This window comes from Haliotis cracherodii, unplaced genomic scaffold (genome assembly GCF_022045235.1).
Source record: "Haliotis cracherodii isolate W230 unplaced genomic scaffold, xgHalCrac1.p SCAF_1, whole genome shotgun sequence".
NCBI lineage: Eukaryota > Metazoa > Mollusca > Gastropoda > Lepetellida > Haliotidae > Haliotis > Haliotis cracherodii.
Genome location: NW_027266264.1, coordinates 32,708,143 through 32,780,231, shown reverse-complemented (window position 1 = coordinate 32,780,231; position 72,089 = coordinate 32,708,143). Strand labels below are relative to the sequence as shown.

At 42.3% G+C, this 72,089-nt stretch overlaps 1 protein-coding gene across 1 annotated transcript; it reads right to left on the bottom strand.

Annotated features, from left to right (window-relative positions):
• Positions 1 to 39,969: 39,969 nt before the first annotated feature.
• Positions 39,970 to 61,979, bottom strand: LOC139463651 (solute carrier organic anion transporter family member 4C1-like). Its single transcript, XM_071244915.1, has 13 exons — positions 61,847 to 61,979; positions 57,987 to 58,085; positions 57,245 to 57,353; positions 55,346 to 55,451; positions 53,494 to 54,054; positions 52,990 to 53,076; positions 51,387 to 51,563; positions 48,152 to 48,316; positions 46,680 to 46,869; positions 45,819 to 45,939; positions 44,587 to 44,741; positions 41,168 to 41,232; positions 39,970 to 40,967 (listed from the first exon to the last, which is right to left on the bottom strand). Exons 4-13 carry the CDS (start codon positions 55,422 to 55,424, stop codon positions 40,702 to 40,704), a joined length of 1,866 nt encoding a protein of 621 aa, XP_071101016.1. The 5' UTR covers positions 55,425 to 55,451; positions 57,245 to 57,353; positions 57,987 to 58,085; positions 61,847 to 61,979; the 3' UTR covers positions 39,970 to 40,701.
• Positions 61,980 to 72,089: the final 10,110 nt, after the last annotated feature.

The window sequence follows — 72,089 nt, the reverse complement described above, 5'->3', positions numbered from 1 at the left end:
TCAAGAATATTGCACTCGTATATAGCGACGTGCATGCACATGTGTGTGTGTGTGTGGCTTCTTTTAATTGTCCGGACTTATGCCGGTTTTATAATGGATAGTAGTTTAACGTGGGTACCCACACAGTATACTGACTCCGTGCTGACTAGTCCTGGTTTTACCCCTTAATGCCGAACGCCAGGCAGGGTAACAAAAAATTCCATCTTTTATCGTATTTCTATATGATGCAACCAGGGAATCGAACCACCGACCTCACTCTTACCTGGCAGAGTAGGAGGGGGCCTGGGTGTGCGGTACAGGAGAGCTACGGACAGATACTCTAAATGCATTGTGCTAAAAGCATTGAAATTACATTTTAATTATTTTAGTAATCCTTTGACATGAGTGAAATACCTTTCGGGATATTTATTGGATCGATGGATGCGTGTGTCCAATGGAGTTCATGTGAACAAATGAGTTGCCTTTGCATGTGTCTGTGACGGGGGCATATGTGGGGCGGGATAGGATCACCATTTCGCGAATACCTGGTTTCATCACTTTTTGATAGTGATTAATAATTAATAAACATATGGAATCGTACAATCGACTCTGCTTTTAACAGAGATTCATTGTGCCTATGGAGAGGGTTTTGTCGCTTTTATTTGCATGGAGTGACTTTTTTAGGAGCCAAAATTAAAAAAAATATTTTTGGAACTAGATGAAAAAGATATATCTTGACATGCATAATGTCAAGTGAAAACTTTGTGAAAAGTGAAAACCTTTCCAGTCCTCTCTTTCCCGTCATACGGACGACTCCTTACAATATACATAGTCCCGTAACTTTTGACCTTCAGTATATAGGGTTCCGATCTCACCGGTCATATTACAGGTCGTGTGAACTGCGTGTATTCCGGACGTCTGTGTAAGCCCCATTCATCCTCCCTATCTCCTCTGGGGGACAGCTGTGGAGGAAGCCATGGTATCCCCTTTACTACTGTCGCTGTTCAAACAAACATACGTAACATACTTATGCTCGACTTTCAACCCCTGTACGTTGATGCTCGCCGATGGTTCAATTTCTCAGCGAAAACAAAAAACGAAATTTGTTTGTTCACCTGTTCCGAGGCAATTACAACCATTCTCATTGTTGCAGCGGCTGGAGATCATTTCAAAGAACCCGGTTAGTCCGACTTGCTGATGCGTCCACCGGTCATTCGTTCATCGTCTTCAAGTTCAGACGTTTCTTCTATTGATGTCGTCATTTGATGAGGAGGGGCGGAGTGATGCTGGTGTGAGGGGGGAGGGGTGATCAGAAAGCAAGCGTCACGTGTACTTTAATTGGGAATGAGGTGAAGTGAGGTGAAAGGGGGTTAACGTCCCGTGGAAGATTATTGCACTCATATTGTACTCATGTAGCGACATCTGTGCGTGTGCCTCCTGTGCGTGTGCGTATATATATATATATATATATATATATATGGGTTGTCTTTGGATGTTGATAATTTTGTGATCAATATCTTCTCCCTTTATATTCAGTTATGGCCTGATGAGACTCGTGCGTGGTACGAGTTGAAAGCGCTAGCCAATTAAAACTGTGTTCAATCTTACCACACATATTTGATTATTACTATATATACATCCAGACACACATGTATACTTTGTAAAAACTTTAAAATTTGACTTCACCTCACATATAAGAAGGTAATATCAAGTTGAAACCTCGAAAGAAAGGCTCCATAGCAAGGACACACACACACCGACACACACACACACACACACACACACACACACACACACACACACACACACACACACACACACACACACACACACACAAGTGTTTGTATAAACTGCCCTTTGGATGTACCAAGTGTAAGTTATTGCTTGCAATATAGTGTGTAAAGTGTGTAATCAGTCCCGGGTCACGTTGAGCACATCACATGCCCTCGCTAATCAAGCTGTGTCTATGTGTGGTGCCCGACTAACGCGATAGCCAAGGAGTTCCTACACCCTTGGTTTGTCAGCACCATACCCGTGGTTAACCCAACTGGTACACGTCTATGACCCAGCGTCAATGCTACCCCACCAACACCACCACCTCCACCCCCTAATTAAACTGAAACGCCACTATTTAACCGAGGGTACGTTCGAGGAAGCGTTAAACCAAAGTAAGTGGGTTTGGTTCAACGCCGATTTGAACTGATTATCATGGCGTGCCAGCTTAATGTGGGAGGAAAGCCCGAAATGATAGAAATATATTTTAATTTAAAAAATTTATCTGCAAAATATAAAAATAAAATTCAAATAAAGACCAGAACAATGCTTAATTTCATCTTGAGGTGACACAATGTAGACTTGCCGAACCATTCTTGACTTATTTCCCAATGTATAAGGGTCAGAGAGCGAGTGAGTTGGGTTTAACGCCGCTTTTAACAGTATTCCAGTTATATTACGGCGTGTCAGCTTAATGTGGGAGGAAAGCCCGAAGTGATAGAAATATATTTTAATTTAAAACATATATCTGCAAAATATAAAAATAAAATTCAAAAGAAGCCAATAATGCTTAATTTAAGCTTGAGGTGACACGGTGTAGACTTGCCGAATCATTCTTGACTTATTTCCTAATTCATTAGGGTCCTAGGTCCTTGGGTCAGAGAGCGAGTGAGTGAGTTGGGTTTAACGCCGCTGTTAACAGTATTCCAGTTATATCACGGCGTGTCAGCTTAATGTGGGAGGAAGGCACGAAGTGATGCAGTTCTGGGACGTTTACCACTTTGGTGAAACCCACGAGCACGGGTATGGTTATAATCAGGGCGAACCCTCATCGAACTGCCTTTAAACGCTGAGGTTAGATCGACTTGGAACCGCGACCCGTCTATGACGCCATATTTGAAACAAGTTACTTCCATTGAGGTAAACACGGTACGTTGGGGAAAAGTGCATCGTTGCTTTGGCGTCGTCGGGCTGCTGTAGCCATCATCTGTGCTGTCGCGGACAGATGAACTTCAGTAGCATCATCAATCTATCCCGACCCGATCCGTCATCTTCAACCAGAATAGTAACACAGATATTGAGTTGTGAAACGGAAACACCCCCTTGTCTACCGCCAGTGTTTAACGCCAATATGCCAACGTCAAACACACGGGATATTTAGCTCGGGGATAATTGACGTACAAGGCGTTCTCTCCGTACAATTACCGTGGTTGTTAAACAAAGGGGAAACAGTTTCTCGGTACAAGCAAACCCCTAACGATTACACAGTCTGTCCGCTCGTTACTTAATAGTTCGTTTCTCAGGTCGTTTTTGACGTAAACATCGTTCAAAATTCTAGAAAGTATTCTTTTTAACAAAGGCGTGTATAATTTTCGTTGGGTAAGAGGTTAAACATGCATTTTAGTCCTGAAAAATAGATATGTATGCACTGACGTTGCAATAAACATATTATCACTTCTAAGAGGTGGATTCGTCGTAAATTCATGAAAAGAATACTTTTACTTTTAGGAATATGTATACAAGTTATACAAACACATCTAACTACTGTCAGCTAGTTATATGCAATCGCTTTGCAATAAAAATGCACTCACTGACTGCGGAGGCGGAAGACATGAGTTTATGTGGGGAGCCTATCAAATAACAAAGAAACACTGAAGTACGCCATCTGGCCGAGCATGCCAAGTGAAACCCTTTAGCTCGAAGTCCTGCAGTTATCCGTAGTTAGAGACAAGCGAAGCGTGGCTACTAGAGTCGTTAATGTTACTTAACTGACAAGGCCTAAAATAACATAACCATTTTATGTCAGCATTACCACATTATTTGTTTGATCAAAGAAAAATAATGCAATACGTAAGGTCAGTAATTCATCTGAGGAAGAAATGTGCCAAAATCAGGCATCAGTACTATCAACTTTGGGTTTGACTCTAAACCCTGAAGACATGTCCCTTACTCTTTTGTTCTGAATTCCAAAGCTCCATAAAAATCCGTACCAAGAAATATCTTGATGGGTCCAGCAAATGTACCACCAAATCGCTGTCTCAAAGATTAGCCACAATCCTTAATACAGTCAAAGTCTTTATTAATATTAACAGAAAGTATTTGAGACAAGTGCAACTGATTCTATGTGGATTCTCCAAAACTTGACTTTTTACAATCTACAATATAAACTTTGTACACCGCTATCCCACGTGACAAACGTAAGGAAAATCGTCATTCCCATGGGGCCTTTGTTACAAACAGTGGTGTCCATAGATACCGTTATACGTCTATATTCATAGGTCAAGGCAATTTGTCAAAAATAAAAGTGAAAGAAATGCCATCTGAAGTTTACTGAGAAAACAATATGTGAAATTAGTGAGTGAGTGAGTATGTTTTTTACGCCGCTTTTAGCAATATACCAGAAATATCACGGCGGGGGACACCAGAAATGGGCTTTACACATTGTCCCAATGTCGGGAATCGAACCCGGGTCTTCGGCATGACGAGCGAAGGCTTTAACCACTAGGCTACCCGACCGCCCCCACCTATATGAAATTGGGGGTAAAACATTTTGGCAATGTTCAGGCATCCCCATGGGCACCAATTGTGCTCTCCTTCTTGATGATCTGTTTCTTTATGCATATCAATCGGAATGTCTGCTCGGATTGGCAAAGTCAAAACAAGAATGAGCTTCAGTATTAATATACTTTGTAAAACGGTTGTGCACACCAGTTTTTACTTTTGTAACTCGATAAACGTATATCGAAAACGTATAGAAATAAATTCTAATAAATAAATACGTCAATAATATTAACATCACAGACTACTTAATTAATTATCAACACACACAAAACTGGAGACAGCAACACGAAATCAGTGACATCGTTCAGCGCAAAAAAAGCAAAACAAGCCCCGCCCATTGTATTGTCAACCAATGAGGAAATAGTACTCAGTTAGAGGGCGTGGTCAAATTTGTTCCCGGTTTATAGAAACATAAACGCAAACAAAATTTCTTGGTTGGCCAATCAAATGCCACGGAATCACTTACAATTTAGTTGTTATCGGGTCACAAAAGTAACATAGTTTTAAACGCTGTATCAATGAGTCCGCGTGAGGTCGTGAAGAAAGTGCAGATATTTCTTCTTAAAAGTAATGTGGAGGGTTCCTGTCACAAGAGTCGTTGCAACATTCATTCATTCATTCACTCATTTCTGCAACGTTAACATTTTTAAACAGTAATTTGTGGCTAGGTTATTTTGTGTACAAAAAATTAATTGGTTCAGTGAAGACATGGGTACGAAATGAATTTGCAAACAAATGACTCCTACCCTGTTTGAAATGTTGTGAATTAGTGCAGCAAAATGCCATTTTATGGAGTCTCAAAGATAAGATCAGTATTCGTGTATTATGCGATAAACATTTTTGAGAAAGTTTAAAATAAAATTATATCTTGAAAGATATACCAATATAAAATGTATTCTTTGAATGCTGACTTAATCGGAGTTTTATGTAACAAGGCGGTGCAGACTTTTTAGCGTTGCGATGTGTGATTCAAATTTTGTCAGTTATTTCGCTTCTATTTACGAGAATATTAACTGAACTAGAGTAGAAAACACGACCACGATCTCCTTGTACTGTTATTTACAGTTCTTTCAAATATACATGGTGTATAATTATATAAGGATTCGTTTACTCCAAGTTTTTTTATCTTCATATGTAGTTGACTTATATATAATATACTTGTAAATACAGGTATTCAGTCTGGTTTTTTTGCAACCTAGACCGTGAATGATTTGTTTAAGAATATGGGGGAATCAAAGCGGATATAAGGGACACATTTCACCCGACCAGGAGTTTGTTATAACCATGTTTTACTGTTTATATTTCTATTTCTTGTCCTGATAATTACTTTTCATAACCATGTTTATGTGTTTCAAAATAGATCTGTGAGGATCCGGGGTAGAATAGGTCTTCAGCAACCCATGCTTGCCACAAAAGGCGACTATGCTTGTCGTAAGAGACGACTAACGGGATCGGGTGGTCAGGCTCACTGACTAGGTTGATGCATATCATAGTATCTTATTTCCGTAGACTAATGCTCATGATGTCAATCATTGGATTGTCTGCTCCAGACTCGGTTTTTTTCAGACCGCCGTCATATAGTTGGAATACTGCTGAGTACGGCGTTAAACAACAAACATCTTTCAAAACACCGCCATACACGACAATAAATTGTACATAGACCTTGACCTTGCCAACAGAACACGACATGTATATATTTATATATACGCCACAAGTGCCACCAAGCTGGAAAGCATCCCCCAGTGTGTGTATGTAAAAACGTCTTGTTAATTGACTCATTCCCAACATGATGTTTTCCCACTGTCATTCCAAAAGATGGACTAGGCGTGTATGTTCTGGCTGTTTTTCTCCCAGACATCTTGAACTGTAAAACAACATGAGACACCATCCTATCCCCGGAGATGTATGTGGTCAGAATCCCGTCTTGACTTGTTCATTTCGGCCCGGCATTTCTCTGTTCATTTACAATTTAATGACAAATTGTTGCCCTTTTACGATTTCAAGTTGTCTCCAGGGCGAATTAAAACAATATACGACACGTCGTGTGTCGTACTGGAAGTAACGTAAAACAGATCTGTGTTCCCTGAACGAATTAACCAGAGGCGTATTTCGACGTTTCTTATTGCTGGAAGACGAGGCATCGTCCGTGAGTAAGACCCAAGCACGTGTGATTTGTAATGGCATGCTCCGGGGAGGACGATTTCAAAGACGGTGCCACACAAAATGTAAATTTACTGGCTATCCTAAATTCTTTTGTGGCTTCCGTTCTATATGTACTCCTCTTCAAAGGTCTGCATTCAGGAAGACAAGCTGGTTAAGAGGGCTAACAGGGAGTGAGTTTGAGTTAACATCGCCTTAAACACTGTGTGTCTGATTAATGTCGGAGAAAAGTATCGCAGGTTGTAGACCGCTTTGGTCAGCAGACTCACGGAGACGGGTTAGCAGCTAACAGATGAAGGATAATAGTGCGTTGATCTGGGATTCGAACGCAAGATCTGCGGATGCTAGCAGCTAAGGGATGTAACTCTTTACTGCGTGTTACAGCGTCCTAGACCATGCTGGCACCCTGATCCATGGAGGCGGATCATGTCATATCGTCTGATATAGTATTCCTACTCAGTTGTAGCATTTAGTGCAACAGCTTTCATCATCATCATCATCATCATCATCATCATCATCATCATCATCATCATCATCATCATAATAATAATAATAATAATAATAATAATAATAATCTAACCAGCCTGACTGTGCCAGGAACACCCAAACCCTCTTTGCAAATAATAATAATTTATTTGTCTGTTGATACTCTTGTGAAGCATGTCAAGACTCACGATGAAAACAAGGCATTCCACAGTTTCCTTAAACGAGCCAAGTATGAGGGACATAATCTCAGTGTCAGTGTTGATGGTTCTATACTGTTGGACGGTACAGAAGTGAGTGTCAAACAAGTGCCATATCAAATCGGCCCAAACTGACCCACCCCTATATAACTGAAATAAAGTTCAACGAGACGAAAAGGTCACGATAGCCCCGCCCTTTTAAAATTGTTTCTTTATGAGTAAACACCACAGATATAATAAAGGTGGCCTGATGGATATAATGAGCAATGTATCTCGCGGTCAATCAAAATCACCGAGTCTGACCAACGAATCCATTAAGTTGTCTATAACATTGAATGAGTGAGTTGGGTTTAACACTGCTTTGAGCAATGTTCCAGTGGTATCACGGCGTGTCAGCTTAGTGCTCGAGGAGAACCCGAATTCGAAGAGAAGCTGAAACGAAACCCACGAGCAAGGGTATGGTGCCCACAAACCTAGAAACATCACTGGGACGAACCGGGTGGCCCAGTCGTCTAAGGCGCCGCGAGTCGCTGTGCAGAGTTGCGTCCCTTGGGCATGCCAGAAACCTATGATTGTGGGTTCGAATCCCGGCCCACCCTGATTATGTTTCTCGTGGGTTTCGCCGAGGTGGTATACATCTCAGACCTGTATCACTTCGGGCTTTCCTCCCATATTAGCTGACACGCCGTGATATAACTGGAATACTGTTAAAAACGTCGTTAAACCCAACTCACTCACTCGCTCTCTGACCCAAGGACCTAGGACCCTACTAAATTAGGAAATGACTCCAACTCAAGTCTGGAATTTTTGGCAAGTCAACATTGTGTCACCTCTAGCTGAAATTAAGCATAATTGTTCTTGGATTCATTGGGATTTTATTTTTTTATTTTGCAGATATATATTTTAAATTAAGATATATCTCTCGAACTTAATGTTAGTCTATACTGTATCCCCCGAGGCTTTCGTTTGAGCTCCGGACATTCAATTCACCATTGTAACCCATTCTCCACTGAGCAATCTGTTTGCCTTATTTTCCTTTATTACGGACCGCCTCCGTGGTCTAGTGGTAGAACGTCCGCCCGGAGAGAGGAAGGTCCGGGGTTCGATCCCCGGCCGCGTCATACCAAAAGACGTTAAAAGATGGTACTTGTTGTTACCCTGTCTGGCGCTCGGCATTAAGGGGCTAAAACAAGGACTGGTCGGCTCGGAGTCAGTATACTGTGTCTGAGTGGGGTATTCATGTTAAACTGCGGCATGATATCTCAGTAGGCTAGCACTATAAATCGGCATCAGTCCGGACTAGTACAAGCAGCCACACACACACACACGTGCATGCACGTCGCTATATAAGTGCAATAATCTTGGACGCGACGTTAAACCCTATTTCACCTCACCTCCTTTATTACGTGTTCAGCTGCAGTGTGACACGATTCCGTGTCGGCAGGAGGCAGACCAGCAGCTATAGGGTCTGATAGACATCCGTAAACCAAGACTGACAATAATTTTCCGTGTCAAGTAAGCCCGCACTGACGACGGTTACACCCGACAGGTAAGAGGAACCATCAATATTGTTCTGTGACAGCGATCCCACGTGACCCTAGGTGTCGCTGTCTCACGGTGATATCACGATGTCATCAGTGTTTTCTTCCCAGTCAGGTTTCCAAATCGTATCACAACACGCACAACCGTCGCCCAGTAACATTGTTGTGGAACGCAAAGTTCGATCAAGATAACGATTTAGACTCGAAGCTCCCAAACATGTCCTCTCACACAATGCTTTCTGAATAAACAGCGCTTGGGAGAGTCTTGGGTTATCTCAGGAAGATCTCAAGACGGAATTGTTACTTGAATAAGGCAATGCAAACTTTAAAAAATGTTTCTCCTCGCCGTGGTAATCAAAACATATTGGGTGGACGATTGTTCAGGGATCAGCACCTAATGGTTTGGTCCGGTTAAATATTAGTTCTGGGAATGTCAAGTTGTCCGGATTTTAATGAAAGAGTTGTCTTTCCTTGCTGAAGCCACAGCGGCAGCTTATGTGCCTGCTGTCTGCAGTCATGAAACTAAGCTTCTGATGAAAACATTTGTTGGCATGGAGTAACCATGATAGTGTGAAGGGCGTAGTAGTGATGATAGAAACGTGTGAGGCATGGAGGTGAATACCCATGATGTTACCGGTTGGTTAGCGGACAGGGTATAGTAAGTAGGGAGGTTGCTGGTACATGTTACTGGTTCGTGAATAGTGCACTTGTGGTATACAGCTGGTCCATGCACGTGATATATTGGCAATAGCTTGTGGCTAGTGTTATATATAGTGGATATGGTACATTGGACAGTGAGGATTAGAACACAAGCAATGATGTTAATTTGGTTAATGCATGGGGTATTATTGCAAGCAATGGTATTATTGGCTAATACATGGGATACACTTGCAAGCAATGGTCTTTTTGTTAATGGAAGGTGAATACGTGCAAGCAATAGTAGTAGTATTAATGTATGGGGCATACGTGCAAGCAACGGTAATGCAAGGGGTATACGTGCAAGCAATAGTATTATTATTGATGTATGGGGCATACGTGCAAGCAACGGTAATGCAAGGGGTATACGTGCAATCAATAGTATTATTATTGATGTATGGGGCATACGTGCAAGCAATGGTATTATTATTAATGCATGGGGCATGCGTGCAAGCAATGGTATTATTGTTAATTAAAGGGATTTACTTGCAAGCAATGGTATTATTGCTAATGGATGGGGTATACTTGCGAGCAACTGGTTAATATATGGGGTATACTTGCAAGCAATGATATCATTGGTTAATTCATGGAGTATAATTGCAAGCAATGGTATTATTAATGCATGGGGTATACTTGCAAGCAATGGTATTATTGGTTAATGCACCTGATATATTAGCTAGCAACGATAATGTCGGTTGATACATGTGATATTGCAAGCAATGATACTGGCTAGTGCACGTTGAATATTGTTGAGAAGCGCATTTGGTACATTGGCTAACAAACATATCATTGGTTAATGCGCGTGGTAAATTGGCTAACATTGACATCATTGGTTGGTCCACGCGGTCAGTTGGCTAACAAGGATAGCATTGATTACTCCACGTGCCAAATTGGCTGACAACGATGTCATAACTTGGCTGGCTAAGATGTCAATAGGAATCGTATAGGAAACGTCGGATTGTGAAGTATGTATTGATTGGTTGCTGGTGGTACATCAACAAAGAATCGGTCATAAAATAAGTAGTTGCTAGAAGATAGTTGACAGTATACATAAGTGTAGCATTACTGACAGAGCCTGATGTACATAGTCAACGGGATGGGAGATAGGTAATAAAAAGAATATGAATAATATAGATCGTCACACATAGTCGGGGCGCAAATGACTCTTTACCACGGTGGCAAATCCTTACGACAAGTAGTCCATAAAATTCTTCATCCAAACTGCAGTTGCACCTCTGAACAGCTGTTGGAATAAAAATTGACAATTCTGAGTAGTGATGACTTACATTAAAACAATTTGCGTATGTCTGAAAAAGGCACTACTTCACAATGACGTTATTTCCCATCCTAATTCCCAATACAGTTTACTCCCAAAGATGTTGCAAGACCTATTGGGACTTTACTGGGCATTCTTGATAATACAGGAATGCGTGTTGTTCATACAATAGGTTCTCGTGGAACATCATCGAAACACATGCCGTTCGGTGTGGTGACGTCAGTGTCGGACAAACACGCACTTCATGGCATACATATCAAAGACGCAACTGATCTCGGCTCCGTGATTGGGAAATTCTGATTATTTCTCAAGTGGGGATATAGTCTTGAAACACAAACCATAACAACGGCAACACGAAAGGTTACCTGTGCTCACGTTCGTGAGAACAAAGTGAGGGTACATTTAGAATACCATACGCTTCAGGAAACTATGAATGTGTTCACAGCCCGGTTCTAAATGATTGAATCAATTTGACAAATTAGTCTATGTGAAAATCACGACATTATTTGTTATGTTTGGCACAAGCATCTCTTCCCCTGCCTTGATGTTGGGTGAGTGAAGGATCGCCCTGTCAGCGAACACGTTTTGTTGCCCCTCCGATCTCCCTTCCCATTCCTGCAACCGAGTTTCACGCGAGGGTTGCGCGTTCGGTGTTGACAGAAAATCTCTGCAAACCTGGGGCTCTGATATATTTGTTCCCGTCCTGGTTCTACTGAACGGGCTTTGTTTCGTTTGGAAGCGATATGTGTTCGTTTTGACGCCATTACGCACCATAATCATATACACCTGTTCTCGTGACGTCAGCAGTTGTTGCGTACTCGGCTTTTGAATGTAACCGGACCCAGACCAACTGACGGAGGCCCTGTTACACATGTCCAACTCCGTGTAAAACACCTTTACAATAGTTAAAGTACAGTGCTAATTTCTGTCTGCCTACCTGTATGTAATAACAAGCCACCCAAACACACATTATGCTTCAACGTTTTTGTTGATAAGCGGCCTTGCACATGTATATTTTGGGAACTAAACAATGAAATGTAAAATATTCAAGAACATCCGTTTTATCTGACAGATGGCAGTTGAAAAATGCGGTTTGAAATCTATTTCGGATGATACCTATTTGTTTAGGGCGATGCACAAAGCCGCCTACGTCAAAATGCTATGTTTAGATATGACAGTTATATATGTGTACTGAAGGCAGTAAATTCAATTTAACTTGGAATTTTCAAATCATTATTAAAATGTTCAAACAGCTCTTATTGAATCAGTTGAAGATAAAATACTCACTGGCCTTTGATCGTGGTTTGAAAAAACGTAAACGAGAACAAACGCATTTCATACTTGTTTGGAAAAAGAATTTTAATCAATTACAGTCTGGAAGTAAATTATCCATTATTTAAACAAAAGCATTCCAGTTTGACGAGATTGACATAGATAGGGCCTGTTTTACTTCGCTGTTTATAGGCACAGGGCAAACACCGGTCTTCTCATTGCATGAGGAACACCGCCAATAGTTCTGTGATTTTCTGGAACCATTGTTGGTATCGCTGTCGTGATGGTGTTGTATAGTTGCTGGAGCGGCTTTTAACAATTCAGTAGCCCCAGGGTCCAAACAATTTGAGGGTACTTTCCGACTGATTGTTAACTTGGGATTAACCCCGCTTTGCACTGTATTGCGGTTAAGTCGTAGCAGGCTCAAAGTACAAGAACCGTAGATGCTTACCACTTGGTGAAAGTCACTGGTACGGATATGCCGCCGACGGACCAAGTGGATATTTGGAGCTAATCTGGTATTGGAACCCGCTTCAGGAAATACTCAGATATCTCATCAGTTACACTAACATAACTAATCAATGTATAATCGTTATTTACGGATGGCTCATTTTTTTATTCTTAGGTTTGGGTTTGGTTGTGCTGAAGTAAGGCAGTGATGTAGGGTATGAGGGTTAAGACACATACATTATTTTTCGGAATACCCACATATCTAGTGAATGATGTTTGTGTAGGTAAAACTTCATGATTTTCGGGAGCAGATTACTGGTTTTTTTTTAAAAAAAGATCCCTGATTAGACCCAAGATTATGACGTTGGTCGGTTGTTTTGTTTTGTTTACGCCGCACTCAGCAATATTCCAGCCATATGTCTGTAAATAATCAAGTCTGATCCAGACAATCCAGTGATCGGTATCATGAGTATCTATCCTCTCAATGTGGGGTCGATGGCATGCATCAACCATGTCAGCGAGCCTGACCACCCAATCCCGTTAGTCTCCTTTTACGACAAGCATAGTCGCGTTTAACGACAAGCAGGGGTTGCTGAAGATCTATTCTACCCTGATCTTCACGGGTCAGATTATGATGTGAAACTTTCAGCACTACCCCTCCGCTTGTGGGTTTCAACAAAGTGATAAACGTCTTCGGCCTGATTTGTTTTCCTCCCATGTGATTTATTTTGTTTGCATGTCTGTTGTTTTACGCCGCACTCAGCAATATTCGAGCTACATGACGGAGGTCTGTAAAGAAGTCTGGACCAGACAATCCACTGAATGTCATCATGAGGATCGATTCACGCAACTGGGATACGATGACATTCATAAACCAACACTCGATCCCGTTACTCGCCTCTTACGACAAGCATGGGTTGCTGAAGATCGCTTCCAACCACGATCTTCACGGGTTCCGATAGGAAGTCGAAATGCCGAGGTTTGCCAGAATACCTTTCAAAGCGGCCATAACCAAAATCACGCACTCTTAAGCGTAGTAGTCATTACGAAACTATTCTCAGGAAACTGGTGCTATTATGGAGCTTACAGCTGACGAACGACAACACACGAACACCATGTCCAAAGAGTACGCAGCGTAAACACAAGGTTATGGAGACAAGGGAAAGACGACTGACCTCCAGTCGAATGCCATTGTCGCAAAAGATGACAGAAATATCTGAGATAGAGGTAGCGCGTGAAACAGTGTCAGCGTCGCAAGAAGACGTATGGCGGGTACGCGGTTCACCGTCATGCGCCATTCACACACAGCAGGATACCAAGGTGGCAAGCACGCGACGCTCGCTCTACCGCCGTGGATGCACACATTGCACGAGATTTTCGTGGCAATCTGCCCGCTGGGACATGTGCTGTCAGTCGGCATCAGTGACCAAAGGAACCTAATCTTGGCACCAAGAGAACAATAGCAAATAACAATGCACGTTGTATCTTACGTCATGGAATGAAAGAACGATGCATGTTTGATGTGGGAAAATTGGCCCTATAACAAATAACACGAAGGGTCCCTGTATTGGCTGGTTTCTTCAAGTTGGGTGGTTGGAAGAGTGTTTGACGGCATAGCCGGGAAACCTCACACAGTCACGTGAAAATGAGATTATATCAAACGATGAGTGATCAAGGTCAAGATAATTATTAGAGAAGGCTGTTGTTGACCATTTGGTATTCTGTGTTTTTCTTCCTTAATTATTTACGTGAAAATAAATGTATTGTGGATCTAAAATAGGTTTGCAGGGAAGAATAAATCGAAACAATATTCTCGCTCTAACGACCCACACCCCCCCCCCCCCCCCACCCCCCCCCCCACCCCACACACACACACACACACACACACACACACACACCGTCGCAACAGTTTCTCTTAAAAGGTGGGGGCACGGGTGGCCCAGTCGTCTAAGGCGCCGCGATTCGATGTGCAGAGTTGCGTCCCTTGGGCACGCCAGAAACCTATGATTGTGGGTTCGAATCCCGGTTCTCCCTGTTTATGTTTCTAGGTTTGTCAGCACCATACCCGTGCTCGTGGGTTTCACCGAAGTGGTAAACGTCTGAGACCTGCATCACTTCGGGCTTTTCTCCCACATTAAGCTGATACGCCGTGATATAACTGGAATAATGTTAAAAGCGGCGTTAAACCCCACTCACTCACTCACTCATTTAAAAGGTACGTGACACATATACAGATTCTTCGTATAAGGACGGATCCACACTTTGCCGAAACAACGTTTATGGGGAAAAGCCGCAGACAAAATAACCATGCAACAATCACGTTATTTTAACGAATTCAAACATGGATTTGTTTTTGTTTGTTGTTTAACGCCGTACTCTGCAATGTTCCAATTCTATGACGGCGGTCTGTAAATAATCAAGTCTGGGCCAGACTATCCAGTGATTGAAATCATGAGCATTGATCCTCGCAATTCAGATACGATGACATGCATCAACCAAGTCAGGGACCGCCTCCGTGATCTAAGTTAGAGCGTCCGCCCGGAGAGCGAATGGCCCGAGGTTCGATCCCCTGCCGCGTCATACCAAGAGACGTTAAAACATGAGACTTGTTGTTACCCTGTCTGGCGCTCAGCATTAAGGGGCTAAAACAAGGAATGGTCAGTACACTGTGTTTGAGTAGGCCTGACTACATAGTCGTCCCTTATGGCAAACATGGGTTGCTGTAGACCTATAACCCGGATCCTCACGGGTGTCAGAAGACGTGTGTGTGATGTGTATGGACGATGTTTTCAAAGTGAAAGTCGCTATATGGCGGAAATAATGCAGATGCCATGTTAACTTTTAACTCACTCAAAGAAAAAATGAATATTAATAGAATAAGAGCGTTGATGGATCACGTTTGAAAATTAAAATATACATAATTTCCCAACTTGTCTTCGATGTTAAAAACACAACAAAACATTTTATATTAATATTGAACTTTTCTCTCAGTTCTTGAAACCTTCGTACACGAGTCGTTAATCCAGTTTGAATTAAGACAAATCGTTTAAAGCTCAGAAATCATAATCACAAAGAGCATGAAATACACAGCCCTGTACAACACAATACTTAATGCACGGCGGCGTAGCACCAGTCCTTGCAGTAATCCATGTTACCGTTATATTAATGAGGGTTCATCATCGTCCATCATACTGAGTTTGCAGTTAGGAGATAAAGTAACACTACTCTTCTCCTTTGTCTGAGAATATTTAACCACTCGGGTGTGAAATTTCCTACCCTCGCGATGCTGTTATATATCTTATCTTTCCTAAGTCCGTCTATCACAGCTAACAATACCATCACACATCTGTTGATCCCAGTTGACGATGTCTCAGCGTGGAAACAAAACCGTTACAGTTGTTCTATTATCCACGGCGGATCGCTATATACTCCCCTACCGAGGGGCACGGTACCTCAACCCCTGCCCCTCTAACACCCCCACCCAGAACAGATCCCTTTGTGGATATCTACCCCGGGTGTAGAATACCTGTCAGGTGTCATGTTTAGTCAGACATGTGTCGTGCTGACTTAGTTACGGGTTCACGGTTTTTCATCAACCTTGACCTTCTGTTGAAGGAGTCCATTTTATCGGGTCAACTCTGACTTGTACCATGGTAATTCGCTCTGACCCGGGCTATGCGGTTGTAAGACCAATTTCACACCGCGTACCCCTATCTCGTTATACTGAAGGTCCACTGGTTATGCAGGCACATTATCAAGAGGGGATAAAAAGAAAGCACCACGTGCAAGCACTCCCTTTTCAAATAGTTCTCAAAACGTTGGTTTAATGCACAGGGGGGTGTACGGGTGGCCCAGTTGTCTAAGGCGCTGCGATTCGCTGTGCAGAGTTGCGTCCCTTTGGCGCGCCAGAAACCTATGATTGTGGGTTCGATTCCCGGTTCTTCACGATTATGTTTCTAGGTTTGTCAGCACCATAACCGTGCTCGTGGGTTTCCCCAAACTGGTAAACGTCTGAGGCCTGCATCACTTCGGGCTTTCCTCCCACATTAAGCTGACACGTCGCGATATAACTGGAATACTGTTAAAAGCGGCGTTAAACCCAACTCACTCACTAAATGCACAGGGGTTGCGTACAAGTGTGGTTGCAAAATCATAATTCGAACAAAGTCACTTGCCTAAGGTAAGGAGAAACTACATGTAACATGTGCTTCAATGCTGACAGGACCGAAGCCCTAGAAACTCGCAGGAGTCGAGTTGCCGAACACAGTCGCCCATCCACCTCCTCTTCCCGACCAACGTTGCTCAACCTCGCCTGACTTGCGACCTGTGCGTTGTACAGAGGCCCTGTGCCACATCAGAATATACCCCCACCACCCACTCACCAAAGAGGGGTAGTACCCCACACGCGATCGGTTGTTCCGAGTGAGTGAGTTGAGTTTAACGCCGCTCTGATAGTGATTGATAGCCCCGAAAGAGGGGATGCTATGTTAACGTTAAGGTTAATGTCCCACTGTGAATGATATTAGTTTCAAAGATGATGAACGAGGTATTATGCATATCTGGAAATTATAGGTGAAAATATGCTGCGAAATACTATGTTCCTACCCATCAAATACACATTATATAAATTATAGTTCGCCGACAGGATCTATGACCAGCCCGTGTGGTGTAATTAACTTTTTTCTTGCTGGCGTTTTTTTATCAGTCATGCGCATTACATGCATTCTACACACGATGATAGACAAAATCAAAAGCACCAAGATTGGTTTCAGGTTAGCGTGATGTTGTTCTGGTCGGTTTAGCGTAGCGGGATCTTTCTGTCAGGAGACTTAAAAAAGGCAAGTTAACAAACGGAAGATCGTCGTACATACATACAGCTGCTTGTAGCTTTGACGTCGAGCGTTATCAGCTGACATTTAATGAAAGGTTACGTCTGTCATCGAAATGTTTGAAAGATCAAAAACAAATATTCTACCGGCAGGATATCCAAGAAATGTGTTTCCTGAAAGAATAACTTACAGATAACATTTAAATGTCGTCCGCCTGAAGGTTGTTGGATGGGGAATAGCACGCCGATTATAACCGACATCTTGTGACGTCACAACCTGGTTTTCAGATGCAGACACGGTGACCTTCTCAAGAGACCGATGCTGCTGCTCTCTAGGGATGGGTCTGCATATTATTATGTGTGGTAATCGGGCGAGATTATTTTTATTTAGAGAATACTTATTTTCTAAATGTGCTTAACATATCTAGACATGTTGGAAGAGGCCTTTTATAAGTTTATTCATGATGTGTGTTTATCATATGAATGTACTGTTTCTATCTAAATCTCCTGAGGACATCGATTTTTGACAAAGACCCACTCGTGTTCAAATATCCTAAAAAAACAAGACTTTTTAAGTCTTCAACTTTCCAATAATCCACTTTCACTTTATGTCGAGCAACGTTAAAGCAGATCCAGACTATGGTGTTCACAACTGCTCAAGTACAATCGAGCATGCCCTTTCTCCGAAGAGTTCAAAGTGCGCCATACGTCTTTTGATCACAAGTTGTTAGATCAGGGTTACAATTTTGAAGGCCCTCGTAACGCTTTCAAAAACTTTAATGGTAGATATGTGGACGACATTTCCAAATTTGATGCATTAGTGACAACATTGTCTGATGCAAGTCCCCATTTTAATTTGTACCATCTGTTGTTGTGTTTTTTGGTGAACAAATTACTTGTCTTTGCATGAGTTTGTGACGAATGTCAACAGTGACAGTGACAACAATGTCTGATGCAAGTCCTTATTTTAATTTGTACCATCTGTTGTTGTGTTTTTTGGTGAACAATTTACTTGTCTTTACATGTGTTTGTGACGAATGTTGGGGCAGGATACGTTCACCTTTTCGCAAACACCTCGTATCATCACTATTTAACACATGCTTATGATGTAGTCGGAATCGTGTGGTGGATTTAGCAAATATTTCTTGTGATTATGGAAAGGGTTTCATCGCTTTTATTCATGGAGTCAAATAGATTATCACGCCGAAGACCCGGGTTCGATTCCCGACATGGGTACAATGTGTGAAGCCCATTTGTGGTGTCCCCCGCCGTGATATTTCTGGAATATTGCTAAAAGCGGCGTAAACCTCACTCACTCACTCTAGAGTAGCAATGAACGTTGAAATGTACCAATGTTTGTCAATAGATATGCAAACGCCCTGTTTAACACCCCTTTGACTACATAATTAGGGCTAGTTGTGCGTAATCTGTCAATGGCGATGTCGCACTGTCATATCTGTCTCAGCATGAGGAAGCTGGGTAAATGCCATTGGAAATGAAACCAACTGAGCATACGAATGTGGACTGTCCTAATGCTCAAAACTGTCTGAATGTATTTAGTATTTAGTAATACTATGGACGCGTGAGGATCCGGGGTAGAATAGGTCTTCAGCAACCCATGCTTGCCATGAAAGGCGACTGTGCTTGTCTTAAGAGGCGATTAACGGGATCGGGTGGTCAGGCTTGCTGACTTGGTTGATGCATGGCATCGTATCCCAATTGCGTAGATTGATGGTCATGATGTCAATCACTGGATTGTCTGGTCCAGACTCGATTATTTACACTCCACCGTCATATAGCTGGAATATTGCGGCGTAAAACAAAAACAAATTATAATGTAGTAATACTATGTTATGAGGTCAACTTTGTAATGCCATAAATCAGTGAATTCTTATAATATGCTGAACACGTCTACCGGGCCGGGCCTTTGATCACGTTGTTGGACATGTGTTCACTCATCACGCCGATGATCCAGGTTTGAATCCCCACAATTGTGAAACCTTTTTCTTGGTGGCCATAGCACTAAAATAATAGTCCTAAAAGCGGCCCAAAACCAAACTCAATCAATGTATGGTGTTTTTTAATCTCTGCACTAACGTTGTAAAGTATTATATTTCCATTTAACATAATATTGCATTTCTACCGTTTAACATGAGACCACGTGACCTCGAGAAGGAATTAACCTGAAGATGAACATTTCGCCATGTAATATGTGTGTGAGTGTCTTTTCCCAAAATATGCATAAAGATTTGTTACATGAATCTATTAAATTTTCGTTATTCGCAACTTCCTTCTGTTCCGTTGAGGTGGCCAGAGGAGGCTCGGATGATGAAAACAACAGATGCAGGTCAGCATGGCGTACACCCACTCCTCCGGAACACCTGTGTGAGCCGGGAGCGATTTGGTAATTCCGAAACGTAATAAAAATTACATTTCATGTTGTTTTTTAAAGACACATCTTGCATGATAGTACTACTGCACACCTTGCAGGCATCGTCTTTCAATCTGCCTTTTAGCAGCAGTTGGCATTACTTTGTTTCGACTGCAACACGTCTCACACCTTGAACCTAGCGCGGAACTTCTTCAGAAACACAACGAGGAGAAGGGTCAGAGGGGATCGAGATGAGATACATACAAGCTTTTATTGAACTCTGACATTCAGGAAGGTGAGCGACGTCTGACATTTCAGAAAAAGGCACGCGTTTTATCAGAGCAGGGACATCTTGAACACGGGCATTCTTTGAAACTCTATCTTCCTGCGCCAATTGAGAACACCTTCTCCGAGCCTGGCATCTTGAATGCTATATCTGTATGTGTGAGCCCTCGTCAAATACCACTAGATGGCGTTACTTGACTTGATCTGTCCCAGGTGGCGCTGCATTCTTTCAAGATGGCTGACATTGTCTTCTCTTGGGCAGACGACACAGATAATGGTGAAAAAGTACGGAATCACACATGTGCCATTCTGTATCAACTACAGATGACTTTCGAACGTATTCATTGTTTTTCTTTAAGGGTGAATTTGTCAATGCTAAACGAGTACATTCAGTACTAAATATTTTAACCAAACAAAGGAATGAATTCATTGTCCGAAACATATGATATTTCAAAAAGCAACGGAAATTTACGAAGGTTCGGAATTTGATAAATGGAGTGTAAATTATTCTACAGACATTATTTTGGAATTCTAATCATGAATTTGGAATGCAAGAAACTAAACAAAACTAAATTCAATAATTCAAAAGCGTATTTCACTATTACCTTTGTAAAACCATATTTACCCAGAGAGCAAAATAAATTCCGTGTCATGAATAAATTGAAAGTTAACCGTTTTACGACACAATTGTAAGATACGTTTTGCAGCTTAATTCACATAATGGGAACTTAAATCTATTCCCTTCCCATAGAAAGGTCAAATCTTTATACATTATCTAAACGCTTTTATTGGCACACACGACGGTGCATATCGAAGGCCTACCGGTGTTACGCCTTTTAAAACTAATTCAATTCTGTGTAACAAGCAAACGCACTTACAAGTGCACACACATGTGTGTAATATTCATGATAATGAGATGTCAAAAACAGAACTCCATACCAAAGATCACATCCAGGAAGAGAATCTAATTTTGGGATCTCTCTTTGTTGTCGACCCTGGAGAGGGGACACTGTAGTGTATTTATATTACAACGCAAGCATGTTTTATTGGCTGCGATGGGCAATTTGGGGAATCCTCGCTGCCAAAAGGGAAAACAAACCGAGTGTAAAGAAAAATAACCACGTCCGCTGGTGGTCTGTGAAGGAGCATGTAACCTATATCTGCTAAGTGTTCACCTAAACGCCAGTCCAGGGCTCTTTCCCGTACAAACTTATACCAATCTCCATCACTTGGTCATAATGGTACAGGGTATATTGCACTAGTTATATCTCATTATCAATAAGCAATCTGTGTCCATCCGGCCATCTCTATATCAGCCTCACAGCTGTCAAAACCTTTATACAAGAATACGTAAAGGGTGTAAAAACTTAGCCGGTCTTCCCTTTGTTTCGTCTTATGATGTAGGAATTGGTAAAAAGTGGAATGCCTGTATAACGTTAATAGCCTCTGCGTAGGAATTGAATACGGTACAATTTAAAAATGTTACGCTATTATATCGTCATTTGACCTTGACATTCTTATATTCGAAAGACCTTTTCTGGTAAGCAGCTTTGCAAATTGAAAAAAATCCCACACACGACAATCTCCTTCACTAAACTGGTGTTGAATATTTTTTCCTTTAAAGAGCACGTGAAGGAATATGACACTTTTCCTCATCAACTTCATAAGGGTTTGGTGGAAGAATTGTGTCATTGTTTTTATCGTATTTTTTAAATATAGGCAAATAGGTTCCGTTTTCTATATATATTTGCATTTGTTTACACGTTGGTAACCAAAGATGGGTTGAAAAAATAAGGTCAAGTACGAATTCTGTTTTATGCCTCGTCAGCAGTTTTCCCTTGCCACACATGTAACCTTGACGACATGTGATGGGTATACCTGTATGTCGCTAGGATACGATAAAACCCCTTTATTGCATAAACATGTGGGTTTACTTCTTGCAACACAATAATTGTGCCTCTTTCTTAAACCCCTTGGTTTATGGACTCTCCATCACATGGTGGTCAGCAGGCGAAAGAAAAATCTATTTTTCAAAAACATAACTTAGGATAAACGAATGCCTTTTAGTGAAATATATAATTTAAACTTTAATGCAAACTGCGTGAGTGGCGGGTGCTGGACATGTTTACCCTTTCAGTGATCCATCCATGTAATTTGCAACTCTATTTTGCCTTACACGCCCAACGGAATATGTTTCGCCGGATAATCGAGGCTGGTTATTATCTGACGTTGACGTTTTATATTTAATAAAGTATAGTTAGCTGTCACCCACTGCTGACCAATTTAGAAGACTTCTTTCTGAAAACTCAACAGGAAGAGATACTTTTCCAGGTTTTTTTAATTTAATAATTTTGGTTCTTGAAAAAGGTAGTTAAAATCCCTTTCTGTCATGAAGAATGGGCAAACGCTACATCTTAAGATGACGTATTTACGGTGCCCTTTTCACACAGTACCAACTTGGTCATGCGACAATGTCGGGCACATCTCCGACTCATGCCCTATGCCACAACACAAATGGAGTGGGCACATCACCGGAGTGTGTCACTCTCTGTCTCGGTCTTGGAATGGTGGATTCCATCATGTCATCCACTCGTCTCCCAGGCGACAGGGGTCTATGTGCATAGTACTTCACAGACCGATAATAACCCGGCGACAGGAATGTCGCGCCAAGCACTTATTGGAACCCCGTCACAGCTGTACTGTAAGAAGTAGTAGATATGTTTCTTATGGCGTTAATGTAATAGGATACGGTTGTGTTTTGTCTGCAAATATGTATGTTTTCATTGACACTGATAGTCTACATAAATCAACGTTATAGTCACCTGCATGGGACACAACGAGGAGGACAGCGTGAGTGTTGTTTCGAGACACTTCGATCGTGGTTCGTGTTTTGTTCATGTAGGACAATTGGTGTTTAACTCTGATACGGACAATTGGTGTTTAGCTCTGATACGGACAATTGGTGTTTAATTCTGATACGGACAAATGGTGTTTTCTTCTGGTACGGACAAATGGTGTTTACCTCTGGTACGGACAAATGGTGTTTTCTTCTGGTACGGACAAATGGTGTTTTGTTCTCTTACGAACAATTGGTGTTTAGCTCTGGTAAGGACAAATGGTGTTTTGTTCTGGTCGGACAAATGGTGTTTTCTTTCATGATTCTTCCTAATGTGATAACTTTCATGATCGATGCGATGGAAGTGAAGGAGATTCCGAGCCTGGGACTTTCTTGTCCGTGAACTGTGTCTTCAAGCATGAGCTCTGGTAGTGGTGGCCATTCCGTTGGGGAACAGTCATGTTCCTGATGATTCGTGGGATACCAGATGCAATCTCAAACCATGTTTTGTGTGCATCTTCTCCCTACCCCCCTCTCTCACATTTAGTCGCATATAGGTTTTGAATTTCACTAAAAAGATCATTGTTGACAATTGAATATTAAGAAAATGAGCAAGAGACTTTGGAACTTGAACGAAACTCTCTAGTCCTGCAAATTGTCCTTGTCTTTTTTATTACCTGGTATGCGCACACCGAGACAGGCCAGCTTCGTGTTGCACTATGGGTAATACTAAGCCATACTCTCCCGTCTTGCTATAAATGTTCATCTAACAAGACGATGGCACTTTTTTCATGTCTAATTATCATATTTCACACCCTAGATGTTGCTGCTGCTGGTAAAGAGCTCAGATTTTCTATCCTTCATGTTCATTATCACTAATGAAACCCTTCTTGCAAAAGGTGACGAGAAACAAATAACACTGCACCTGCTTATTCGAAAACATTGGGCCAAAAAATCGCAAAACGGTGTGGATTTCTCTTTGCGAGACACATAATTGTGTGACAGGCATGTAGATTTCTTTTTTATCATGTAGATTTCACAGGGAGAATGGTGATGTGATACTACCGTTACCGAGCTGTGACACGTGCCTGGCATTCGGGTACTGACGTCATATGTGCAATGTTTTACAAGCACATTAAGAATATGCGCAGAAAAGTCATACACCAGAAAAACCTTGCCATGGAAAGTATGCCGCAATATGTTCGTCACACAATAGCTTACAGCACGTGCCCAATACACTGCGCGTGCTAAGACCAATTGTTGACAACGTTTTCGTCTTTTTATTGTTTATGGTAAGTGGTGCCACGCTGTGGAAGCTATCAGAACTTTGCGAAAGTATTGGTAATGTTCAGGGTGTTGACTTCTTTCTAATAACCGATATTCCCTAATAAAAAACATGTCTTGGAGTTACTATAACAGCATCACTCAATATGGCTGTTCATGAGAAATGAAGGTCACTCAGGGACATCAGACTCGATGAAGTCCTTATCGGTTGTCTCGAACGTACAAATATCTCGATGGAATCAAGGTCACCTTGGTACAGTGACAGCATCACTAGTCTGGATGTTCTCCCGGACAAAGAGTACTGTGATAGTGTATTCGTTATGGGGTAGAAGCGCTTGACCTTCACATCTCCCGTCTGGAACATTGCGAAACGCGGCGTAAAACTCTACTGACTCACTCCAGTCTCTCGTTCGGCGATTAAAAAAGTCTGCATGGATAATTTTTACACAAGTTTGTCTATCTTCAAATGTCAGACAGTGGTATTCTTCCTTTCCATTACAGGAACTGTGTGGACTGGGCAAACCAGTGATTGAGGGCATGAGCAGCGGTCTATGCCACCGGGTTACGATCACATTAATCAGACATATGACAGTCAGACAGTCCCTATTCTGATTAAGTTGGCTGTTGCTGGCATCGGGAACTGGGAATCTACGCGAAATGACATAAAGAGCTGATTTTTACGACTTTTACGATCCACAAGTGCGTGTCACGGAATTCAGTTACAACAATCAAACCGCAGCGATTTGCAGGTGTTCGCGAAAGGTGTAAGCACGCTCCGCTCAACTGGTTCCACTCGCGATCGCACAATTTGCATAAAAACGTGTTTGGATTTGGCCTAAGACCGCACAGCAGCAACAAATGGTGTTACTTAAACGATAGCAAATAACGCTTATTTAACGAAAACAAAGTTCGTTACTTTGACGGTCAGAAATGACATTACATTAACAAGAAGTGATGTTACTTTCACAAGAAGTGACGTTACTTTAACGATAATAAATGACGTTACTTCAACGATAACAAATGACGTTACTTTAACGATAACAAATGACGTAACTATAAGAAATGGTGTCACTTTAACAATAACAAATGACGTTACTTCAACGATAACATATGACGTTACTTTAACGATAACAAATGGCGTAACTATAACATATGGTGTCACTCTAACGATAACAAATGACGTTAATTTAAAGAGAACATATGACGTTACTTTAACGTTAACAAATGACGTTACTTTAACGATAACAAATGACGTAGACGTTACGTTGACGATAACAAAATGTCCCCGTACCTTTGCATGGTTGCTCTGTTTCCCGATTGCCCTCTGTCACACTGTAGTGTTAACATTGCCGCGTTACACAGGCGTAAAACACATTTGGCGTAGTCAGCAATCAGGCGTTTTTTTACAATAGTTATGCATGCCGTCCTGTCTTCGTGTCTGTGTTTTTGTGAATGATGACTACACTACCATTTCTAAGTGGTTATGTGTCCGCGTTCCTCTATGTAATGTTCCGTAAAAGTATGACTGTCAAAGTACATGCTTTGGTATGGTATCATCATTGTTTGACCGTGATTCATAAACGCATGCTCATGTCGTAGTCGCAATCGTTCAAAGGACTCTACTTTTAGCCGAGAAGTCTAAAGATTATGCAGAGAGTTTTTTCTCTTTCATAAAAAAGTGCGCCTGGGACGAATGTGTCATGGTATTGTTGTTTTGTCACAAGCTACAGATGTATACTGTTTTTATAACATTGCTAATATTTTATCCTTAGCAGTGCTATGTACATGTATACAGCGAAAGCTTATAGTCAAGACCAAGCTATTCCGGAACCTTTAACCCGCAAGAAAACATTTGGAACGAATATTCGTAAAGAACCTTCCTCTCATTATTTGGCGGGTATATAGGGGTGGCCAAATCGTGTAAGGCACCGCAATTTGTTGTGCAGTTTTCCGTCCTTTTCTCCTGCCAGAAACCTTGATCATGGAATCGAACCCAGATTCGTCTTGATAATGTCTGCACCATACCCGTGCACAGGGTTAATTTTACAGGTTTACGACATACCTCTTTATTAGATGGTGTCATTCAGGGCTATGTCTTGTTCCTTAATCAAGTGTGTCATTCATGGTTACTTCTTGCCCCTTCATCAGGTGTGTCATTCCGGGCTACTTCTTGCCCCTTCATCAGATGCGTCATTCAGAGGTACTTCTTGCCCCTTTATCAGGTGTGTCATTCAGGGCTACTTCTTGTTCCTTTATCACGTGTGTCATTCAGGGCTACTTCTTGCCCCTTCACCAGGTGTGTCATTCAGGGCTACTTCTTGTTCTTTCCTCAAGCTTGTTATTCAGGGCTATTTCTTGTTCCTTAATCAAGTGTGTCAGTCAGGGCTACTTCTTGCCCCTTGATCAGGTGTGTCTTCACAGCGTGTGTCATTCAGGGCTACTTCTGGTTCTTTCCTCAAGTTTGTCATTCAGGGCTACTTCTTGCCCCTTCATCAGGTGCGTCATTCCGGGCTACTTCTTGTCCCTTCATCAGGTGTGTCATTCAGGGCTACTTCTTGCCCCTTCATCAGGTGTGTCATTCCGGGCTACTTCTTGACCCTTCATCAAGTGTGTCATTCAGGGCTACGTCTTGCCCCTTCACCAGGTGCGTCATTCAGGGCTACGTCTTGCACCGAAACTACCTCAATCGGGATGATTACACTGGGAAAGGGAAGCACAACCGTCCTCGTCCTGACAAGGGTGTTTTCAAGCATTACATAAGTTTTGAAAAGAAAACAGTTCAATGCCTATGCGAATCGAAATATTGACGCGACAAATTCATGACTATGGCAACGTCGGGGTCGGATCACAGCTAAATTGCCACTTTACAGTTTTGCCTAGAAAAAGGACGCTACGACCTCCAACATTCAAGGAACGTCGTATACCTCCCATGTAATGTCAGGTTGATGACAAGTTCCAGTTTGGCAAGTCTCTAGGATACATTTGCAGATGCATTCTTTGATTGTCGCGCTTAAAAAAGTAGTTCTTCACAACAGCACGAGGTCTCAAATGATATTGGCACATTGTGGGTACTTATGTATGAAAGACTTGGCAGCAACTGAAACGCTCAGATGAGTTGACGAACACTTAACGCTGTGAACAGTATTTTCACTTACACCACGGCGTGTCGTGTTCATGGGGGAAGATCCCCTAGCTAGATATGGGAGGAAAACCCAATCACCACTGTGGGGAAATCCACGAACCAAGTATGGTGCTGACAGACCAGGACTCAGATTCCAGGGGATTTGGGGATTCGATCCCACGGTCAACATACCCAAAGGCTAAGGAACTCCGTGTTTTCAATGCTGGGCACAAAAGCACTGATTCCAGTTCTGCAAAGCAATGTCAGCGCTAAGGTGACTTTAGCTCCTTTAATTTAACATGGGCTATTATCACCTTAGCGCTTATTCGAAGATCGCTTTGTGGAACGGAACCCTTGGCCACACGTGTGCCCCCTTTATTTAGCCTTGCCTTAAGATCAGCACGGCATCAGCTGGCTACGGTGTACAATCGCAAAGTTAAACGATTAAAAAACAAGCAAGTAAATTTCTTTATAGCTATCCCTATCAGTTTGTTTACATCTGCCCTTTCATTTCCCCGAAAAGGGAAATATATCAGAATCTCCTTTCTTCGTTGTTTGTGTATATGGCAGTAACCAGGCCATTCCATTTAGTAAACACACGCCCCACGGAGCCCCAATGGAATTGAGACTGGCGGCCTGATTTAAAGGTCATCGTTACCGTCACCACTGGGCTAAATGTGATCGAGGTCAAATCTTTTATTTTGACTGAATATAATCTTATCGGGCTCATTAATCAAGCCCAAAAGAATTTGAAAAGTGAAAGAAATGTCCTTTGTTGGGTAAAGGCTGCCGATAACATGGAATAGGTTGGAGAGATTTATTTGACAGTGTAGCCTTGTAAATTTCGTCGTCGTCCACGTGAAGGGACCACGCCCCCTTGTCAATTGCACGGTTGATTGACGTATGTACGCGTCATATCGATGCCAGTGCCATGTTGTATATGAAATAAGCAACGAGGTGATAAACAGAACCGGAGTCACTCCTAAAGGGCCCATCTTCACGCCGCTTAACAATAGGGTCGTGATAAGACTGATACTTGAAATATACACCTGTCTATCACGATGTAGCAAACTGTCAGTGGTTATAGACACCGATTTCACCTATGTTGTTTGATTTACACTCTCTCGCTTGTACATTAGCAACTCGGGGCAAATTAAAGCATCGTATTTTAGGGATTGGTTATTTCTGAGTGTACAGGCCTAGTGTTTATTGAGTAAACAGATAATAAACTGAATGGAGAGTCACCTGGGTGGGGAAATGGTCTTGTCAGTTTAATGTTTACAATGGACAATAAACATATCTGTAAATATAGCTGGTTTTTAAAAAGCGTTTCGTGTCAACGAGAAAATATGATCGCCTTGTAGCTCATGTCAGTGATAATAACATTTATGATCGTATCGATAATCAATAATCTATGTTCATCATATCGTAACCAACTTATCGAAAATCACCCACTTTTCCCGTAATCATGAATTATGAACTGAACAGACTGATACTGAAGTAGTGAAAAAGTAAATATAAACATTGTCTTGATAAAAGTATTCATATGCATATTTAATATTCTATTTGGGGCGGTCGGGTAGCCTAGTGGTTAAAGCGTTAAGACCTGGGTTCGATACCCGACATGGGTACAATGTGTGAAGCCCATTTCTTGGGTCCCAAGAAATATTGCTAAAAGCGACGTAAAACCATACTCACTCACTAATATTCTTTTTCTATTCTGAGACTTTTTGTTTATAAAGTAAAATAACGTTAAGCATCCATAATTGTGCCACAATAATTTCTTAATTGTCCACTATAAATGATAGATTAAATGTAACAGTACATTCTAATTGAATACTACAAACCCATGGTTATGCTTCTTAAATCTGATAGTGTTACGATATATACCATTCTTGGTTTGATAGTAGTCCAAAGTCCTACTGAAATGTTTAATTTTAAATTGAAAACCATATTTGTTACCTCTTAATCGATCCCAGCTGCAATGATATTTTGTATAAAGAATCAGATTTGACAATCCACAAACAAGCATTATTCCTAAGAAATCATGAAATTAAAACATGAGTACACTGTTTACAGAAAATTCAACTGTAAATCTGCTTCAATACTTTCACGTCTTAAGAAGCTTGCACTTAAAGGGATCATCACAATTGACTACCGTACACAAACACGTACTGAAATCTACAAATGTTCATTGCAAAGTACAAGACATTTACATCTCAATAGCTGTGTCATTATCAGCGATAGGCAGTGTTATTTGCACCTGAAGCTATTTATCATGCACAAGTTTGATAAAACCAAAATATTCGTGAGAACTTTATCAGTGTTCAAATAATCTTATCAAACCTCCGACTTGTGTTATTATGCAACAATTACCGAATCTCGAAGGGGGTATTTTGTCGATTTCGACGGATATTTATTACCACTTGTGTATCCAGTTGAACAAATTGAGCGAACCCATGCTCGAGACACAGTTGCTTATAACTGATCGGGTGATATTCAAGCATTAGATATGTAATTAATTCAAATGTTTGTGTTGGCTTATCAGGAGACTGGTTATTTCAGGACAAGAGCGCCGAGCAGGTAGGCCTCGGGTCGTATCTATGCAAAGGGTAGCTACACCAGAGTCGCAATCAATTTCCAGACGAATAAAACGTGTACTCTTACAAACCCTATAAATGGAGCTGAAAGTATTTGGATTTCATGTATTTCAATTTAATTTCGTTGAATGAAACGTTGAATGATTGAAAATAAAAAATTACCAATAATGACATAAGTTTCCAATTTGTTGACAAACCTGAAAAGTGACACTAACATCCCTTATTGACCTGTCAATCATGTTCACTGGTCATCGTACTTTCCCATCACTTACCGGACTCTTGGTCGTGATGAGGAGGCAAAGTCAGCTGTCTTTCCATCGGAATTTAATACCATTATCCGGCCAGTTAATTGTGGATACAAGTGATTTTCGACCGCACACTATATCGTCCTACTTCTTGATGTATATTGATGCCACACACTTGGCGTTTTTGTCTGATGGTATGTTAAGCATATAATACAACATCAAGCAATTCCTTCAACACCAAGCATTTTCTAGATCAGCAAGCACGAGCTACAACATTAAGCATTTTCCAAATGCCCGAAATGTCCCTCAACAACAGTTTTCATTTCACCCAACACCAAACAGTCCCGACAACACTATGCATATCATACAGCATGAAGGCGAAATATCAGACGTTTCATACGACGTTAAGCTGTTGCAACAAAACTAAGCATTCCCCAGCAAAGCTAAGCATTCCTTAGTACGTTCAGCATGTGTTAGTACGTTCAGCATTCCGAAGTACATTAGCATTCCTTAGTACGTTCCATATTTCTAAGTACATTAGCATTCCTTCGTACGTTCAGCATTCCTTCGTACGTTAAGCATTCCTTCGTTTGTTCAGCATTTGTTAGAACGTTCAGCATTCGTTAGTACGTTCAGCATTCGTTAGTACATTCAGCATTCCTTAGTACGTTCAGTATTACTAAGTACGTTCAGGATTTCTCATTAGGTTCAGCATTTCATTAGTTCGTTCAGCATGTTTAGTTCGTTCAGCATTTGTTAGTACGTTCAGCATTCTTTAATGCTTTCAACATTCCTTAGTACGTTCAGCATTCCTTAGTACGTTCAGCATTTGTACATTAATTAGTACATTAGCATTCCTTAACATGTTAAGCATTCCTTAGTAGTTCAGCATTTGTTAGTACCTTAGCATGTCTTAGTATGTTCAGCATTCCTTAGAATGTTCAGCATTTCCTTGGTGCGTTCAGCATTTCATTAGTTCGTTCAGCATCCTTAGATCGTTCAGCATTACTTAGTACGTTCAGCGTTACTTAGTACGTTCAGCCTTTCCTTAGTGCGTTCAGCATTCCTTAGTGCGTTCAGCATTCCTTAGTGCGTTCAGCATTCCTAAGTACGTTCAGCATTCCTTAGCATGTTCAACATTCCTTAGTACGTTCAGTATTTCCTTAGTACGTTCAGTATTCTTTAGTACGTTCAGCATTCCTCAGTACGTTCAGCAGTCCTTAGTGCGTTCAGCATTCCTTAGTACGTTCAACATTCCTTAGTACGTTCAGCATTTCATTAGTTCGTTCAGCATCCTTAGTTCGTACAGCATTTCCTTAGGTCGTTCAGCATTACTTAGTATGTTCAGCATTCCTTAGTACGTTCAGCATTCCTTAGTACTTTCAACATTCCTTATCATGTTCAACATTCATTAGAATGAATGAATGAATGAATGAATGAATGTCTTTATTTTCTCCTTCACGATTCCTTATTAGGTTCAGCATTTCATTAGTTCGTTCAGCATTTGTTAGTTCGTTCAGCATTTGTTAGTACGTTCAGCATTTGTTTGTACGTTCAGCATTTCTTAATGCTTTCAACATTCCCTAGTACGTTCAGCATTTGTACATTAATTAGTACATTAGCATTCCTTAGTACCTTCATAATTACTAAGTACGTTCAGCATTTCCTTAGTGCGTTCAGCATTTAATTAGTTCGTCCAGCATTCCTCAGCATTACTTAGTACGTTCAGTAGTCCTTAGTACATTACTATCTACATTCAGCATTCTTAAGTACGTTCATCATTCCTAAGTACGTTCAGCATTCCTTATTAGGTTCAGCATTCCTTAGTTGGTTCAGCATTCCTTAGTACCTTCAGCATTCCTTAGTACCTTCAGCATTACTTAGTACCTTCAGCATTCCTAAGTACGTTCAGCATTTCTTAGTGCGTTCAGCATTAGTAAGTACGTTCAGCACCCTAGTGCGTTCAGCATTTCATTAGTTAGTTCAGCATCCTTAGTTCGTTCAGCATTTCCTTAGTTCGTTCAGCATTCCTTAGTACGTTCAGCATTCCTTAGTACCTTCATAATTACTAAGTACGTTCAGCATTTCCTTAGTGCGTTCAGCATTTAATTAGTTCGTTCAGCATTCCTCAGCATTAATTTGTTCGTTCAGCATTCCTCAGCATTACTTAGTACGTTCAGCAGTCCTTAGTACATTACTATCTACATTCAGCATTCTTAAGTACGTTCATCATTCCTAAGTACGTTCAGCATTCCTTATTAGGTTCAGCATTCCTTAGTTGGTTCAGCATTCCTTAGTACCTTCAGCATTCCTTAGTACGTTCAGCATTACTTAGTACCTTCAGCATTACTTAGTACCTTCAGCATTCCTAAGTACGTTCAGCATTCCTTAGTGCGTTCAGCATTCCTTAGCATGTTCAACATTCCTTAGTTCGTTCAGCATCCTTAGTTCGTTCAGCATTTCCTCAGTTCGTTCAGCATTCCTAAGTACGTTCAGCATTCCTTAGTGCGTTCAGCATTCCTTAGCATGTTCAACATTCCTTAGTTCGTTCAGCATCCTTAGTTCGTTCAGCATTTCCTCAGTTCGTTCAGCATTCCTCAGTACGTTCAGCATTACTAAGTACGTTCAGCATTTCCTTAGTGCGTTCAGCATTTCATTAGTTAGTTCAGCATCCTTAGTTCGTTCAGCATTTCCTTAGTTCGTTCAGCATTCCCCAGTACGTTCAGCATTCCTTAGTATGTTCATCATTCCTAAGTACGTTCGGGATTCCTTATTAGGTTCAGCATTCCTTAGTTGGTTCAGCATCCCTTAGTAGGTTCAGCATCCCTTAGTTCGTTCAGCATCCCTTAGTTCGTTCAGCATTCCTCAGTACGTTCAGCATTTGTACATTAGTTAGTACATTAGCATTCGTTAGTACGTTCAGCATTCCTTAGTAGGTTCAGCATCCCTTAGTTCGTTCAGCATTCCTAAGTACGTTCAGCCAGAGACCATATACCATACCATATATCCTTAATACGTTCAGCATTCCCTGGTACGTTCAGCATTTGTACATTAGTTAGTACATTAGCATTCGTTAGTACGTTCAGCATTCCTTAGTACCTTCAGCATTCTTTAGAACGTTCAGCATTCCTCAGTACGTTCAGCATTACTAAGTACGTTCAGCATCCCTTAGTTGGTTCAGCGTTCCGTAGTACGCTTATCATGTCCTACAACAGTTATCACGTCCTACAACACGTATCATGTCATATAAGACGTATCATGTCCTACAACACGTATCATGTCCTACAACACTAAGCATGTCCTACAACACTTATCACGTCCTACAACACTTATTACGTCCTATAACACGTATCATGTCCTACAACACGTATCACGTCCTACAACACTTATTACGTCCTATAACACGTATCACGTCCTACAACACTTATCACGTCCTATAACACGTATCATGTCCTACAACACTTATCACGTCCTACAACACGTATCATGTCCTACAACACGTATCATGTCCTACCACACTTATCACATCCTGTAACACTTATCATGTCCTATAACACTTATCACGTCCTACAACACTTAAGGTTTCCTACAACGCCAAGCATTTTCTACGACGCTGAGCATAACATTGCACTCTTACTCTGCAAGGGACCACCTGGTACAACCAGCTAGTTCATGATGGCAGCAATTATTTATCATCTCCAGTTATGTAACGTATATATCCTGTATCAGAACCCCGACTCTGCCAAGCATCACAACTCTTGCGTAACATCACCCCACCCCCCACAACCAATCCCACCCCCAAACCACCATGTCTGTCTGACCTTGTGGGAATGAGTTTTTACGCCGTCGTTTACAGAGTACTGTACTCAAAACAGCCAGGATCAGTTGTTTGTAGTGAGAGTTGACGACGACCGTCAGCACTGTAGCAGGTCACAGCTGAGGCATTACGCTTGTTGTCACTAACCCAAGTAATATTCATATGAAGCAGACAATATGACTGCCCAATACATTCAAGAGACTTCTTATTTTCAGCAGATGAACTTCGTAGCGGGAACTTCGTAGTCTGCCCTTGTTGTCACTAATCCAAGTAATATTCATATGAAGCAGACATTATGACTGCCCAATACATTCAAGAGACTTCTTATTTTCAGTAGATGAACTTCGTAGCGGGAACTTCGTAATCTACCCTTGTTGTCACTAATCCAAGTAATATTCATATAAAGCAGACATTATGACCACCGAATCCCCATTTTAGAGACTTCTAATTTTAAGTAAAGATATGGAGCAGACCTGCTCTAAAGAAGTCGCCATACATACAAAATGACTCGACAGGCTATACTAGGTATGTCGAGAATTCCATTGAACGCATTGTTCAGAGCGTTGAAGGCCCACACAGTGACATCCACAAGCAGAACACTAGTATGGCCAGCAGTAGATTAACCCAATACACGAGAGTATTTGGACTTGATATGAGGGGGGAGCACTCAGCGTTAAATAATGCCATAAATCCCCCTCAAGATGGTTCGAGATTAGCCGCCATTTTAACGTGTGTTGACCAATAGCTCAAATAGATCGGTAGTCCATACCCCAGACACTAGGGGGCGCGAGGTTATTATTTATGACGGTTTGGACTGGATATTCAAATTTAATGCATTTGTCACATTAATACATCGCTTTCCTTCTGAAGGCCAAGTGCCGAGGTGTTTGATTATTTGAGGCATGTTTAACTAAAGGAGATAAATCAATCAACACGATTTCATAAGGATGCATGTATGTATGGACAATTGATCAACTGGGTGATGCGGCCTGGTGCTATAGTTGGAGTCATGCTGAATCGGAAATAAAGGATGCAATGATACGTATGGAATCCCAGAAGGAACATTGTCGCGTTGTCGCGCTCTGGTTAATTTTGACACTTTTTGGGGCGGCGACCTTCTATGATTCCATAGATGCGAGTCATACGTTGAAATATATGTATAAAAAACATTCATATGTGATCTTTATGTGCGTGCTGGCGTTATGTCCCCACGTGGGTACAATGTGTGAAGCCCTTATGGTGCCCTCCCCACCCCCCACCCCCGATATATTGCTGAAATATTGCTAAAAGCGGCCTAAAACCATACTCACCCAATCTCTTTAACCCTACGACCGCCTCTGTGGTCTAGTGGTAGAGCGTCAGCCCGAAGAGCGGAAGGTCTGGTGTTCGATCCCCGGCCGCGTCATACCATAAGACGGAAAAGGATGGTACTGCCTGGCGCTCTGAATTAAGGAGCTAAAACAAGAACTGGTCGGCTCGGAATAAGCATACTATGACTGAGTGGGGTATTCATGTTAAACTGAGGCATGATATCTAAGTGGGCAAGTACTATAAAACTGGCATTAGTCCGGACTAGAACAAGCAACCACATAAACCCACGTGCATGCACATCGCTATATAATTCACTTCACTTCACCTCACCTCACCTCACCTCACCTCACCTCACCTCACCACACCTATCACATTGTGATCATCATGCTGTTTGGGGCATGGGGCACGACGGGCCTATTCTGTCCCGCAATCCCCGCTGAGGAGTGAGTGAGTGAGTTGGGTTTAACGGTATTCCAGTTATATCACGGCGTGTCAGCTTAATGTGAGAGGAAAGCCCGAAGTGATGCAGGTCTCAGACGTTTACCACTTCGGTGAAACCCAAGAGCATGGGTATGGTGCTGACAAACCTAGAAACATAATCGGTGCGAACCGGGATTCGAACCCACAGTCATAGATTTCTGGCGTCACTTATAATTTCATTGATGTTCCGACAGCGGCTGTCGACATTTTAAAAGAGAGGGCCTTGAACAGACAAAACCATTGGTTGAGCGGGAGACATTATATAAGACTTCTGTCTGAACACAATTTCGGCATCGACCCATCTTAATGCATGGGCGTTAGCTCAAAGTGGTTTTGTTCCGCCTAAGGATACCCACGGAGCTGAAACAAACCTTGCATCAACAAAACTTTCGCGGAAATATTTCCATAACTCCATTGGTTTCATATCCCATTTGTCGTTTCAAAAACAAATGAATGAGTCAGACAAACTATTTTATGTCCGTTAGAAAATAATAATTGACTACAACTGGAACATTTCGGTTTTATTCTGTCTAAGGGAAGAGGTGTGGGGGGGGCTAGGATTTTTTTATATATATTTTTAAATATTGATTAGATATTTTTCAGCTACAGCCACAAAACCTAACATTTGTTTTATTTATTTTTTATTTAAAACTATGAGCCTGGCTATTTAATTTTAAAAACAACAAGCTTGCAACAATGTAATTTTTGTGGCATGCAATTTCTAATTTTTCAACCGTCTGAAGCATAATTACTGTTATCAATTCCGAATATACGCGAATGGTGCAGACCAAATGTACCCCTCAAAGTCCCCTCAATGTCCCCTCAATGTCCCGGATCCGTCTGTGCTTGAAGACAACGCTGGAGTGCTTCTGTCTCACCTGACCCGGCCATGTTGACAAAGGATTGTGACACCTTCTCTATGTAATCCCTGTCTCTTCGAGTACATCTATCACCATCATCCATTAAATATTGTCAGAATACGGAAGCAACGTGTCATGATCTCCTTGTGAGCATTCCTGGTTGCCAGGACTGGGCTAGGGCACGAAGGAAAGTTACATCGACTTCTCTTTTACTTTCCCTTGTTATTAACATTACATTGAGGGACTGACTAACAGTGTTGCCAGTTTAATTCTGAAACACTCTTGTGACACAGGATTGAAATGACTGATCTTGAGAACCCTGCACCCCTTAACACATCCACCCAACTCGGTATATCAACGTCGGCTGGCCGAACAATGACAGAAAGGCATCTAGCCCCACCCCTTACTCCTTCACCCTAACGGATGGCCAGACAGCGACAGTAACGATAAAGCCCCGCTCAACAACTGCACTTGCTTACCCAGTGATAATAGGGGGAAAAGAACCACCCCTGCCTTACCCTTCACCTCTCACCCAGATTCTGACAGTAAAAGAAACTCCACCCTGTCACACGTCACCCACAGCCATACTACCCGGTACCCCTCGATGGACAGAAACTGACAGTAAAGGATAAAGCCCCACCCTGTCACACGTCACCCACAACCACACTACCTGGTACCCCTCGATGGACAAAAAGTGCAGTAAAGGATAAAGCCTCACCCTGCCACACGTCACCCACCACCACACTACCTGGTACCCCTCGATGGACAGAAAGTACAGTAAAGGATACAGCCCCACCCTGTCCGAATCACCCACAACCACACTACCCGGTACCCCTCGATGGACAGAAAGTGCAGTAAAGGATAAAGCCCCACCCTGCCACACGTCACCCACCACCACACTACCTGGTACCCCTCGATGGACAGAAAGTGCAGTAAAGGATAAAGCCCCACCCTGTCCCGAATCACCCACCACCACACTACCTGGTACCCCTTGATTGACAGAAAGTGCAGTAAAGGATAAAGCCCACCCTGCCCCACGTCACCCACCACCACACTACCTGGTACCCCTCGATGGACAGAAAGTGCAGTAAAGGATAAAGCCCACCCTGTCCCGAATCACCCACCACCACACTACCTGGTACCCCTTGATTGACAGAAAGTGCAGTAAAGGATAAAGCCCCACCCTGCCACACGTCACCCACCACCACACTACCTGGTACCCCTCGATGGACAGAAAGTGCAGTAAAGGATAAAGCCCCACCCTGTCCCGAATCACCCACCACCACACTACCTGGTACCCCTTGATTGACAGAAAGTGCAGTAAAGGATAAAGCCCCACTCTGCCCCACGTCAACCACACTACCCGGTATCCCCGGGCGGTCGTCGAGGAGGCTGATCGTACCTGAACCTGGCAGCTGTGATCGAACGCTATGCATACCTTTCTCACAACGCGTTGTTCTTCCTCGTGGTGGTGACATATTCTTCAACTCAGTGATTTATTTAGCAAGTGTCGTGTATGAACCTTGAGGCCCCGGGGTATTCAAATTATACAGCCCTCCGAGAAACATCCTTCAGTGGGTATCACATTGACTAAAATGAATATGTAATGTCTGAAATGTAAACTATCCTAATGACAAAATGTCTGTACAATGAGACACAATTGATTATTTGAAATTTGATTTCCTGCCAACAGAATTCAGAATTAACATGTTTGTGATTGAATACAGGTGATGCTGGGGTTTAATGTGGCGTCCAAGTGTGTGTGTGCGTGTGCGTGTGTTGTGTGTGTGTGTGTGCGTGTGTTGTGTGTGTGTGTGTGTGCGTGCGTGGTGTGTGTGTGTGTGTGTGTGTGTGTGTGTGTGTTGTGTGTGTGTGTTGTGTGTGTGTGTGTGTGTGTGTGTTTTGATAAAATGCAGAATTGAATAAACAGAAATTGGCTATAAGCTTATATATTTAGTGATGTTTCCATAAATTCAAATCGATAAATCCCGTGAAGATCCGGTCCGAGGTAGAATGGGTCTTCAGCACCCCATGCTTGTTGTAAGCAGCGACTAACGGGATCGGGTGGTCAGGCTCGCTGACTGGGTTGATGCCTGTAATCGTATCCCACTTGCGTAGATCGATGCTCGTGATGTCAATCAATGGAATGTCTGGTCCAGACTCGATTATTTACAGACAGCCGTCACATAGCTTAAGTATTGCTGAGTGTTGCGTTAAACAAACAAAAAATCAAACAAGCATCAAATCGATAACTTGCTAAAAACATTGTACTCAGCACGGCATATCTTCGCTCTCATCACAAAATTAAATTTTGTCATTGTAGAATGGAGCCAAACATACCGAATTTTAAAAGAAGAGCTGTGCGTTAGGTTCAAAATTCACTTGAGCTCCTTCAAAGACACAGGTAACACAATCCTAGTTCATCCTATCTCTCTGGTGTTAGATTTAATATGCCTTATGAGCTCAAGGTATCAAACAAACGCCCCTTGGGTGTGTTCAATAAGAAAATCGCAATCCTTAGTTCCGTAGAAAGAGGCATGCCGGACTTACTATAAACGCCGGCCGGTTGTCAAATAAATTGTGGTCAGTATATCAAAACAACTCACGCCGACTATCAAAACGCACTAAAAGATACACACTGGCGTTAAATCGAGAAAAGCGCCGTAGACGTTTGGGTTTTTTTTCGGATATTTTGACCGGCGTTTAATTGTGGCCCGTGCCAATCTTGTTTTTCTTCTACAGAAATTTTAACCTGGCGTTTATTCAAGACAAGGAATCTCCGTGAGTGAATCAGTACGCAGATAGTTACTGTTATGCTACCTACACCCGTCGTGTATAAGCGACCATGACTCTTCCCTTGGTTTTGACAATCTGTTAGAGGACTGAAACTGTACATGATTTTTCAAACGACAAAGTCCTGGATCAGTTGTCGGGTTAATGTGACACATTATCAGTGTATTTGTTTTAAAATTCTGATATTCATGTGAAAATCAAAAACACGTGTAGTCGTTTACGTGTTGAAATTTGTTCATATTTTAAGTGTAAAAAAATATCAATTAATGGAGCCAATACGCTAACGGATCTTGATAACTTGTGTTTGAATTCAGCATATACATGTAGTTCCTTAAGTCGTAGGCTACCTTATATAGCCTCGTGTATCTAAAATTGTGATAAATTAACAATTGTAAATGAATACATATGTTTATACACCGTTTAACAATAAGACGCAACAGCTACGAATAAACCAGTCAAAGGGACATAACTCTAATTCAAGTTCGTGTGGCCACGATCCAATTGAACTGAATTAATAGAAGCGTCTGTAGAATATATATAAATTTCTGATAACAAATTGTAGCATGCACATGCGCCAGGTTTCACCAGTGAAGTGTAACATTTAGAAGGTTATAACACAGCGATTCATGTACACACCTGGAAAGGAGGGTGGATGTTTAACCTTTGCCATTGATCAGTCAGCCGTGTCTGATCTTGAAATGTTTTGATAAATATTTTCAAAAGCTCTTGGTCCATGCAACTGACCTACTAATGCATCTAATATTGCCTGGAATAAAAAGTGATATATAAGCAACTAGTATGTACTCGAGACAATCCGCTTACAGTACTCCATTAACGACATTATCTGGCAGATAGGAATATACCGGGACGGCGAGAGTGGGAGTTGGAAGTTTTCGCTAAGATGTCGAGTAGGTGGGACATATAATGCGTGAATGTTGGAAAAAATGAATGTGTCAAGTAGTTAAATTATTCTAATTGCTCCTTGCGAATGTTTTCAAATGTCATTTCATTCGTCTGTCTAAAACACGCAAATCATATGTTAAAAAATACGCATAAATACAATTTTCAACAGATGGCAAAGCGCCGAAGGGAAATGGATGACGAAACGCTGGATTACAAGGTCACACAAGGTCGAGGTCGTTTCAGTCATCTTTGACCGTACGTAAAATGTTATCACGCCGTGCAATGTTTTTTTACGGGGTAGAACACCATAAAACACCAGCACTGCAGTCCAACTGCTTCTCAACTGTGCAATAGGTTCAAAGGTCAACGGGTTCAACCTCCTGGTCCTCATCCCAATCATCTTTTTCTGGCTGATCCACTTGTTTTGACCCCTGCAGCAGATAGGCTATGATGAACATCAGCAGAGCGCACGCTTGCAGACAAAGGTCTAATCGTTTCTCACTGCTCCTGAGTGACGGCAGGTCATACAATGCGCATGCGCCAGGATGATCACATGACTGGTCCCTGATTTTGCACGTGCTGGCAATCACTGAATGGTACATGGTTGCAGATGAAAGCCATGCTGGAATTAGGGGAGAAAGGAATGAGCACATTAAATTCATATTCTCATTATTACGACACATTCAACATTCAACCGGCCATCACTCACTGAACGATGACGTAATTATTATTCATTATTTTTTCACTTTTGTATGCAGATCACACATAAATGCACCACAAATTATATTTAAGTACATGACTAGTTAATCAACAAGAACCTACCGACTAGACAACAGGAAAAGCCAGTGAGAGAAAGGGCCATAGTTCGCCTCGTTGGTGCCACGCACCTGCAATATACAGATGGAAACTAAAGAGTCTAGGAGAGGGTGCCACGCACCTGCAATGTACTGATGGAACTAAAGGGTATAGGACATGGTGCCACACACCTGCAATATACAGATGGAAACTAAAGAGTCTAGGAGAGGGTGCCACGCACCTGCAATGTACTGATGGAACTAAAGGGTATAGGACATGGTGCCACACACCTGCAATATCCAGATGGAACTAAAGGGTCTAGGACATGGTGCCACACACCTGCAATATGCAGATGGAACTAAAGGGTCTGGGAGAGGGTGCCACACCTGCAATATACAGATGGAACTAAAGGATCTAGGAGAGGGTGCCAAACACCTGCAATGTACTGATGGAACTAAAGGGTCTAGGAGACGGTGCCACACACCTGCAATATACAGATGGAACTAAAGGATCTAGGAGAGGGTGCCACACACCTGCCATGTACTGATGGAACTAAAGGGTCTAGGAGAGGGTGCCACACACCTGCAATATACAGATGGAACTAAAGTTTCTAGGACATGGTGCCACACACCTGCAATATGCAGATGGAACTAAAGGATCTAGGAGAGGGTGCCACACACCTGCAATGTACAGATGGAACTAAAGGGTCTAGGAGAGGGTGCCACACACCTGCAATGTACTGATGGAACTAAAGGGTATAGGACATGGTGCCACACACCTGCAATATGCAGATGGAACTAAAGGGTCTAGGAGAGGGTGCCACACACTTGCAATATACAGATGGAACTAAAGGGTCTAGGAGAGGGTGCCACACACCTGCAATATACAGATGGAACTAAAGGGTCTGGGAGAGGGTGCCACACACCTGCAATATGCAGATGGAACTAAAGGGTCTAGGAGAGGGTGCCACATACCTGCAATATACAGATGGAACTAAAGGATCTAGGAGAGGGTGCCACACACCTGCAATGTACAGATGGAACTAAAGGGTCTAGGAGAGGGTGCCACACACCTGCAATATACAGATGGAACTAAAGGGTCTAGGAGAGGGTGCCACACACCTGCAATATACAGATGGAACTAAAGGATCTAGGAGAGGGTGCCACACACCTGCCATGTACTGATGGAACTAAAGGGTCTAGGACATGGTGCAACACACCTGCAATGTACAGATGGAACTAAAAGGTCTAGGAGAGGGTGCCACACACCTGCAATATACAGATGGATCTAAAGGGTCTAGGAGAGGGTGCCACACACCTGCAATGTACAGATGGAACTAAAGGGTCTAGGAGAGGGTGCCACACACCTGCAATGTACTGATGGAACTAAAGGGTATAGGACATGGTGCCACACACCTGCAATATGCAGATGGAACTAAAGGGTCTAGGAGAGGGCACCACACACCTGCAATATACAGATGGAACTAAAGGGTCTGGGAGAGGGTGCCACACACCTGCAATGTACAGATGGAACTAAAGGGTCTAGGAGAGGGTGCCACACACCTGCAATGTACAGATGGAACTAAAGGGTCTAGGAGAGGGTGCCACACACCTGCAATATACAGATGGAACTAAAGGATCTAGGAGAGGGTGCAACACACCTGCAATGTACAGATGGAACTAAAGGGTCTCGGAGAGGGTGCCACACACCTGCAATATACAGATAGAACTGAAGGGTCTAGGAGAGGGTGCCACACACCTGCAATATACAGATGGAACTAAAGGATCTAGGACATGGTGCCACACACCTGCAATATGCAGATGGAACTAAAGGGTCTAGGAGAGGGTGCCACACACCTGCAATATACAGATGGAACTAAAGGATCTAGGAGAGGGTGCCACACACCTGCAATGTACAGATGGAACTAAAGGGTCTAGGACATGGTGCAACACACCTGCAATGTACAGATGGAACTAAAGGGTCTAGGAGAGGGTGCCACACACCTGCAATATACAGATGGATCTAAAGGGTCTAGGAGAGGGTGCCACACACCTGCAATATACAGATGGAACTAAAGGGTCTCGGAGAGGGTGCCACACACCTGCAATATACAGATGGAACTAAAGGGTATAGGAGAGGGTGCCACACACCTGCAATATGAAGATGGAACTAAAGGGTCTAGGAGAGGGTGCCACACACCTGCAATATACAGATGGAACTAAAGGATCTAGGAGAGGGTGCCACACACCTGCCATGTACTGATGGAACTAAAGGGTCTAGGACATGGTGCAACACACCTGCAATGTACAGATGGAACTAAAGGGTCTAGGAGAGGGTGCCACACACCTGCAATATACAGATGGAACTAAAGGATCTAGGAGAGGGTGCCACACACCTGCAATATACAGATGGAACTAAAGGGTCTGGGAGAGGGTGCCACACACCTGCAATATACAGATGGAACTAAAGGGTCTAGGACATAGCGCCACACACCTGCAATGTACAGAAGGAATTAAAGGGTCTAGGACACGGTGCCACACACCTGCAATGTACTGATGGAACTAAAGGGTCTAGGAGAGGGTGCCACACACCTGCAATGCACTGATTGAAATAAAGGGTCTAGGACATGGTGCCACGCACCTGCAATGTACTGATGGAACTAAAGGGTCTAGGACATAGCGCCACACACCTGCAATGTACAGAAGGAATTAAAGGGTCTAGGACACGGTGCCACACACCTGCAATGTACTGATGGAACTAAAGGGTCTAGGAGAGGGTGCCACACACCTGCAATGCACTGATTGAAATAAAGGGTCTAGGACATGGTGCCACGCACCTGCAATGTACTGATGGAACTAAAGGGTCTAGGACATGGTGCCACTCACCTGCAATATACAGATGGAACTAAAGGGTCTAGGAGAGGGCACCACACACCTGCAATGTACTGATGGAAACTCAAGTGTCGAGTACATTTTGATATAATGTGTGCTGGTGCACGCGTATATGCAAAACACAAACCTGACCAAACACATTGCATTCCTGATTAGAATACATTTAGTGTTGCCGTTGCTTGTCGTAAATGGAGCGGGAGTTGACGCTTGGTGACTTGCGTGCCATTGTACCCGCTCCGTATATTTCATTATGCGAATCTACCATGCAATAGTTTCGACATATTTAATTCCTCCGTATGACCACAATAGGTCCCCAGTACATGGATCGGGTGTTCACGCTCGGTGACTTGTATGTAATCGCACCCCGAAGGGTGGACGGTGCTCGTAATATCAATCACTGATTTGACTCAATTAATTACAGATTACCTTGTATAGATGGAACATTTCAGACTGCGGCGCTCAACAACAAAATACAAACAAACCTGCCCCTTTTATTTTAGTAAAAAAATATATTTGAACTTATTTTCTAAAAGGGTTTTGTTGATCTGATCTCACCTTGTTATCGTCAGGACGACTGCAGCACTGGCCGCAACTGCACACATGCCAGACATTACATTAGCACCTACGTAGTACCACAGGTAGGAGCACTCCCTGGGGCAGAGGCCGGCCACGCCTTCACCCCCGGGGATGCCCATACATCCACTGTAAGCCTGATGACAGAGAATGTATTACGGAATTCATATAACAAACTGTCTCAAAACTATGGAATACTAGAAGGGACATTGTCGATTTGTCGCATTGTCTCCCTTCCAAAAACAAGCAGTGTCAAACTTAACCAAAGGGCGACAATGCGAAATTCTGAAAATGTGGCATTGTCGCCTTGTCGCGCTTTTTAATGCCTGTTTTACACATTTTTGATGGGGCGACAATGTTAAAAGTGTGTCGCACTTTGGTAAATAAAAATGATTATTCAAAGCGCGACAAAGCGATAATGCGACAAATGGCCAAAATGTTGTTGCATTGTCGCGCTTTGGTTAATTTAGACACTTTCTGCTTGGTTTTGGAAGGGCGACAATTCGACGATGCGACAACGTGAAAATGTCACTTCTAGTATTCCATACAAAACTAAGAAATAATAAATGTCAGACACTGTTACACAACTGAAATCAGACAGAACTTGCTGTTATGATGACAGTGACTATTCCTAAAAAACCTTGTAAATCGTAATAATGCACTATAATGACAAATGGGAAATGACTACAACATTCTTACAATACAACACTTCCTTGTGTAAGCCTAAAGCAAAATATGTCACATGACATTTTAAAAGAATATAGAATAAAAGTCGCTTTTTACAAAAACTAAAAAATAGATATTTTGATATCCTTACCACTGAAACCTAATTTAAGAAGTGTTACTAAATCAAAACAATTAACCGCTCCCAATCAAAACAGAACATTGTTTTGGTTGGTCTGTGATGCGAAACGCGACTATTTGTTACATTCCTAATCTGGTCACTGCACGTATTATATACTGCCCGGCAAAAGAAAGTATACACCCACGTTTGATGGTGTCCAAAAATGAAATGGTTATTCGATAGTGATGACCCGTATTTGATACGGGTAACATAGGTGTGTTTTGGACTGCAGTGTGTCGGCAACTGTTTTCAGCCTAGTGTCGTTTTAACAACGTTTGTTATTTGTGGATCAAATCCAATTTGTGTATCCTTTCTTTGGGCCGGCAGTTTATATACTGGGGGGGGAGAAATAGCGTACATGTCCACCTACCGTGTCTGTGTGGTTTGTGCAACCCGCATAACAGGGGGAAACGTAGCTTCGAACATCCTCACCACACAGGGGAAAGTATTCAGTGACGTCACATACGCAGTCCCCTGAAGGACTTCCGATCCTGCATTGTCACAAATCAGCACTTAAACATTCTCGGAGGGCCTTGGGGGAATTTAATACACTGTTTCGCTCAATGAAGGGATAACTATGGGTTGACTGGCTATTAATAGTGAAGAATTATTCATTCAGTCAACTGTTATGTAGATATCCATCCAATTAGAGAGTGATGGTGTAAGTTCGTAGAGATTTACACTGTGTCTGGACAGTTGCACAGCTCTTATTTTTTAGCTCTCAGTAAACATCAGATCGTACGCCAGACAGTAGTCCTGCACCATGACCGTCAAATATATTATTTTATGAAAAAAATAATCTAGAAACGCATACAAAAGCAAGCCTAGCCAGCTCAAGCTAGCTCTATTCAGCACAGGAACATTTTTTTATATTTTTAGAGTCAAGAAAGAAATTGTGTAATATAACATTTCAGAGACTAAATGTTAGTCTAGCCAGACAGTACAAAGGTACGGTTTCGCAACTACCATTGGCTTTTGTGTATCAAAATAAATTTACCAGTAGGCATTTTCGTACCGAAGATTGTCGAGATTTGCCGGAAAATGCCGACCTAAACATACCACGTGACATTTATTCTATGTCAAGTTCCCTGTGGGTCTGATAATGTCTATCGCACGCACATGTGAATCAATCGTACCAGGTTTTTTTGCGTCTGGACAGATCTCACAATAAAATTTACCAAATTCACAATTACATATATGCTTGTATCCGACTGTATTTTAAGATCGTTACCTCTGCTCACCAAGCCCGATGACATCCGGGTTTTCACAACCAAGCTTAAGTTGAAGCGAGAATGTTATCGTTGCCGTTGCCATGGCGACAGTAGCAAATTTCAGACATCCTTTGTTGTTCAGTTTGAGAAGTGCCATGATTACAGCGCCACCTATAGTACCCACTAACAATACAACTAGAAGCTTGAGCGCTGAAATGTGTATGAAAAACATTCATTTTAGGTTTAACAGCGTTAACAGGAATGTCTTAATTTGTTTGTTTGTTATTGAACGACGCATTCAGCAATATTCCAGCTAAAGTAGTCGCGTCTGGAACAGACAATCCAGTCATTGACACCATGAACATCGATCTACGCAACTGGGATACGATGACATGCATCAACTAAGTCAGCTAGTCTGACCACCCGATCCCGTTAGTCGCATTTGCGGTGAAGTTCTAAGTGAGTGTTGGGAGGGAGTAGGGTTTTGAGCATCTTTTAGTAGCTCTCCAGCAATACCACAGAGTAAGACACCACAATTGGGTTTCACATACTTTATCTATAAAGGAATTAAACCCGGGTCTTCGGTGTGCAGAGCGAACAGAAGCACTAAAGATGCATGACACAGCATTATTCCATAGTCTATTCACTAAAATACCTATTTCTCAAATAACTGTATAAGAAGCACACAATTTCATACGGTGGCATTGAAGGTTATTAAGTCTACAAAATCAATCAATCAATCAATCAATCAATCAATTTGTTCAGCAGAAAGGCCTTGAGCCCCCGAACATAAAATATCAATTTTGAAAGTTAAAACATAAGAGTTGCAGCAAAATAACAATATTACTATAGAAGGGCACTGCGTAAAATTAAAGCACCCCTAACATAATCTGAGTACGACAATTAACGAGACATATTACTGCATTGTAAGAAATAAATTGGGAAGTTTTTGTTAATGTGTGAAGGTAGATTTTTCAAATGTTTTTGACGAAGATCGTGATATACTGGACATTTACAAAGAATTTAAAATTCATCTTCTACGTTATTTTAATTACATACTGTACAAAAACGACCTTGACATGCAGTACCATCACGTCAATCAATAGTTTTATAAATGGGTAGTTCGCCAATCCTTAATAAAGTAATTCTAGGCCATGCGTCTTTTGATTTTGTTTATCAGCTAGGTTTCTATACAGAACGATGGTCTCATTTCAGAATAAATATCCAATGATGAACAGTGGAAGTATCCGAGAATACAGATATACGAGTATAGTTATAACAGATCTGAGCTGTCAGGGCGAATATGAGATTGCAAACCACGTTCAAAGGATCCTGACACGACTAAAGGAAGCAACTCTTCTCATCTCTTTACGGCGCTTCAGGCGACTGGGCCTACCGCGACCGCGTCTCCTTAAGTATACGGATTCCTGTTTGGTGATATGTGCTTCACCAGACGTTCAGAAGAAACGGATACACTATGTGTCGTACTCACCTGTGATGAGATAGGCCGGGCGTGTCGGCAGACCAAACTGGGCCTCCATATACCGAGCCTCATGATCCGCTGATCCCCCCAGGAACATGGCCACACAACTGATGCCTACCAGCAGGATGACAAACACACAGTTGTTCAACAGCAGATAGACACACCTAGGGAGATCTGGAAACAGAAGACGGGATATCAGCCTGCATACTCCCATGGACTTAAAACTTGGGTAGATTGTACAGGGACAGAGAGGGAGAGATCGCAACAGGGACAGAGGTAGGCAGATCAAGGGACAGAGGTAGGCAGATCATACAAGGGACAGAAGGAGGCAGATCTAGGGACAGAGGTAGGTAGATCGTACAGGGGACAGAGGTAGGCAGATCTAGGGACAGAGATAGGCAGATCGTACAGGGGACAGAAGGAGGCAGATCTAGGGACAGAGGTAGGCAGATCGTACAGGGGACAGAGGTAGGCAGATCTAGGGACAGAGGTAGGCAGATCTAGGGACAGAGGTAGGTAGATCGTACAGGGAACAGAGGTAGGCAGATCTAGGGACAGAGGTAGGCAGATCGTACAGGGGACAGAGGTAGGTAGATCAAGGGACAGAGGTAGGAAGATCATATAAGGGACAGAAGGAGGCAGATCTAGGGACAGAGGTGGGCAGATCGTACAGGGGACAGAGGTTGGCAGATCAAGGGACAGAGGTAGGGAGATCGTACAAGGGACAGAGGTAGGGATTTCATACAAGGAACAGAGGTAGGCATATCAAGGGACAGAGGTAGGCAGATCGTACAGGGGACAGAGGTAGGCAGATCTAAGGACAGAGGTAGGCAGATCGTACAGGGGACAGAGGTAGGGAGATCAAGGGACAGAGGTAGGAAGATCATACAGGGGACAGAAGGAGACAGATCAAGGGACAGAGGTAGGCAGATCGTACAGGGGACAGAGGGAGGTAGATCAAGGGACAGAGGTAGGGAGATCGTACAGGGGACAGATGTAGGGAGATCGTACAGGTGACAGAGGTAGGCAGATCTAGGGACAGAGGTAGGCAGATCGTACAGGGGACAGAGGTAGGGAGATCAAGGGACAGAGGTAGGAAGATCATACAGGGGACAGAAGGAGGCAGATCTAGGGACAGAGGTAGGTAGATCGTACAGGGGGCAGAGGGAGGTAGATCAAGGGACAGAGGTAGGAAGATCATACAGGGGACAGATGTAGGCAGATCTAGGGACAGAGGTGGGCAGATCATATAAGGGACAGAAGGAGGCAGATCTAGGGACAGAGGTAGGGAGATCGTACAAGGGACAGAGGTAGGGATTTCATACAAGGGACAGAGGTAGGCATATCAAGGGACAGAGGTAGGCAGATCGTACAGGGGACAGAGGTAGGGAGATCGTACAGGGGACAGAGGTAGGCAGATCTAAGGACAGAGGTAGGCAGATCGTACAGGGGACAGAGGTAGGGAGATCGTACAGGGAACAGAGGTAGGCAGATCTAAGGACAGAGGTAGGAAGATCATACAGGGGACAGAAGGAGGCAGATCAAGGGACAGAGGTAGGCAGATCGTACAGGGGGCAGAGGGAGGTAGATCAAGGGACAGAGGTAGGCAGATCGTACATGGGACAGAGGTAGGGAGATCAAGGGACAGAGGTAGGAAGATCATACAGGGGACAGAAGGAGGCAGATCAAGGGACAGAAGGAGGCAGATCTAGGGATAGAGGTAGGCAGATCGTACAGGTGACAGAGGTAGGCAGATCAAGGGACAGAGGTAGGCAGATCAAGGGACAGAAGGAGGCAGATCAAGGGACAGAAGGAGGCAGATCTAGGGATCGAGGTAGGCAGATCGTACAGGGACAGAGGTAGGCAGATCAAGGGACAGAGGTAGGCAGATCGCACAGGGGACAGTGGGAGGTAGATCAAGGGACAGAAGTAGGGAGATCGTACAGGGGACAGAGGTAGGGAGATCGCACAGGGGACAGAGGTAGGCAGATCAAGGGACAGAGGTAGGGAGATCGTACAGGGGACAGAGGTAGGTAGATGGTACAGGGGACAGAGGTAGGGAGGTCGTACAGGGGACAGAGGTAGGGAGATCGTACAGGTGACAGAGGTAGGCAGATCAAGGGACAGAGGTAGGCAGATCGCACAGGGGACAGTGGGAGGTAGATCAAGGGACAGAAGTAGGGAGATCGTACAGGGGACAGAGGTAGGGAGATCGCACAGGGGACAGAGGTAGGCAGATCAAGGGACAGAGGTAGGGAGATCGTACAGGGGACAGAGGTAGGGAGATCGTACAGGGGACAGAGGTAGGCAGATCAAGGGACAGAGGTAGGGAGATCGTACAGGGGACAGAGGTAGGTAGATGGTACAGGGGACAGAGGTAGGGAGGTCGTACAGGGGACAGAGGTAGGGAGATCGTACAGGTGACAGAGGTAGGGAGATCGTACAGGTGACAGAGGTAGGGAGATCGTACAGGGGACAGTGGTAGGGAGATCGTACAGGGGACATAGGTAGGGAGATCGTACAGGGGACAGAGGTAGGAATATCATACAAGGGACAGAAGGAGGCAGATCAAGGGACAGAGGTAGGGAGATCGTACAGGGGACAGATGTAGGGAGATCGTACAGGTGACAGAGGTAGGCAGATCTAGGGTCAGAGGTAGGCAGATCGTACAGGAGACAGAGGTAGGGAGATCAAGGGACAGAGGTAGGAATATCATACAAGGGACAGAAGGAGGCAGATCAAGGGACAGAGGTAGGGAGATCGTACAGGGGACAGAGGTAGGGAGATCGTACAGGGGACAGAGGCAGGGAGGTCGTACAGGGGACAGAGGTAGGCAGATCAAGGGACAGAGGTAGGGAGATCGTACAGGGGACAGACGTAGGGAGATCGTACAGGGGACAGACGTAGGGAGATCGTACAGGGGACAGAGGTAGGAATATCATGCAAGGGACAGAGGTAGGCATATCAAGGGACTGAGGTAGGGAGATCGTTCAGGGGACAGAGGTAGGAATATCATGAAAGGGACAGAGGGGGGCAGACCAAGGGACAGAGATAGGGATATCGTACAAAAACAAGAAAAAAGTGGTAAAAGTAATAAAAGCTCGGCAAGGCGACGAGACAGGGACAGGGACATTTGTTGTATTGTTGTTATGTTGACGCCTTTTGCTAGTCATTTCAATGGCGACAATGTCCCCTCTGGGATTCCATCTCCTATCTTCCCTCCCATGAATCTAAAGTCCCTCACCTATGAGCTTCTCTCTAAGGGTCACCCTTGCCCTACTGCCCCGCACCCCACAGGGTTGCCCCGGGGGCGGGTTCTTGCCCCAGGTGTAGATGCAGAGGGGAGCGGCTGATACCGCCGTCAGTGACCCGATCCACCACGCCCCTAACCAAGAGGGGTCAGCGAGGCACTTGGATGCTACTGCAAGTAAAACAAGGAAATATTACATCTGCTTAATACTTCAATCACTCATTTGTGTCTGCTTGTTGAGTGTGAAACGTGACAGCACCCAACGCAGAAGGAAAATATCATAACATATTACACCATTTAAACTTTACTTGACGTCAAATTCATCTGTTTACTCATCGTACATTTTAGGATTTTACCTTTACTCGTTCAAGAATATGAGTGGCCAGTCACCACCATATAACAGTAACATGTACGGATATCATTATGTCATAATGTTCACACTTCGAGTAACATACTAACAATCCGCTGTCGATGACATGATAGATTTCTTTGTCACAAACAAATATTTCCCCGAAAATACATATTCGGTCTCTTAGTGTACAGGTCATCAATCTTATTAAAATCAGATCAGTTACGCCGATACGAGACGTCTCATGGTGAAGATTTGATGACACCTCCATGGAAGGCTACGCCAGGTGAATATTCTTAAAAGCCAATCAGCGTCGAGGCATTCTCGGTATGCATTCAGACAAGCATGCCTGATTTCTTTCAGTGGTATTTAGAAGTTGGTGTAATGAAGTAAGACCAGTTCTATGGATGAACAACTTCTTTATTACAATTAATAAGACCTTAGTACAAAAAAAACCACTCAAAATCAGCCATCTCCGACCACACCCAAACCCACCCCGACCACAACATCCAATGGAACAACATCAAGATCCTGACCAACAATCAATCAGACTACAAAATCAGGAAACTCCTAGAAGCCATCTACATCAAAAGGATCCAGCCAGCAATGAACAGAGACCAAGGCTATTACATCCCGCCTGCTTACCATCACCTAATTGCTAAATCCCTATGTCCATCCAAGTAATTCACATCATCTCTAAAAGTCTGCTTGTTGACTCTGTGGTCATTAGTCATCCACTGGCTTCCAATTATCTTAATCAGCTCTCTGTGTCCATCAATCAATTTACTGTATGAACTTTGATGTCAATAAGTATATATACCTAGTATGTTGTTTAGCACTATTCATCACTTGCTTCATCCATAGAACTCGTCTTACTTCAAGCATGCCTGATTTCTGTATCTCGAAAACGAATATTATCGGGGAGATCCGAATGTTGTTGTGAATATGTATTCATCCTACCGTTTCTGAGCGCAATGGCATCGACTGGAGAAGGTGTACTATTGAAGTTTATTTGTATTGTGTGGTTTTCCTTTCCTAAGATGAACATTTTCAAATCGAGGGGGTAAGACATTAAGCTGAATTGTTCATAAAAAAATGACAAGTGATTGGCTCTAGTACCCAGGCATCCTTCATTTTGATTTAACGTGACATCAGACCTCGAGTACCGGAGTAAAACTTCTGATTTTAACGAGATGGGCCATCTACAATTGCCCCTAGTTATTCCCAAATGCTGTACGTGTAGTGTACCTGTATTGTCCAGTGACGTGTTGCTGTACACTGCCGCGCTCACATACGCCACAGGGCGCCAGAAGAAATTCACGAGAAGTAATATTCCTACAAAGGAACAATTAATCAGTGTTAAGAATATTTTCACACATGCACAATTACAAAATTAATAGTTTTGGGAATACACGTATTACAGTGGACACTAGAAGGTAATGCTACTTTATAAGTCATCCAATTCACACAAGCCGAAAAATTGAATCAAGAAACAATCAATGTTATTATCCAAAATCATGTGTAGTGACAGGTTTATAACATGCTTTATGGCGTGTCTTAGAAGGAATATATTTGCAATATCCACATGGGTCAACAGCGCTCGTCAAAAAACCAACTTCATCTTCGTCATCTGTGGATTTTATAGACGGTTCCAAGCTTTTGAAGACATACAGAAGATTAGTAACGATTTGTGTAGCCTACATCCAACCGGCGAAACAATTATTGATAAAATGATGTTTTGATAGACCTTACCACTATATAGAGTAGCCTTGGTCCTGCTTGCTTCGTTATGTTCAATAAACGGGGAACCGAGAATAAACCTAACAGGCTGAGCTGCACCCTGCACCATCATCATCAGAGCGAAGAAGACAGCAACCCACACACTACTTCCGGTTCCGGCCAGGCGGCCATCTTGATAAAACATTTCATCGTTTTTCTGTTCAAGCAAGCACAACCTTGCTTTGTGCACAGTCGTGTCGTGGCCGACGTTGTCGCCAATAACGGGGAGGAACAAGTAAAACACGCCGAACATAGCCCCAGAGCTACCGTAGATGACAATGCTTGTTCCTATGAAACGCGGAATGTTTGAAATTCCAGTTCGACCATAGATCCCAAAAAACAAAATGGCGACAAGGTAGCCAATGTCTTCAAAGACAATGAGTTGGGTATTGAAATGTTGTTCTAGGGTCAGGGCCTGGGAGATGATGTAGGTTCGGAGTGTCTCACAGATCAGGCTGATGACGCCAAATGCCATGACAAACACAATCAGGGGAAGACGCCGTGGAGGATGTCGTGATGCTGTTGCAGTCCTCACTACAAGACAGACATGTCTTAATTATGCTTCGGTTCTTGAAAACAAGAACATATGATAATGTCATATTGGTGTTCATGACTTCATATTTTCTTCTGTGCACATGCATGTCACACTATAGAATCCTAGAATGGAAATTGCCACGCTTTGGTTAACATTGTCTGTTTGGTTTAGTAAGGGCGACAACACGACGATGTCCCTTCCATGATTCCATAGTATACCGAGTTTCTAACACGTTATTTGGATCACATCGCGTAAAGTTACACTTTGAGAAAACATCGAACTGTAGGGTGACTCATGATTTTGTCAAACTGCTACTGACATTTTGATTTCACGTTGCGACAAATATCATGCGAGATGATTCTGAATTGTACGGGCTTCATATAATAGTTATAAATAAGTACAGTCTACAATTGAGAGATTTAAAGCCACAGTGGATGAATGACCATACTGCATCCTTTGTGCAGCACATAATTTTATCATGTCTTGCCCATTCATTGTTTCAGACGTTTAATGATACAGTGCAGGGTTCGTTCCACAAATCGACCTTAACACTACGACAGTCGTAAGTCTATGTTAAAGTATGGGAGTTACGGTTGTCTTGTGGAACCATTCTCAAGTTCAGTTGACATGCTTAATAATCGCCTCGGGGATTCGCACAAACCTACATCACATAGTTTAGTTTATCAGTGAGCATGGTTTTACGCCGCTTTTAGCAATTTCCAGAAATATCACGACTGGGAGCACCGGAAAATGGGCTTCATACATTGTACCCATGTGGGGAATCGAACCCGGGTCTTCAGCGATAAAGCAATTATTCCCCTCATGTGTCACAAAAGGCTCGCGTTAGGTTTTATACCGGAGGCGAGTGGTAGAAAACCTAACGGGACCCATAAAACCCCATGTAACCCTGGTGATACTGCTACAACGACGTATCTTACCGACATGTTTTAATATTACATTTTAAAAGAATTAAAACAATTTCCAAATTGATAGAAAACAGCAGTTTGATTGAGCTGAGGTTAATTTCGGCAGTGTCACGTGACTTTCATATGACTCGGAAAAAGCGTGAGGCTTCGAAGCGGGGTATAAGAGATACGTCTCGTGGACCAGTCAAATCTCATTATTCTGACATGGAGGTGTGATAAATAGTATAGTACTCCTGATGTATGATATTTACGATCGGAAGCACACACCAATAATCTCTATAACTCACTTTCTATTTTATTGAATTAATATTTTTTCCGGTAAATTAGGATATGTTTGAAAGAGGAGATATCTGAATTACTGTACCTTGAAATTGTAGATTTGTCTGTTCCTGGACCGGGATATAACCGGGAAACAACGCACCCGAAAACATATCAAAATCCATTTTGTCTAACAGCCTTTCGGGGTATCCCTGGTGAAAGAGACAGGAGTAAGTTAATCATCTATACATGCAAACACATCCTTGTTTATAAATGGTCATAATAATTTGGCTTAGTGTACAAAATACGGCAGTTATAAAATAATGGCTATTTTTTAGAAACACACCACAATCCTTGAAATCCATACTTACGTCTTCACAGAAATGCGCTGGTGAACTTTCCAAGTATGATAACTGTTCACTGTAATAACTCTGTACTGTCGTAGCTGTTCATTGTCGTAGATGTTCGCTGTTATAACTGTTCACTGTTATATATCTCTTCACTGTTATAACGGTTCACTGTTTTATATTTCTTTATTGTCAGAACTGTTCACTATTATATATATCTTCACTGGTATAACTGTTCAGTGTTATATATCTTTCACTGATATAACTGTTCACTATTATATATCTCTTAACTGTTATAACTGGTCATCGTTTTACATCTCTTCACTGATAGAACTGTTCACTATTACATATATCTTCACTGATATAAATGTTCACTGTTATATATCTTTAACTGATATAACTGTTTACTATTATACATCTCTTCACTGTTATAACAGTTCACTGTTTTATATCTCTTTATATTCAGAACTGTTCACTGTTATATATCTTTCACTGATATAACTGTTCGCTGTTAAATATCTCTTCACTGTTATATTTCTCTTTATTGTCAGAACTATTCACTGTTAAATATCTCTTCACTGTTATAACTTTTCACTGGCTTATTTCTCTTTATTGTCAGAAGTGTTCACTGTTATAAATCTCTTCACTGTTATAATATGTGTACAGTTCACTGTTTTATATTTCTTTATTGTCAGAACTGTTCACTGTTACAGTGGTTCACGTCTTTAGAACTTTTCACTGTTGTGGCACTTCACTGTTGTGGCACTTCACCGTACTGGTTTATTGCAGTTACTGTAACTGTTCGTTGATATAACTGTTCACTACAATAGCTGTTCACTGTGGCAACTATTTCCTGTTACAGCTGTTCATAGTGATGGATGTTCAAGAATATATATTTTCATTGTACACCTGTTCTATGTCATAAGTGTCACTGTTAAAACTGGTCACTGTGAATGCTGCAGTTCCATGTAATAGCTGTTCACTGTTTGCAGTTGTCCCGGTCATAAATGTTACGCCAACTTCGTATGACAGTTTCGCGAATCACTGCGCGTGTGGTTATCAGTTACTTGAACATCACGTCACCTCACAACACAAAGGGGGGCACGGGTGGCCCAGTCGTCTAAGGCGCCGCGATTCGCTGTGCAGAGTTGCGTCCCCTGGACACGCCAGAAACCTATGATTGTGTGTTCGAATCCAGGTTCACCCTATTATGTTTCTAGGTTTGTCAGCACCATACCCGTGCTCGTGGGTTAACGTCTGAGACTTGCATCATTTCGGGCTTTCCTCCCACATCAAGCTGACACGCCGTGAAATAACTGGAATAATGTTAAAAGCAGCGTTAAACCCAACTCACTCACTCACTCACAACACAAAGATGACTGGCACTGTACGAGTATTGTCACAACCACGTCAATCTCGCGAAATGATGTCAGAAAGCTTTTCGCAGCGTGCTAATCCTTGCAACAAAATTCAAAGTCGGATGATCCAACCACAATGCACACGCTTTGACATCTGTTGTTGAATGTGATGTCCAGAATATTTCCGGTACTGTTGAAAACACTTGTCAGGAAATCGTCTCAGTTCAAAAACCGTGCTTCCCTGTAAAACAATACAGAATACCACATGCCAAATCTGTGAAAAAACATAGTCAGGTTTACCTTCAGAAATGAATAGGCTTCTGTGAGGAGCTTGTCGCCATTGATCACCAGTAGTAACAGCTAATCCTCCAGTGAGAGAAACCTCTGGTTTAACTCAACAGCTGTTCACCTGTTGAGATATGTAAATGCAGTCTGAATCATGCACTAATATTCTGGCGTATATGTATCTGGGTTATTAATAAATGCACATCGCCATAATTCATATTCATCTCATGCAAAATGACGCTTTATTTGTTGTTTGATATATAGCGAGGGAAATATGTCACATTGGTTGGTGGATATTGGGGATATATCATTACATCCCATATACCTGGTTACAATATCTTTGTGGAATATTGTTTAAAATATTATTGTCCCAGATAATGCACGAAAATATATTATGTCTCAAACTGTTGATAAAGTAATTTGTCTTTCAAAAAAATACATTGTTGTGGGATTTTTACAGGGTAATAGTTAGGGTCAGAGCTTTAATTAAAACACATCTGGTATTGCAGCTTTATACAACCGCGCCTGCCATACACACGTACGTAACTAAATTCAATTTCATCGTTTAATAATGAAATAATTTCATGCTTTTAACTTTTTCATTATTTCTCCTATTTGATCTGTTATACACAAAGTCGAACTGGAATATAAGTAATTTAAATTAAACCCATCAGTCCTTGACAACATCATTAAGTGCGTTTAGCGTCATGCAACTAAAATTGTGAGGACATATTGGAGTGTTGTTATTTGTACTCACGTTTCTCTCATAGGGCGAGTTTGCCTGTGTGCGAGTCGGGGGATATAGTGCCACTATTTGACCTTGGTCTGCGTTGCCCATGTGACCCCGTACTTCAAGCTAGACATAGGTATGTCACCGTAATAAATGTATTTACATGTCGTGAAGTGTATCCAATGTAACAACAGCGCAACCAATGCAAATAGTGCAACTAGTGCAACCAGTGCAGTCAGTGTAAACAGTGCAATCAGTGTGAACAGTGCAGCCAGTATAATAGTGGGATGGGGGATAAATTGGCCCAGAAATTGCTTGAAGAAAACATTTTGCTTCAGAATCTTGAAATTGCAGAAATTGTTAGCCCAAAAACATACATTGTCGTAATGCGTTTTTACTAAACAATATTTAAGTTAAATAGTTTTAATTAACTACAATATACGGGTTTGCAGCTGCAGCTGTAAAATATCTAATCTCCAAACAAAATCGTAGAAAAGACGCCTCGCCTATACTTACTCACGTGGCTACGGGTTATGGCTCGGACGCGTACGATGCCCGTTGGGTGTGTCTAGGCTCAGACCTACATCAAACCTATTATACTACTCACAACTTGCTAAGGCAAATTACTTTAAAAGGGAATACGTCAAACTGTGTGCATCTGTTGAAATAGCCAAAGACAGTATTGTGTGAAGATATGTTTAATTGACAAACGTCCGATTGTCAAGTGCCACACAATGCCAATAAACAACATGTGATCAATAATCAGTCAAATCACTCGTCAAAATGAGAGCATCTGACCAAAACTGAAACGTCAAAGAATCACGAAAACATTTACGTGGTCCAAAACAAACAACTCTCAGTAGCGTGTATGTGATCCACGTGATGCTAAAACACAGCCTGGCACCGTCGTCTAATGCTCCCAATAAGTGTCTGGATCGTTAAGTTGTCATGGGACGATTGTTCCACTCCTCAGTCAGATCATTGCCGAGTTTATGTAGAGTTGCCGGAAGGACAGGGCGTCGTGAGAAGGCGATCTGCAGCTCGTTCCACATGTGTTCGATAGGGTTGAGGTCGGGTGACTTGGGTGGTCATTCCATGTGGACAATGGTCTCCTGCTCTAATTAGGCATCAACGATCCTGGCACGATAAGGTCGTGAGGATGAAGTCCTGTCAGATTGGACCAGCATTTGGTCTCACGTACACATATAGAATGTCACACCTGTAGCGCACACCTGTCATCGTGCCCCGCTGTAGGACAATAAGTCATGGCAACCGGTTCTTCCGGCTCTACTGATTCCACCCCAATTGACGATTGAGCCGTCTCCATAGCGGTTATGTTCGCCTACGTTGGAATCCTGAAACCTGATTCGTGAAGTCTAGACAGTATCTCGAGTCATCAGTGAAAAGTACCAGAGACCAGTCTGTCCAATTGACGTTATCTTAAGGCCAATCCAAACGTGCCTGCCTCTGATGTCGGGTCAGTGGGATGCGAAGCGGCCTGACGGGGACGATTACGCACTGTCTGAGTAGAAACGTTAACGTCACTAGTGTTCAGCAGATCATTTCTGAGTGTGGTGGCAGTCACGAAGTGATGACGTCTTGCTGCAATCACGTGTCTTCCTGCTTGGTGGTGGAACGCTGCATGTCGCCGGGTAGCTGATCTAAACGTCTGGTATCGATTCCATGCCCTGCTGATCACACTTTGGCTGACACCAAAGGCGTTTGCAACTTGACGTTGCGTTGACCCAGTTTTTCAAGCATGCCTTGTCGTGTCTTTGGCGCTGAGGGTGCATTCGTGTATGCAAGGGTTGCAATCCATCGCAGTACATGTTGTTGTACTCTCTGATAATGATGTGCAACAATTCTGTCAAGGGTTTTCAAGCACCTCATGCACATCGTGCCCAGGACTGAATATCCGACCATCATCAAATTGAGGTCATATCGGGGTTACCCAATCAATGTGTATCGGAATATTTCAATTATTATTTTTGGGGTGATTTTATAACATCACAAAGTATGCTGTGAGTATTATATTATTTTACTATCCTTCATGTCATGTCAGCAGTAATATGTATATGTTCATACACTCTAACATCCATACGGCGGTATGGAATCTTTAGTCACAGACGCAGCTATTCTCTGTCCAGAGTTGCGTCCCTTAGTCATGCCATGGTCCAATTATCACAACTGACAGACAGACAGTGTATTCAGTAATTTAGGCATCAAGGCCCATAGTACAATACACTTTGTACATTAACATTTGAAGAAGTACAGCAACAAGATCTTCATAGTTTAGCAGATTTAACATTAACTGACGGTGCTCGTAGGTTCCGCCACATTATTCATCGTGACATGCAACTGGTTCCCTTCAAACACTCAGCAGCCATGTTGTGATGTGGCTTGAATAACGACTAGTAACTATAACTCACTCTTACTCATATTTATAGCCCGGCATGTATCATGACAAAGCTCTCTACAGTTTGACATTAAACTTGACATTTTACACACATTTGGAATAGTTATGCCCATCCAAGCGGCACCTGATCACGAATTTATTCATCATTGTCTTCATTTCCCGACACAAGGTAATGCATACTTGTTTCAACACTATGTCTTCGAGTGTATAATTAAAACACACATGCACTCATGCATTCTGTTGTCATCGATGTAATAGGGCCGTTCAGTCAGAGTGCGTGAAGCATGACTGTCACTGTACAGCTGGTGGCATTGTAAAGCAGATATGTAGTCATGATTGTTATACTGGTCATGTCGACGTATTTATTAAGCCAAACGAAATATCATTGTAAGCTCATTTAAATCATAAACAGTTTTATCCTCCCGTTTACAAAACAGTGCTATATACCAGGGCATTATCAAGTACAGTATGATTGAAACTGGCTTTTATTTCAGTAACACATTCACCTTAAAAAATCGCTTTACTCAAAGTCCTCGAGATCATGGGCATGGTGTCGAGTTAACCGTTGTTCGATACAGGCTGAGCGTAAGTATTCTAAGCGTCTATATTTATAGCCTTTCTATGTCGGAACTCAAGACAAGGCAGCAGGTATCCAGTGGAGTTTGCAATTTCAACTTACTCAGATTCGATGCATTCTGGAGAATATTGATAATAAATACTTATTCAAATTGTGCCGTTCTCTTGTACTGAAGCTTGGTCATGGCCCTTAAGAATTCTATATTATATCGAACAAGTATCCCTGTCAATGTGTGCGTTCAAATTATATTTTCAACTCCCCGGGGAGTATATAATCCAAGGTGCCTGCATTTACCATATCATCCAATCGGGTATCCATTTGATGCTGGGTGAACAAATGCACATGTCGAACAAAGTGACTTGCCTTAGGCGATACCACGTGTTTTATAACCTAATATCCAGTGTTGTGCGGTGTGGAACACCAAGAAACTTCAAGGACAGCTGGTACAGCGCGATCTTCCACCCAGCTACTATCCGCCGCCAGCGTTGCTTGAGGGCCAGGTGCAGCCACGGTAATTGCCTAATGGATACACCGATGCAATAGTGCTTTCAGATTATATATGTGTCGTTACATATACTAATCAAAACAAGTTAAAGAACACCCACAATTGGAAGGCTGTGTTGTCATACCCATCCTCCATGACAAATTTACGATAGTCATACGAACAAACAACATGTTCTTTAACTTCTCGTGAGTAGTATTCATGTTTCACTTACATTTACCGTTCTGGTGTTTGCGGTCTTGTCCATATGTACATGCCTCAATGTGTAGCACAGACATGGCAAGATGACAGTTGAGCTATTCCTTTAAGGCAGGATCTCCTACATGTGATGGTAGAGTTGAATGTCACAGTTATTTATGGTTCGTCGATCTCATTTTGTCAGAACTACTTACCTCCACGAAGAAACAGATCCATGCAGTCGAGGAACGATGACACGCAATCGAATTGGTCAGCACAAGATACGTGAAATTACCAGCACCCGCGAAGATCCGGGGTTGAACAGGTCTTCAGCAACCCACGCTTGTCGTAAATGACGACTTTGCTTGTCGAAAGAGGCGACTAACGGGATCGAGTGATCAGGTTCGCTTACTTGGTTGATGCATGTCATCGTATCCCAAGTGCGTGGAACGATGCTCTCATGGTCCAGACCTGATTATTTACAGCTGTACACCGACAGCAAATGGCTGAAATGATGCTGAGCGCGGCGTTAAACAACAAACAAACAATAAGTTGCCAGCACAGATTGCCAGGAACCTATCATAACCAGGAATGCCCGCATTGTCAGTGATGACCAGCTGTGACTTCCCTTACAGAAAGTGAATGAGTGAATGAGTTGGGTTTAACGCCACTTTTAACAGTATTCCAGACTGAGTTATATCACGGCGTGTCAGCTTAATGTGGGAGGAAAGCCCGAAGTGATACAGGTCTCAGACGTAAACCACTTCGGCGAAACCCACGAGCACGGGTATGGTTCCGACAAACCTAGAAACATAATCGGGGCGAACCGAGATTCGAACGAAAAATCATAGGTTTCTGGCATGTCCAAGGGACGCCATTGTGCACAGCGACTCGCGGCGCCTTAGACGACTGGGCCCACCCGTGGCCCCACCCCTTACAGAAAGAATCAGTAGTTGTAGTTTTTGTAGTTAATATATCTATTCCATGCGATGTCGTGTATGGTTTAGTGAAAATGTTAATTTTCTCTTCCCTCTATCTTGAACAATGCTTCTCAAGAGTATTCAAGAAAGAGATTTGACCACTCACCTTAACAGTAGTTAATGTCGGGATAGTACGATTGGGTTGGAACTCAGAATAAAGTTCACTTATATAAATACTCTGAACAGACTTATTCAAAAGGACTGGATGCCTCAGGCGCCACAATATTAAATATTGTGTTAATGTGACGTGCTGTGAATGTTTTGATGTGACCTGTTCACGATATTCGACTTTTCCCAAGGACGACATGTTGGTCACATGGCCGCGAAACTGACGTTCATAAGTGCGTGAATGACACATTTTGACGTTCATACATTTTTCATGAGACATGAAATGACGTAAACACTGACGCTCGACTTCTACAACCTATGGACATTCCCAAGCATGAATAGTTGCAGGAGACTTGTTTCTGATCATTTAGACCCTTTAATCTTGACCGTAGCAATTAAGCATACATTGGGATAAATCAGAGAGTGTAACTACATGCCCGTCAAGAATACCCTCGCTCCTAGTGAACAAAGTGAAGAAATACACACCAGGCTATGGATTCGATCCGTGTCCATACTGACAAGTGACAGTCTTTACAGCAAACTATAAAATTACCTTAGTATCTATTTGAAACATCTCTATAATCACCTTTCAAGGATCCGCCAAATGATCAATGATGCTGGCACTTGTATACGTCATAGTTAATGAACAACTTCAAAAATCTCTCCCGTTAACATTTTCGTGTCGGCCATTTTGACGTCCTCTACTTGATGTAAATGTATTACTACGCGCTGTCACTGTGACCGACTTACTGAGGTAGTTCTTGACAGACCTGTTTCATGTAATGATGACATTGTTTGAATCTATTTGCTGTCACCAAACTACAAAAGCTGTTCTTGTAGGGCAAGTTGAGCATGCATAACCTCTCCTTTTGTGGAACTATCTTTCTCTGCGTTATAGTTGGTTGCCCGTATAAACATGAAGTCGGGCATACTAAATGACATCAATCTAGATATAAAATAGTGATATATAAAATTATAAGCATTATCTTTTACTTTGTTCATTACAGTATTAAACCTTAATAGAGTGAGGGCCAAACTCTGTATTCGCGTCGTCTCCAGCTCCGACTTTCAGGCAAGTGAAAGTCAATTCTTAAATGGAGAAAATGATAAATAAATGATAATAAATGGTGAACATGGAACACGTGAGCTCCTCTGCATTGAATTTATTTGTGTCAGCGTTCTCGAGCATCTTCTGTCGTCCTTGTGAGACCTGTAATACATGCATGACATCAGCGTTTCCACATTGAGCAATGTCTTGACCCTACTGACCCGACGTCTCTGGCAATTAACCTAAATAACGTGTTTCAGTTTCTTTAGATAATGTCTGCTTACCATGAACATGCCAGGTGTAAACGTTGTTCACATGGTAACGACAAGACCCAGCGGGCACGTGACATTGTTTCAGTGTTTCATTTGGTTGATCTGAGGTTAATACGTTAAACGCTATGACTCAAACATTTACTTTACATATATGTTCTTTCTCTCTGCAGTTGGTTAAACGCTTGTCTGGAATTACTCCTAACTGGTTGGCCTTACCTGGATGGAGAATGACGAGATCTCGTGATATCGCGAAAATTGAAACTACTAGGCCCGGTAACTACGCATAATAGATGGAGATCACCCTGCGGGAATCGGACAGACCACTAGTGACATCGGATTCTCATAAAAAACACCCCTAAAAAACATGCATGGAACTGGTCTCCTGTGTGGAGAAATTGACATGATATGAAGCGGGGACCTCAGTCAGCGCCCTATAGTATGTAAGAAGTTGCAATTCAGACTTGGAGTTTGGGGACATTACAACTGTGATATGTCATTTCTACGTTGAAACACATCATTGTTTCAACATTGATATCCGATGTTGTTTCCACGTCGACATTTCAACACCATCACAACTTTGAAATCCAACCAAACACCACAATGTCATCTCAACAGTGAAGAGCAGTATTATTTCAACATTGATATCGGATTTTAATTTAATGTCTACATTTTAACTTCATTTAAACTTTCAAGTCCAACCACAATTCAATGTCCTTTCAACATTGCAGCTCCATATTGTTTCAATATTGATATCTAATGTTGATCTAATGTCGACATTTCAACATAATCACAACGTTCAAATCCAACCAATAACCACTCTTATTTCAACGTTGATGGGGCATTGACTCAACATTGATTCAACATTGTCGTGCCGACTGGGGATATTCTATTGAGGACAAATTCTTTATTCTTTAATGATGCGACATTCTGGTATAGATCATTGCACCGTTGTCAAGCAAGAGTGAAGAGCACAGTACCGACTATATACATCCAATAAGGATTAACAAACATTATAAAACGGTTGTAAGAACACAAATAACAAACGATATAGCTGATTAATATTTTAATCCAAAGAATGAAATGTTCTGAGCTGTCTAACTACACTCTTGCTTGATAACGGTACACGGGTCTGTGCCGAAACGTTGCATCATTATGGGAATAAGGAAGTTGTCATCCATTAAATATCTTGTCTTTGTTGTTACTTACAAACTTCTAAAAATGTCAAGCAAACGGTTGGTTGTTCAGTGTGCATTCAGCAATAAAAGTTGGGTGTCTGGCTGACAAACAGACATCACTTACTGTGGCAATCCCTTCACAGGGGAGAGTTTACACGTCTACTATTCACATGCAGGAACAAACATCGTGGCCACCCGATCCGCCTTTTATCTTTTTTGAAAAGCTCTAGCATCTTGGGATCTGTGTTCCACTTTTGAGAACCCCAGAGGACTGTCATTGGACGAGTTGAAAGAAGCGTTCGTACAATATCCCTTGTATTGACGATCAGTAGTGTACTGATGCAAGCAGATTAACAATGTTATACATGTTTTTGCACATAAATATCAACTTTTGATGAATTAAATTAAACTGACAGCCGCGATCGTCTAAATAATGTTTTTTGACTGTATTAATTCTTGTTATAGTAGTAACAACGGTGAATGAATATGATTGTAATGGCTGGTTGGTTGGTTGGTTGATTAGTTGTTTAACGCCACACTCAGCAATATTCCAGCTATATGACTAGACGGCGGTCTGTAAGCCAATGATTGAATGACGGCACTGAATATGTCTATTTACATTTTTACATTTTGCAACATAAACTGACGGGCAAAAGAAACTATACCAACATTGATTTGGTGTTGACAACATTATCAAATAATCACAAAAATATAGTGTTGCGAGTTGGAAAGAAAAATTATCTGACAGTGATCTGATTCAAATTCCACAAAGCCGGCATTTACAGGAACTTCAATATCAGGTAAGGAATGACACAGGGGGTAAATGTCAATTTGCATAATAAACAAATCATCTGAACGAAAACAGAAAAGACTCCATTGCTCTGAATACAGGCTTGGACACGTCGCCGCACGGAGTTTACAAGATCCCTGATGACGTCATTGGGGATGGCTCGCCATTCTTCCAACAGTGCCTGAATCAACGTTTGACGACTTGACGGAAAGGGATTTCTTTCCCTTATTTGTCTGTCCAGATAGTCCCACAAGTGCTCAATGGGTGTTCAGTCAGGCGATCTTACTGGCCATTGCAAAAGGTTTACATTATTTGCAGTTAGGAAGTCTCTGGTGATCCTGGCGGTATGGGGGCGAGCGTTGTCCTGTTGGAAGCTTACTCTGGGATTCCTCTGGAGGAAGGGAAGCACCACAGGACGCAATACATGGTCGATGTAGACTTGAGCATTTAAATTACGGTCAAAGACAACCAGGTCTGTTGTTCGGTCCCTGCAAATCCCACCCCAGACCATGACGCTTCCACCACCGAATGGAACGGTCTCCTGAACACATTGGGCTGTTGTCTCTCCTCTCCGACGATACACCCGCACACGGCCATCAGCTCGATACAACTGGAACCTGCTCTCATCAGAGAATAGAATTCGTTGCCAGTTCCTGTTTTGCCACCGCTGTACCATTCTTGCCCAATGGAGGTGGTTACGTCGGTCACGACGGCTCAAGGTCATCCCGCGAAAGGGCCGGTAGGCCCGAATACCGTGTTGTCGAAGACGCCTGGCAACTGTCCTACTGCTTACCACATGATGTAAGGCTGTGCCGATGACGTCACAGTGACGAAACGATTGCGTAGATGTAAGATGCGGAGGTACCGATTCATTTACCGATTCATTGGCGGTTGTGACCCTGGGTCTTCCACTTCTTGGCCTGTCATCTGTACGACCTGTTTGTGTGAGTCGTGTCTACAGCCTCGTTATCGTTGTTCTGGTGCAGTTGAAGATGCGAGCAACATGGGCATGTTGTGCTCCCAACTGCAACATCCAGTCTCAGTCTCGGCATGTCAGCTGTTGTAGTCAGTACGATTGTGGTGTAAAACCTACAGATTGGCGGATTTTATACCGTTCCGAGCCATTTTGTCGTGATGCACGTGCATCCGATTTTGAATGAAAAAAGTTCGATAAAGTCCATATTCGGGAAGAAGCAGGATTTTTTAAACTCAGTAATGATGAAGCTGCGTTCATGCGATTTTGTTTAACAATGAAAACTCCAGTTCAGAGCTGATGTGATATTTTTTAAATAAAAAATACTTTGGTATAGTTTCTTTTGCCCGTCAGTTTATTTCACTCGTATGCTGAGTGTCCTTTAAGTTCCACCATATGCCTATACAGAATTTAACATTATGCTTAATTATAACACCATTTTGATGTAAATAAAAAATAACATCTTTCAGAGGAAAATATAGCAAGCAGCCTTAAAATCATTCATCACTCACCCAACACCTACTCCCAATCCCACGCCCACCCCTCTAAAATACTACAATCCTGATATTTTGAACTAGAATGATTTTTTTAATTCTCAAAGCGTGCCTGCGCTGTAGTATCTCCTCCTTCTTGGTGTTTCGACTGCATTAAACCTCTCGAAACAACTTCTATGTTAAAACTTTTCCCCCAAATCTTGTTACAATATAATTGAGAGTGCTACAGTCTACCAACTATGGTAAAAGACGAGATACACCAATAACAGTGGAACGTCAGAACGTCAAACCTCAGAATTTAGATAAGATTTGGCTACGCTTCTAGTCGATTTTACATCACTAAATACGGTAATATGAAGATTCCCATGCTAACATTTCTTCGACTATCAATGGTATTAAATTGCTATGCAACTACATCTGTGCATCTAGTCATCAGTTTCATTGTAAATACTTGGTAACCAATCACACCATTCATTTTGAATAGACCGTCCAGCCTATAGTCTGTTTCTGCTATGTCAATTTGAACTTAGTTTTATTTTTGAATGTTGAAAGTTACCTCCTGTAAAGTACATTTTGTATTGTTCACTGAGATCAAACTAGCAAATCCAGACTAGTACTTGTCGAGTTGTTTTGTTATTTCGTATTTACAGCTACGTAACACTTTGTGTCGATTTTTAAATTGAGAAAAACAGGTTTTTTTCATTTCCGTGAGTACTTTTAGTGCATGTTCATCGTAACAATAAACAGTTACAGCTACCGGTAGAGCAGGACATGCGTACCCTTTTTGAGAACACCTGGTGTCATCACCTATTTTCGGTGATCAATTCATATAATTTTCACTGCTGTTTTACCCTTTACGCGTTCAAAAAAGTATTAAAGAATTGACAGTTGAAGACTTCTGTCCCCAGCACCGTTAGAGATCTTGAACGTCTATCTTTATCTCGTTAGGGTAAATATGTTTGTTTGTTTGTTTGTTTGTTTGTTGTTTGTTGTTTGTTGTTGTTTAACGCCGCACTCAGCAATATTCCAGCTACATGATGGCGGTCTGTAAATAATCGAGTCTGGACCAGACAATCCAGTGATCGACATCATGAGCATCGATCCACGTAGTTGGGATACGATGACATGCATCAACCACGTCAGCGAGCCTGGCCACCCGATCCTGTTAGTCGCCTCTTAGAACAAGCATAGTCGCTGGCTTGATCTGCTTCATATATATATATACAAAATGAGGTAAATGTTCACTCGGTGTACATGTAATATATAATAAAATAATAAAGTCCACGTTAGTCCATCATCTTCTTTATATCAGTTTCAAACATAGTACTTTCGCTGTCTCATAGTATGTAAGTAAAAATACGTCGTCATGGTTATCGTCTATAACACAACTGACCAAACAATATATAATGCTGAACCAGTTGAGCAGGTTGAGGGACAAACAGTGGGTGAGTGAGTTGGTTTTAACGCCGCTTTTAACAATATTCCAGTTATATCACAGCGTGTCAGTTTAATGTTGGCGGAAAGCCCGAAGTGATGCAGGTCTCAGACGTTAACCACTTCGGTGAAACCCACGAGCACGGGTATAGTGTTAACAAACCTAGAAACATAATCGGGGCGAACCGGGATTCGAACCCACAATCATAGGTTTCTAACGTGCCCAAGGGACGCAACTCTGCACAGCGAATCGCGGCGCCTTGCCCTCTGAGGGACAAACATTATTCATTAGTTGTGAACGTTGTATTTGGAAGCTGTTACATGTGGTGTCACGTGGTGTCACATGGTCCTGTATACAGGGCACAGGTCATGAACATCAGGTCAAATTCAGCAACGTTGGTCGTGAATTGAAGTAGGATGGGTGGCAGCCCGGCTCCTGAGAGGGTCTCGGGCTTCGGTCCTGCCCACTCTGAGCACATGTTGCACGTGTGGAGTCTCCTTAGGCAACTGACCTTGTTCGAAATATATCACTAAGCAGGGTACCCGGTAGGGTGAGGTCGTAATGTGACTGTTCACCTAACGCCTCACAGGCAGCTTGGGTTATATACTCCCCAGGGAGTTGGGAGTGAAAATCCAATGCACATTGATCCATTGATCCATAATAATGTGTTGCCATGAGCATTTAATTTGTGATGTGGCGGTCGGGTAGCCTAATGGTTAAAGCGTTGGGTAGTCACGCCGAAGACCCGGGTTCGATTCCCGACAGGGGTACAATATGTGAAGCCCATTTCTGGTGTCCCCCGCCGTGCTATTGCTGGAATATTGCTAAAAGCGGCGTAAAACCATACTCACTCACTCACTTTAATTTGTTAATGGAATTTGGCGCATCATAAGTACTGTGACGACATGTATGTTTGTAGGCATATTGTTGGATACTTATTAGTTTAAACAGCGACCAGGTTTGCAGTCTCTTGACAATGTTCAAGCCAATAAAAAGATACAAGTGTGTTTCATCCGTCTTATCTTCCATATCAAGTCCCTTTAACCATGGCAACGCATCTCCAACCTGTTCCCCGTCTAATTGCAATGGGGCGTCATGTAGCTAAAATCAAAATACGTTTTACAATGAGAATGTATCGCGTTACATGGGGCTTTTGTTCAGTTGAACTTTCGACTTCACTTAAAATTGGTCAATTATTTGTTATCGAGTGGAGGAGACAGGTGCTTATGGATGTGTTTAAATGTGGACTTTGTCGAGGCATTGTCACGTGGGCTTAGTGCAGGTGCTTCAGGTCCCGTTGTCCGCGAGGTTACACCAGATTACAGAGACCAACATGTCCGCTTAATTGAATCACTGCTATTGAAGTGTCAAAGGCGAATAGCTTTTTCAGATCTAGTCTTTTTCATCGTGATTTTGTTAACAGGACATTTCCGAGGCTCTGAGAAATACCACGTGATCACATTCAATGCATGTATGCGATAATTTGACTTGAGTGAGTGAGTGAGTTGTGTTTTATGCCACTTTTAGTAATATTCCAGTAATATCACCAGAAATTGGCTTCACACATTGTACCCATGGGGAATCGAACTGGGCCATTGTACAATTGGCCATTGAAATTGGACTTTCAGAAATGTTAAGTGTGCATAAAAGTTTAATATAAATACAAATGATACTGCTTATCAGTAAAAAAATGAAATTGTTCGAAATGTAACTGCATCTTACTTACTAGGAATCGAACTCTAATTTCATTTTAAAATGTGTAATTAACACTAACGCCGGGGTTTATATTATAACGCCTTTCTAAACATCTGAGCCAGGGACAGTCACGAATGGAAGGATATATCCGGCACGATTATAGCTAGTCGTTGATTATGTTTGTGGTAATCATATTGAAATCCCTATCACAACACAGGGAGATATAAGCACCGACAACAATACACACTGCACACAATACACGGACCGGGGTGTATATTTCACGTCACTCTCGCTGATCAGCTGTCACTCCTCTCTCGTCATGAAATATTCAGAAAGCCCTGAGGCTGGAATCTCGGTCGGTTTTGGGCTCTCTGAATAGGCCTTTGTTGGGGCTCTGTGAACACTATATCAATGTCAACATGTTAGTGGTAGGGTAGATTCGAAGTTACCGTTATCCCGAACCCGGCTACTTTAAACGTGCTGATAGCTCGAACTCATTCGTTGGTCGAGCTGTGCTACCACACAGTACATCCACTAAAGTCCAGTGACGATTCCCCTGTTTAGAACAGGTACAGTAAACTACGGATATAACGAACACGCTTATAACGAACTGACGGATATAACGAACTTACTTTTTAGGTCTCGACTATTTGCTGTAGTTATGCTGTATATATGCTTATAACGAACTACGGTTATAACGAACTAAAATTAGTGGTCCCTTTGAGTTCGTTATAACCGTACTTTACTGTAATCTTATATCCTATTTTGATATCCACTTCCATGGGATATATGTTTTTACAGTGAATGAGATCAATATCTAAACAAAACGTTTGCCGGAACCTTTCGATAACCACTAAATCTTAATGAAATTGTCGTGTTTCTGTTTGCGTAATGGTTTTATACAAATAATAGGGATGTTGGATGTTTTCAATTTCCTTGTGTGAATTCACTTCTTTAAGTTGTAACTTCATTTACATTCTGCTGGAGATTAAAAGTGCATACATCAAGTGAGCGGTTTTTTGGCCACCGCCGTTTCATTTACCGTTAATTTCTATTATTCATGTCATTTATTGATCCCGGCGTAAATGAAGGAGACATAGTCGGTCTAAGAAGGTTATTAATTATAATATTTTTGTTTTTAACGTTTCGATGATATTACATTAAAATCAGATATCTTTCGATGTCTCTATGTTGCAAATGCGACGCCTTCGACTTTCGAAGTAAAGGTACGTGGTGTATATCCACTAGTATACCAGATGCGCCAGACTGTGGACTCCCTGTAGTCTGCGTCAGCGAAGGTTCCTCGGCCTCGTAGCTAAGGCATCCTCATCACTATCGATTAAATGTCTCAGCCTTCAAATTAGATTCACATAACGAATGGCGACCAGGCGTGTTTTGTTGTAGATCCCATTGACATGTTCAGTTAACAGTGTCAAACAAGGAAATATTACCCAGTTCGTTTGACAGTTTCGTACACAGGCTGGTTTC

Excerpts from the sequence above, each read along its gene's own strand:
- LOC139463651 (XM_071244915.1), bottom strand. The coding sequence starts at position 55,424 with ATGGATTTTGATATGTTTTCGGGTGCGTTGTTTCCCGGTTATATCCCG. Across the intron at positions 54,055-55,345 it reads GACAAATCTACAATTTCAAG|TGAGGACTGCAACAGCATCA; the intron begins GTACAGTAATTC and ends TCTGTCTTGTAG. Across the intron at positions 48,317-51,386 it reads CCTTAGAGAGAAGCTCATAG|ATCTCCCTAGGTGTGTCTAT; the intron begins GTGAGGGACTTT and ends TTCTGTTTCCAG.